General features: G+C 63.1%; 1 protein-coding gene across 4 annotated transcripts; it reads right to left on the bottom strand.

Annotated features, from left to right (window-relative positions):
- Positions 1–661: 661 nt before the first annotated feature.
- On the bottom strand, positions 662–48,652 carry SBNO2 (strawberry notch homolog 2). 4 transcript variants are annotated; one of them, XM_036100799.2, is made up of 32 exons: positions 48,516–48,651; positions 36,625–36,816; positions 30,525–30,598; positions 29,873–29,984; positions 17,062–17,223; positions 14,943–15,026; positions 14,593–14,689; positions 14,044–14,198; positions 13,806–13,939; positions 13,635–13,725; positions 13,412–13,555; positions 11,411–11,528; positions 11,193–11,298; positions 10,669–10,822; positions 9,579–9,755; positions 8,917–9,014; positions 8,143–8,225; positions 6,926–7,117; positions 6,526–6,695; positions 5,819–5,950; positions 5,136–5,271; positions 4,943–5,055; positions 4,773–4,844; positions 4,567–4,675; positions 4,300–4,374; positions 4,056–4,199; positions 2,987–3,081; positions 2,806–2,898; positions 2,547–2,678; positions 2,277–2,353; positions 1,945–2,135; positions 662–1,857 (listed from the first exon to the last, which is right to left on the bottom strand). In XM_036100799.2, exons 2-32 carry the CDS (start codon positions 36,742–36,744, stop codon positions 1,376–1,378), a joined length of 4,122 nt encoding a protein of 1,373 aa, XP_035956692.1. In that variant the 5' UTR covers positions 36,745–36,816; positions 48,516–48,651; the 3' UTR covers positions 662–1,375. The 4 variants fall into 4 exon arrangements, with proteins under 4 accessions (XP_035956692.1, XP_035956693.1, XP_077914600.1 ...); XM_036100800.2 differs by lacking the exon at positions 48,516–48,651 and adding an exon at positions 37,651–37,674; XM_078058474.1 differs by lacking the exon at positions 4,056–4,199 and having other exon boundaries at positions 48,516–48,652.
- Positions 48,653–52,532: the final 3,880 nt, after the last annotated feature.

Here is a 52,532-nt window from a genome sequence, read left to right as displayed (position 1 = left end):
TGGAGGATTGATTGGAATAACCAGGTTGAGAGCAACCCCAGCCACCCTAAGCTGCTTCCCCTGGGGTCTCCTGGCTCCTCACTTGCCCACATTCTGGCGGGTGACAGACCCTTCTAACTTCAGGGCCAGACCCAAGTATGCTCCCTGGTGGCTTCCAGGAAGGGGCCAGCTCCTTCCAGGAAGGGCCCTCCTGCTCCTGGGCTACCCCACCTGCCTGAGGCAACCTTGGGGAAAAAACCAAAGTGGGGACCACAGCTGGGCACACCAGCGATGGGAGGAACTGGTCTCAGGGCACCACCAGGAGCGTCCCAGGTGGGGTTTGTGTCTCAAGCAAGCAGGAGGCGACCAGCGTCCCGTCCAAGCCACCGTAGCCTGGCACGGCTAGCCCGGAAGCAGCCGGCCTGCCACACTGGTGACAGGATGACAGCAGACAGTGGCCCCTGGGAGACCTGCCTCCTCCAGCCTGGCCTCACATGGGCCTGGGAGAGGAGTGGGCTGGTCTCACCCACCCTGGATGCCCTCCACAGGCGACAGCCACCTCGACCACCCCTGAGTGGGGTCACTGCGGGCATCGGCTAAATGCTCCTGGAGGAGGCATGCCGCGGCCCCCCCTCCCCTCCCCGCTGTCTCTGCAGGCTGGAGAAGCAGACAATCTGGGAAGTAGTGAAAAGGCACATATATTTAAAAAAGATCTCTTTACATATGTACACTTGAGTTCATTATAAATACACATAGAAACCAGGGGGCCCGTCCACACCGCCAGCTCCACGGCAGATTCTGGGGCCTGGGAGAGGTGGCCGGGCAATAATTTAGGGAGCAAACAGAGTGAGGAAGAATTGCATATATTAATGGGGGGAGGAGTCTGTCCCACGGAGCCCCCCAGAGAAGGCAGGGCCCTGAGCACCTGGGGTTTCCTGAGTTTCCAGCTCTTGGGGCCACCCAGTTTTGTGGATTTCAGGGGTTCCGGTCAGACCAGGCCCTGTCAGGTGGGTGGGGTGAGGTGGGTTGGGGAGCCCCTGCCTAGGCCTGGGGGGCAGGAGAGGACAGAAGCACAGGGAGGGTGGGCCCCCCGCCCCCAGGCCCTGCCCAAGCCTAGACCTCGAGTCATCCTGAGTGGGACCTGCACTGCCTCGGAGAGCCCGGAAGGGCGGGCAGCATCTTGAGGGGTCTGCCCAGCCGCCGGCAGGGAAGGAAGGCACTGCAGTGGAGGCCTCCGGAACTGGAGGAGGGGCACCGCAGCCCCCCTCCCTGGCAGTCAGCGGGGGAGCCTGGCCCCGCCACCACCCACGTGGGTAGGACAGTCCCTGTGGACGTGGTGCGTATTGCAGGTAACTAAGCTTCCTCTCGGACACCGGCTGCCGGTCGCTTGCCGGGCCTAGGAGTTTGGAAAGGGGGGGCCGAACTGGATGACGCTCTGCCGCTCGGCGCCCCCGCCCCCACCGGGCACCCCTGCTGCCCCTGCGCCCGGCCCAGGGGGAACGGTGGGCGGCCCGGCGTTGAGGGAGCGCAGCATGTCCTCCAACACCTCCTTGAAGTTGATGTCGCGGCCCTGATGCGCCAGGGCCGCGGGGTCCGCGGCAGTGTCCGGGGCGCCCAGCGGCAGGCCACTCGGGGCGGGCGCGGGGTCCGGGGGCGGGGGCGGGAAGGCAAAGGGCGAGGGCGGCGGGAAGGCCTGGGCCGGCGGGCTGTAGGTGAGGTCCAGGACCTCGCCGGGGCCGCAGGGCAGCGCGAGCGGGCGCAGGGCGGGCAGCGGCGCGGGGAAGCCCCGGCAGCGCGCGTTCTTGCGCTTGACGTCCGCATCCATGAGCTGCAGCTCCTGCAGCACGCGGCGCACGCAGCCCTCGGGGATCTTGATGCCTGGGGGCCGGGACGCACGGTCAGGGCCCCCGGGTCCCCGCGGCGGTGCCCGCCGCCCCCACCCCCGCCGGCGTGCCGCGCGCTCACCGACTTGCTTCTTCTTGTCCTTGGTCTTGAGGCGCACGATCTGCAGGTAGCTGCTGCTGGTGACGTCGGCCATGACGGCGGCGATGCGGCCCCACACGCGCAGCAGGGCCCCGCACAGCATGTAGTGGTGGCGCAGCCGCAGGCCCTGCGCGCAGTCCTTGCCCTCCTGCACCAGCCGGCAGTGCCGGTTCCTGCGCCGCGGGCGGGAGGCCAGGCTCAGAGCCCAAGCGCCGCCGCGCCCCGCCGCGCTCCTCGCGGGGGTCCCCCCCCCCCCCCCCGCGTACAGCCGCTCCGTAGGGAGGGCACCCCGCCGGTCCCACCCTGGCCCTCACCACGCGGTGTGGCTGCAGTGCGTCAGCGACAAGGCGTAGCTGTTTTCCCAGTGCTCCCTGGCCTCCTCCGCCGTCACCTGGGGACACGCAGCCACGTGACCACCTGCCCCCGCCGGCCGCCACGCCCCCCAGTGCACTGCGCCCCGGACTGCCAGGGGACCCGCACATGGAGGGCCCGCCAGGGGCACCCGGAGCAACAGGCGCCCCTCGGCCCGCACCCTCCCAGCCCCTCGGCCCCACGCGGACCCGGCCCGTCGGCCCCACGCGTACCCGGCGGAACTTCCGGCACAGGCTGTCGAACGTCTCCAGCTGGCTCTGCCGACCCACGTTAGGCTTGTACACCGTGAAGTGCTTGCCGCGGTTCTGCTCGGCCAGGAGGCAGCTCAGCTTGTTGCCCCGAACCTGGGGAGGCATGCGCATGAGGCGGGGAGGTGGGAGTTGCTTCCCTCCCTCCCATGCCCCTCCCCTGCCCACTCCCCTCCGCTGGGGTCTTGCCCCTGGGGACCCGGGAGGCCACCCAGCCGCCCACCTTTAAGGAGAGGTAGAAGCCATCGTTGGTGCCCGTCAGCTCCAGCGACCTGGCATAAGCCTCGTCCCACTTCAGGCCACGGTCCACACTGATCTGCAAGAGCACGAGGGCTTAGAGCAGCCGAGGGGCCCTGGCGGTGGGGCCGGGCCTGCGTGCGCTGGGAGGGTCTGTGTCTCCTCACCTTGTAGAAGACCACCTGCCCGTCCTGTGGGTGCCCGGGGGCCAGGAAAACCTGCTGGCTCTCCTCATAGATCTCGTCGATGCCTGGAGCCAGGTCTGTGCAGAGGACGTGGAAAGGACACGTGGGGGTGAGACCCTCCCGCCTGCCCCCCCCCCAAAGTCCTGGCTCCGTGGGTCTCAGCATGCCCTGAGGCCCCGTGTGGCTCAGCAGGCTCCAGGCTCCGGGCTTCACGGGGCTGTCAATCCCAAGTTCTCGGGTACACCCAGAGATGCCCACCAGGGAGCACAGTGGAGGGTTCCCCCAGCAGAGATGGCCTGGACCCGACCCTACCCGGCACCCTGGATGGCAAGTGGCCCCTCCAGTGGTAGCCTGGGGTCCAACGCCCCCCTCCCCCAGCACCTGCTGGACACTCACACTCGGTGTGACTACAGACAACATAGAGCCTGCTCCGCATGGCTGTTGTGGGGTGGTTATGTAAGAGTCAGCAAACTCTACCTGCCACTGATTTTATGAACAAAGTTTTATTGGCACATGGCCCCGGCCATTCATTTTCCAAGTGTGTGCTTTCACTCCCAGGGCCAAGTTGAACACTCAGAGACTGGGCCCCAAAGCTGAAAATACTGACTCTGGCCTCTTCCAGGAGGGTTTGAAGCCTCTGGGTCCCTGCTGTTCTTGGTGAGGACGTGGCTTGTGGGGCAATGAGAGCAAACGTGTCAGGCTTACCACCATCACACAAAGCATGCCAATATACGCCTCCCATCTAAATAAAACTCTCTAGTCCTTGGGGGACACCCAAGAAGGGGGCCCTGTGGTCCCCCAGCACAGGACAGCACTCGACTGCAGTAGCGCCCCCTTTCCCTGGAATCTTCATGATGCCCCAAGTCCTGTACCTACAAGGCCCTCCGGGTGGCGTATGGGGGTGCGGACTGCCCTGCACGGCCTCAGTCTCTCCATCTGATAGGAGGGTGGCGCTGGGGCAGGCACAATACAGCCAGGGCCACTCCCTGCTCTGCCTGGGGCGAGGGTGGGGGGTGGGGGGGTAGATGCTGCCCCCCACTGTGGCCCTCACCCAGGATGCCCATGTCGTATTTGCCCTCCTTCTTGTCCATCTCGATGAGGTGGTCAAAGGTGTCCGAGAAGTACTGGAACAGCGCGTTCTGCTTGTGCACCTCTAGCCCCAGAATGCGGTTCAGGAACTTGGTGATGGAGCAATCTGGTGGGCAGGTGGGGAGGGGGCTCAGGCTGTGTCAGGAGGGGGCCTTGCCTGGGAGGTGTGGGGGCCTTCCCGCTGGGGGGCTGCATACGGGACTCACCCTTCTCCACATCCAGACAGCCAGACCTGGACTCGCGCCCACCAATGCCAACGGACAGCAGGCCCTGCTTCATGTCTGTGGAAGAGAGGGCCTCGAATGTGTGCTGCTTGCCCCTCTCCCTCCCCAGCCAGCCCGGGGTCCTCGCCACCGGTGCCCCCTTGGTAAGTGTGTGTGGGAGGAGTCTTTGGACACAAATCCAGTCTGCCCCAAACAGCTCAGGGCCAAGCTGCCCCACACCCTGGAGACCCTCACTTGCCCCCAGCTCACCCCGGAAAAAGGCGGCATCTCCTCCGGGGTAGCCCTGGGGCAGCGGCACCTTGTTCTCAGTCTGGCTCAGGATGGTGGTAAGGACGCAGCTGAGGGCCCGGGCGCCGTACTGAGTGGAGGGGTGAGGGGGGTCAGGAGGGCCTGAGTCAGAGGCTGGCCTGGCCATGGGACATGTCCCCTGCTGCCCCCCAGCCCTCCCCAAGTACCTTGTTCTCAAAGTTGTATTTGCTCAGGTCGCGGGACTCAGTAGCGCGGCGGTCCCCATGGGTCAGAGCCCCCTGCTCGGGGTGGGGGTGGGGAAGGCCGTCACGAGCTGCCCCTGCCCTTCCGGCTGTCCCGCTGCAGCCCTCCCTTGGGGAGCCGCCCGCCCACTCACCAGGCTCTCCAGCCGTTTCGCAACAATGGAGGCAAACCTGCGCTCCCCAGCCAGCTCAGAGATGAGGAAGACGTACTCGGGGGCAGAGACCTGGTTGGACCTGTGGGTCCGGCCTGAAGGCAGAGAGGGCTCTCAGGGACCAGCGGCGGAAGGCAGGGAGGCCCGGGGCGGGGCGGCCTGGGCTGGGGCTCACCGAACTGCTGGATGGCACGGTCAGCGCTCCAGGGCAGCTCGAGCGTCATGTGGACCCGGCGCCGCTGGTTCTGGACGCGGCGGTCAGCTTGGAGGGAGATGCCGGAGCTGGAGGCCTCGGAGATGATCGCCACGAGCTGGGGGGATGCGGACGGGACAGTCTGTGCCCTGCAGACCTCGCCTGGACCGCCGGGGCTCGTTCAGGGCGACCCGCACAGAAGGCTGACGTGTGTGCCCGTGGGGGAGCCCGTGTAGGCTGAGAATGGAGTCTGGGCCACTCCCGGCCGCCCCTGGACGGAGCGGAGCAGCCCGCCCTGCCCACCGCAGCTTTCCCAGGAGTTTCAAGGGAGGGCCTCAGAGAAGCCACTGGACAGTGACGGCATGGGTGACAGTGCCTGAAGGCTGGGACGGCCAGGGAGACCTGTGGGGGCCCCGGTCAGGCGCACACGCACACGCACACCCACACATACCCACAGTCACAACCACACACGCATGTGCACGATACACACAGACCCAGTAGGGGCTGCAGTACTCTGGTCCTGGGGCCGGCCCCTCAGGAACCCCGCACCTTCCGGGCCCCCCGGGGTCCTCACAGGCTTCCCCCAACACTGGGGGGACGCCTGTTGACAGAGCCCATTCCCCGGGCCCCCCAGGCCCTCCAGGCCCCACCTCCATGGCCCCCACCTTCTCCCCACTCATGAAGCGCTCCTTCTCCCTGAGGTTCACATGGTCGATGGAGAGGCCTTGCTCTGCCCGAGACTCGAAGGCCACTGTCCCGTCGGGCCTGGACACCACGCGGCCCTTCCTGCCGGTCATCTGGGGTTGGGGGAGAGGGAATGAAAGTCAGCTGGTGTGGCCATGCAGGGGCTGGTCCCTGCAGGCCTGTTTCCCTGCCTCCCCACCTGAGTGTGTGTTAGAGGGGCTTCGGACCCTGGGCCAGGACACAGCCTCCACCCTGGGCCCCGGCTGCCCATGAGGCAGACAGCAGGATTTTCACTCCACCCTGTCTTCTATTGTAAAACGGCTGCCTAGGGCAAAAACAAACCTGGGTTGTCACCACAGGACATCCCAGGAAAGGGTCCAGTCGTGCAGCTGGAGAGAACAGGGAGGGGACACAGGGGGACAGGCCTGGGACCCAAGAGCGCCCCCAGAGGCCCAGGGGCACATGAGGGTGTGTGGGGAAGGTGGGTGCAGAGCTGGGCTGGGGAGCAGGGGGCTGGGCGTCCATGGCTGAGGGAGGAGAGTAGTCCGGCTTCGTGGGCTGGCCAATGGATGCTGGACCCTGGGTCCTCCCCGTCCCAAGCCCACTGCACTGTGCAGGGTGGGGACTTGGGGTGGCCACCAGGGAGCCTCAGAGCCTGCATCTGGGTGGGGGCCCCCAAGGAGCTCACCTCGGCCACTCGCTCCGGGCCCCCGAGCTGGTCGATGAGCTCATCCAGAGTGTTAACAGGCAGCTCCCGGCCCAGCACCCGCACCTTGGCCAGCAGGTCCTGCTTTAGCCGCTCAACACGCTCCAGGATGCCGGGGCCGTGTGGGTCCCGCTGCAGGGGGCACAGGGGCCCTGCAGGGCCGGAGGGTCAGGGGGCACCAGCCGGCCCACCTGCCCACAGCCCCGCTCGTAGCAGTGGACAAGGGGGTCCCTGGGGGGTGGGGCACAGCTGGTGCACGGGAGGGGTAGGGGTCCGGAACGTTCTCCCTCACCCCAGACTGCTGGCGTGAACCCCCTCTGCCTCTGACCAGCAGCATGGCCCTGATGGCTCTCTGAGCCCGTCTTCCCCATCTGACCCTTACCGCGGTCATCGGCCGGCAGCCCGACGGCGTCCAAGATGACCACGTCGTCGTCCAGCACAGACTCGGGGGAGGAGTGGAAGTCACTGTCCAGGCCGGCGTCTGACTCCGTGCTGCTGTCGTCACTGATGCGGATCACGCCTGCCGCCTCGCACGCCAGCCTGGGCGCCTTGAGCCCGCGGCCTCGTGGCCGCCCTGCGCACAGACAACCAGGCTCACTGAGGCCCGGCCCGCTCCTCCCTCCCGAGGGGCCCAGCTCACGGCGACTCCCCACGTGGGGAAGGGGGCCACCCGGAGCCAGGCGCCATGTGCTGGGACACTTGTGGCCTGAGCCTCTTGTCTGCCCAGCTTTGGGCTGCTCTCCTGGGCCCTGCTGGGGGCCAGGGCATGGTGGAAAGGGGCAGTTTTAACATCCCCATCCGATTTCCTAACACTTCAGCTTATCCTTGGCTGGTGCCTGGGGGGCCACACGCCTGACCTCACAAGGCTAGCCTGGGCAGGCTAGCCAGTGGATGTGTCCAGGTCCCGAGAGGAGGGTGGTCCAGGCACCTTACGTGCCCTGCCACAGTCCAGGATGCCCCAGAGGCCGGTCCTGGGAGGCGAGAGGGGCACTGTGTCCCCCAGGTCTGGCTGTGTGACCTCAGGTGAGTTGCTTGCCCTCTCTGAGCCTCACTTCCCATGATGAGCTGATGCTCAGCCTCCGCTAGAAGAAGGGTAACCTCCCCATCCTGCGATGCTCTTCACGAGCCCCATCGTGTCCCACGCGGCTGGCATGGTTTAGCCGCAGGGCTGGCTTCCACCGAGGAAGCACGAGGCTGTGTACTAGAGTCTTAAGCTCCCCCCACCCCGTCCCCATCTGGGGGTGATGCTGCCTGAGACGAGCTGAGCACACCAGCCTGCAGCACTGGCTGCTCGCCTCTCGCTCACTTGGCCCTGCAGGGACCCCTGTCTCCGAGACACGCAGTGCAGCCTACGGCTCCTGCCCGCCCGGGGCTCTCTCTCGGGAGGCTGCGCTGAGCTGCCTTGTGCCTGTCCTCCCTGGACAGATGGGGTGGGTGTCACGAGTCAGGCCTGCAGGGAGACAGAAGCCCCCAGCCCGGCAGGCTGCGCAGCAAGCAGCAGAGACAGGAGCCAGGCCAGAGGGAAACCGCGCAGGGCCACAAGCCAGGCTGTGCGTGGGTCAGGGGTCAGAGGCCGGCGGGGGGGCGGGGGGGGCTTACGTTTTCTCTTACTGCCTGCTCCTCTCTCTCGCTTTCTTTTGGTTGAAGGAAAGTGCTTCTGAATTAGTGACAGAAAGACACCCCTGAAAGCAAGAAGCAGAATTTATTCCCACCACAAGGAGGGTCATGCTGTCCAGCAGGAGACCCGGAGTAGCGTCGGCCCGTGTTGGGGCTAGCTCTGCGGGGGGCGCCCAGTGCCCGGGGTCCAGAGAGGGCAGGCGGGGGCAGGGAGGCAGCTGTGCGGACTGCAGAGGAGGGGGAAACGGGGGTGAAGGGTCCGAGGCTGCAGGGGCGCAGTTTTACTGGGAAGGCCTGAGTGTGGGGCGGGGGCCGGGGTGAGGCTCCCCCCTTCCAGCCGTCGGGGGGTCTGCCTGCACAGGCTTACCGCCTCTGAGGGATGCTGGGCCCGGAGGCCTTCCCAGCCCCAGGAAGGGAGGCCTGCTGCTTCGGGGGCCCCAACATCTGTGCAGTCCCTGAAACAGCGCCACGCCCACTGTGGGGGGTGGCCACCTGGAAGCCTCGTGCTGAAATCCCGGGTCCCTCTGCCAGCACCCTCTGAGCCCTGGGGTCACCCGTGGCTAATCTTTCTGGTTTTAAAACTGGAGCATGGCCCATAGTCTCTGGGGGCTGGGGCTGGTGTCCGAGCAGATGCACACCTAGGCTCCCACGGCTGGGGTCACGAGACATGGGCTGTCACGTGGGGGGAGTGTGGGGAGGGGGACTGTCCCAGGAGTGGCTGCACCACCCACCCTGGGGGCCGTGAGCATCACTCACTCAGCAGCAGAGACAAAGCAGTCGAGCTGCCCATCCTTCTCGTCCAGCACCTCCCGGGTCCGAGCCTCGCCCGTGGACTGCAGCCCGATGACCACACACTTGGGGGGGGGGTGGGGATGGGGGAGCAGGGGTGAGCTGGGCTCTGGGACCCCCACCAGCCATCCCTGGAGCGTGGCCCCAGAGGGGCCCATAGGGAAACCCCAGGCTCCCAAGCCCAGCTCCTGGTAGTCAGAAACCCAGAGTTGGCCTCAGTTTCTCTCTCTTTCCGCCCCTTCTGTCCTGCTGGCTGCCAGGCCCCCAGCACACCCAGATCCACCCTAGAACTCCATACAGCAGTGGACAGCCGCCCTCAGCCCCCCTGGACCCTCTCCATTATTCTCTGCCCTGGCTCCTGCCCAGTTCTTTCTGGGGGCTTGCCAGGCCGGCCTGGACATGGAGAACTGGGGGCAAGGCCATGCCTGTCACCTGCTTCAGGGGAGCTGGGTCAGGCAGGACCAGAACCTTCTGGGCCTCGGCATCACCGGTGCCACACCCTGTCCTCATAGGCTCAGGCAGACACACGAGGGTGCAGGGGTCCTGGCGTAACCGCAAAGCTCTCGAGAGGACCGGGACAGAGTGTCCGGGCAGCCCTGCAGGTCCAGCCACTGCGTCTCCCAGCTCACCTTGTCCTGGGCCAGCTCCTCTCGGGCCAGCTCCACCAGCCGGTGCACTTTGGCAGCAACGCAGAGATACTTGAAGAAACGCTGGTGAGCCGACCAGAACTGACCCCACAGGGACTTGCGAGACTCGAGGCCGATCCAGTCGGCTGCCTGCTGGAACACGCCCAGGGCCTCGGCCCACTGCAACGACATGCCCGGCTGAGCCTGCTGCTGCCCACGGCCACCCGGCTCCCACCCCAGACCGCCAGCCCCCACCGGCTGAAATTCGTGGCCGGGGGTGCGGGGATCGGCAGCTGAGCAACACAGAGGCACTGCTGACACCAGACAGTAAAAACGTTGACCAGCCGCAGCGTGCGATGCTGGCGAGGCCGCGGTGAAGGTGGCACGCGCACGCAGCACAGGGGAGTGACGGTACTTTCAGAAAGGGGTGCGGACATCCACAGTGACCGCCACCTGCCAGCAGCCCCTGGGCCCCTGGTACTGCAGACCAGGGCGGCTCACCTGGGGTGCCCCTTACGCCCGCCCCAGGGACCGGGGGCCACGTCTGGGGACAACTGTAGCGTTCACAATGGGGGTGCTCCCGGCATGAAGGGGGTGGGACCAGCGCAGAGAACGACCCATGGGGCGTGTGGAGATGGCCCTCCTTCGGTTTGAACTAAGAACACCACCTACAGCACTGTCAGGGCTGACGCTCAGGGCCTGTCCCGGGTAGGGGACCTGACAGCGAGAACAAGGGAGCCCGTCCACACGCAGGAATAGCAAGGAAGATGAGACCAAGCCACAGGCACAGAGACGTGGACGCTGAAACCTGCCACAAGCTCTGGGAACAACGCGCTCCTAATGTGGTGGGAAGGCTTGCTGGGGGCCTGGTTACATGCCCACGTTATTCCAGCCACAGAGGAGCTCCCCACACGATCACGACGCTGGTCTCCAACCAGAGACCAGACGGGTGGGCCAGCCGCTTCCTCCTTTCTGTAACCCAACAAATGCCCGTGGCGCCGAGGACAGATGCTGAAGGTGACGAGAGCATCATTCCGATGGGAAACACACACGTGTGTCCATGCAGTCAGGGACCACCGGCCGCCCAGCTTACCAGCAGGGCCGCACGGTTGTAGACACGCTCGAAGGCTGGGGCCAATGGGATCTCCTCGATGCGGAAGGTGACGCCGGAGAAGCTGAGCTGGCGAGCGATGTACATGCCGCTGACCTTCATGTCCATAGCCACGATCTCCATGGCACCCACACCCCTGTGGACAAAGACAGGGCCACCCGATCACGTGCTGTGTCCCACTCAGCAACAGAGTGACTCGGGGAGGGGCCGAAAGCAGGAGCTGAGGGTGAGGAAGGGCCAAGTGCAGAGGGAGTGGAGGGAGCACATGCAAAGGCCCTGTGCTCTGATCTGCCTGAGCCGGCGGCGGGGGGGGGGGGGGGGGGCAGGAAAAGCAGGGAGGGGCTCCTTCCCCTAGAGTGATGGGAAGCACTAGGCAGAGAAAGATGAGATCCCTCTGGTTGCTGGACGAGTGCGGGCCAGGATGTGGAGCCAGGCCCCAGTGTGTGAGGAGCAGTGCCCTCTGTGGGTCCCTTGCCAGCCCGTCTTGGGCAGGGAAGGGCACCCACCTCTTCTCGATGGCGTGCAGAAACTCCTCGAAGGTTCGGAAGGGTGTACCGTCGCCCCAGATGCCCAGGCGGCTCATGTAGATCATGTTCCGGGGCTCGGAGGCACCTGGGGTGGGGAGCTGCTGTCAGCACCTCTACCCCAGCAAGCTCAGGGCCTGGGACGCAGCCCCAGAAGAGAGCTGAGGGCCAGATGCGGAGGCCGCCCCCCGCGTTCCCACCTGTGGCGCTGGCGTAGACCACTCTGGCCAGGGGCAGCTTGTTCTGCAGGTCCAGGACGGCCTTGCCCATCTTCGTGGAGCTGGCGTTCTTGGCTTTGTGGCACTCGTCAAACACGATCTCAAGTGGGTAGGGGTTAAGGAATGTTCCAGAAGGCAGGCAGCCCCACAGGCCCTGGCCTGACGCCCCAGGGGGAACTCAGCTTGGTGCCTGGCCCCCATCAGGGCAAGTGGGAAACAGCCTGTGGCCCCCCGCCCCCCACTGCTGACGGACACTGACGGGCGACGGCTTGGTGAAGACATTAGGGAGCGCACACCAGTGAGCACAGAGGAGCGGGGTCTCTGAGTGAGAGGTGCTGGGGTCTCTGCGTCACTCCCCACGCACACTGAAGATCCGGAGCAAACAGGCTACCGCACGGAGAGAGAAGCGCAGGAAGCGGGGTGCAGGCAAGTGTACGGATCAGCCAGGGGCGTGGTTACACACACGTGTGCTCGCGTGCAGGTGGTGGACGGGTCAGGTTCACGGGGGGTCTGTGAGCACAAGACCAAGAAGCAGGAATGTGGAGGCAAGCACAGCCCTCGGGCAGAGCGCTGCCGTGGGGGTGTTCTGCAAGCTGTCGTTTGCTCCAGGCCGTGCCAGTGGCCTCCGGTCCCTTCTCTGGCACGTGGGCGCTGTTCTGGAGGACAGCAAGGGTCTGGCCACAGGACACCTGGGAACTTGCCCACATGAACTGAAAGGACACAGAGGGCCAACGTCCTTCTGATCTGTGACTGGACCAGGAGCGAGCAGGATTTTCAGAAAGTGCCGGGTGGCCTGGGGGCCAGTCACCCCAGTTCTGGGAACGGGCCCAAGGAAAGCGAGAAGGGGTGATGGGGCATGCAGGCCGGGCCGGATCACTCAGGGCTGTTTAGAGCAGGGAGGCTGGAAACCACCGGCATGTCCCTGAGACGGGGCAGGCTGGCATGACAAGCTGATGAGCAAACATGCCCGGCCTCAGGCAGGGTGGAGAAAAGTGACGTGCCCAGGTACACAGGGGCCCACCTCTGGGGACAGTGCACAGGACGATGGCCCCTTCAGTGAGGGCCAGGCCCTGCCCCAGAGCACCAGCGGCAGTGCGGAGACGGCCATGCACACCAAGGGGCAGGGTGCCCTGCTGTCTGAAGGCCAGAGGACCCTCAATGAACACCAGTGCAGGAGACTCCAGGACACACTGTGGACCCCCACCGGGCGCCTCACTGGGGGAGACAGGGGGTCTGCTTGCAGGGCGCTGCTGGGCCTGACATGTGTGACAAACACGCAGCAGCACACGACCCACACTGGGCTGTCCCGCTTGTGCTCGGACCTTCTCTATGCTGCCAGGGAAACTAGAAACCCCTCCAATCCTGGGACTTTCTGTCGGGAAGGGCCTGGAGCCCATACGGATTCCAATACGGACCAAGCAGTCCGTAGAGCCCCCCCCCCCAGCCCCAGCAGCCCCAGCAGCACGGCCTTTGGCCCAGCTGTCCCCTAGCTGCCCCAGCCTGGCCTGCCCACCCCCAGTGAGCCCCGGACAAGTGGAGGGGGAGCGGGGGAGGGAGAGGAGGGGGAGGAGGCGCTCTCTGCCCCAGGCCTACAGCCACAGGCACCTTCCCGCCCTTGGGGGCCCCTCCCCACGCTGTCACAACAAATACCGCCCCCACGCCTGTGGTCAGGGGTCCAGCTTGCTGGAGCCGGGAAGCCGAGCCTGACCGCAAGAGGACAACAGCGGTCAGTGAGGGCGAGCCTCCTGCCGGGAATTCCTCCAGCTTCTGGGGGGAGGTCCCGGGATTCCAGGACTCGGCCCCTCCTTTCGACCCCACTCCCCCTGCCCCCTTCCAGACCCCACCCTCTCGCTTTCCCGCCCTCCTGTCGGCCCCGCCCCTCCCTCCGTTAGAGCCCCCCTCCAGTCCCCACCCCCCTCCTCCTTGCCCCGATCACCCCCGCCCCCTCCAGCCCCCTCCAGCCCCACAGCGGAGCCAGGATACGACTCCGTCGAAGGCCTCCCCGCACCACTCCAAGATCTGGCGGATGCGCGTGCGGTGCTGCCCGCCGGCCTGGCTCTCCCCGATCAGGGCGGAGTAGGTTGCGAAGAGGACGCCCTCTGAGGTAGTGTTGTCGCCGTACTTGATCTGGAGGAGAGGGGAGAGTGTGGGGGCGCGGCCGGCCGTGCTCCGGGACCCCACCCGAGGAGGGGGCGACCCCACCCACCTTGCTCAGCGCGTGCACCGCGATGCCCGGGGCGTCGATGTCCCGCAAGTCGCGCTCTGCGTCATACTTGAGATCGTTGGAGACGCTGAACCTGGGGGTGCGGGCTGGTGGGTGCCACAGCGCCCCCTCCCCTCCTTGCCCGCCTGGGTGGGGTGGGGAGAGCACACTCACCACAGGGACTTCTTCCGGCCCCGCAGGTAATTCTCTAGGATGATGCCGGCCACCGTCCGCCCCTTGCCCACGCCGGCGCCATCACCAATGAGGAAGCCGGCCCGCTGCCCGCTGGGGAGCAGGACCTCGTGTTGCTGTGGGCCAAGGGAGGGTGGTCAGGACCTGGCAGGCTGCCCCTCCCCGGGGCCTTGAGGGCACCCCACGCAGGATGTGGGCTGGATGGGAGTCCCCAGGTCACCTGGCAAGCATAGGTGATGGCCTCGAGCTGCAGGGCGGACAGGGTCCCGCTGTCGGAAGCAGGCAGGGCAAGGGCGTAGGTGATGTCTGGCGGTGGGACGCTGGACAGCGTGCTGGTCTCCACCACGCGGTCCGGATGCTGCTTCCCGATCTTAGCTGGAGAGGCATGGCCAGGGGCACGTCAGGGGTGTGGCCAGGGTCTAGGATGGGCTGGAGAAAGCTTCCAGAAGGCAGAGGGGCAGAGCAGGGTCCAGGGTAGGGGGCCCATCAGTGCTTTGTACAAAGGAATGGGGGGCAGATCCATAAAATCCTGCTCAGGGAAGAGGGTGGGCTTACTTTCCGTGGTACCCTCTGTGGCATCTCGGTTCTGTGCCAAGTGGGGATTACAGAACTGCCCCCAGGGCCAGCCCACAGCTGCCAAGCCAGCTTTGCCGCTCCGGAATCCCGGGACCCAGCCAGCAAGCCCCACCCCCGCCCGGCTATGGCTGGAGCCCGCTGGCGCTGTGCAGGCCTGGCAGCGGCTTGCTAGGGGCTCGCGCAGGGCACTCACATTTGGACGGCACGTAGTCAGCGTAGGTCTCTGTGTGGCCCAGCTCCTCCCCCTCATCCTCCTCTGCCTCATCTTCCTCCTCAGGCTGACTCTGAGACTGAAGGTCAGTGCCGGAGTGTAGTCAGGGCTGGATGGCCCTGTCCTGCCCCGCACGGCCAGCCTTCCCCCAAGGGCCAGCCAGCCCAGTGAACAGGAGTGGGGAGTGGCCCACCTGACCCCCAATGCAGTGCCTCCCCAGGGCCTGCTTCCCCATCTATAAAACGGGCAGACCCTGCTTCTATAAACAGGTGCCTCTGAGTGTCCTAGTCCCTACAAGAGGCAGGCAGGACTGAGGAGGGGGTCCAGCTTACCTGGTAGCTGACAAGAAGTGGGGTGCTGGAAAGGGAGGACACGGGGTCCTCAAGGCCTGTCCATGGCCCACTGGGCAGGAGCAGCTAGAGGGGAGAGTGGACATGAGCCTGCAGGCAAGATGTGGGGAGGAAGCGCCCCCGTGGGCCCCCCTAGCCTGGCCTCCAGTGGGGTTCTCACACTATCCTCATGCCCCCCCAGCCCACGGCCAGCTGCCTGCCTCCTTCCTGCTGCCCGGCCGCTGACTCTTTTGAGCAACAAGCTACAACCCCCATCACGCAGATAAATGTAGTAAGGACATGTCCCACGTCCCAGATCATAGTTGTGCCCTGGGGAGATTGATCACCTGAGTCTGGTCCCAGGGGACCAAGAACCTGGTGGACAAAGCCAGTGCCCTGGGGGGAGTCCATCAGCCATGGGGGCATGAGGCCCACCTGGCATCAGAACTCATGTGGCATCCAGAGCCCACAGATGGTCCAGGACAGGAGACCCAAACCCTCGAGGACCATGTCACACCTGGCCCTCCACCTACCCTCCCTCAGGGAGTGATCACACTGAGACCGGGTGGGGTGACTGCTCTGCCCCAGGACACACAGGAAGGACACACAGGGTCCCGACCAGATCTGTACAACTCCAATTAAAACAAAATAAAAATCTTAAAATAAAATCTTCTTCTTAAAACAAAAGTCACAAAAGTAGTGTGGCCATCCTAGAAACCCCAAATGTGAAAAACAAAACAGAAATGAAGAAATCCCTTCTAGACCCCGTCTCCTCTCGGACCCCACCATCCCAAGGCCTGTGACTGTGAGTGCCAGGTGCTTATTCCTGAGCACACACGGAGCTCGGGTGTCCTCTACTGTCGTGGGGGATAACAAGGGTCCCCAAGGCATTTGGTCGTGTGATAACCCACTTGATTTTCATGACTCCCACTGTTTCCAAAGGTTAAGAACATGCCAAAGTTTTTTTTGAAAAGGAAAATGAGATGAAAGCGAGGCACCAGGAGCCAGAAACCCATACTCAATTCCCTGTCTCCTATTTTTTAATTAACAAAAACAAACGGCCTCGGGCCTGGGTTCCTGGAAGGCTGAGTCAGGGCTCCCGGTGGGCTGGCGAGCAGCAGGCTGTGGGCGCTGGGTTTCAGCCACCCTCCTGCTGTCCACTTCATGCGGCCTCTGCCTCACGTTCTCCACCAAGGAGCTGGGGGCTGGTCAGAGGCTCTTCAGCCCAGACACGGGAAGGGGGCCTGGGCTGCCCACCATGGCTATAAAACACAGGGACCGCACCAGGCTGCCCTGGGCACTTCCTGTCCTTCTGCCGGCCCCACGCTGGGCCCCAGGCCTTCCAGACCCGTCTATTCTACCCCGCCTCAGAGGGGCCGAAAGGTGCCGAGGAACCTCAAGGTGGCTGGGCAGGCATCGTGTGCACTAGCATATGCCACCAGGCAGGGCTCCGTGGGTGCACCCAGCTCTGGATGGAAGAGGCTGCTCTCTCTTAGACGCATGTCTCCAAGGCGCCTTTCAGACCCTCGAACCAGGGTTCTGGCTCCCAAAAGCTAGGGGCTTCTCTTCCGGCGGAGAGCCCTGGACGGGGCCTGGATGGGGCGGGGGCTCCCCAAGCCTGGCATTCGGCCCCGTCTCCCTCACCGATGTGCCTGCTGCCCGGTCCTGGGAATGAGCTACAGTCTGGGCCTGGCACACCTGGGGACCCCTCCCGTCTGGCCTCATGTCACCCACACTCCCCCATCAGGGTCCTGCACGAGGAGCTTCACAGAGGCCAGCGCAGCACTCTGGGCTCCCGGGCTCCCACCTACTCAAAGCCAGGAGCAGCCCACCCCCTCCCCCCGCAATGCCTCCAGACATTGCCCAGGATCACCAGAGCGAGAACCAGTGCTGGAAGCTGCTTTTTGCTCGTCTCCCCAGCAGAGCAAGGCGCGGAGACCGAGCCACCGAGACCGTGAGAGCGCTGCCTGACTGTGACAGGACCTCTGGCAGGAGGAGTGGTGAGGGGCCCAGTACCAGAGCTTCCTCCCCCACCCCCTGTTCAGACAGCTTGGATCTGCCCCTAGCCTGGGGCTGGGGCCCTGGGACAGCTGCCCAAGCAGAAGCCTCAGGGTGAGCTGACCTTGTCGTGGGCGGAGGGGCCAGTGCTCACATCCCAGATGGTGGGCACCTGGCTGAGGCTGTCGGCCGGCAGGAAGTCAGGCGTGTCCGCGATGTCTGAGAGGGAGTCCACGGACGAGGAGAAGATGGAGGCGTTGGAGAGGTCGTCGAGGTACACAGAATCCTGGAAGACGGGCAGAATGAGAGGCAGCCGGTGTGTCTGGGGGGCCTAGGCACATGATTGACACTCCCGCCACCAGCAGGAGCCAGGCGCCCACGCACGCTGCCCTGGGAACGGACCCCGAGCCCACGACGCTCAGGGAGGGAGCCAGACACAGAAGGCCACGCGGGCTGTGAGTCCACGTGGGTGACATGTCCAGAACAGGCTCATCCACGGACGGGAAGGGGGCTCGTGGGGGCCTGGGGGCTGGGGAGTGACGGCTGATGGGGATGGGGCTGCCTTTGGGGAGACAGAATGTTTGGGAATTAGGTGACACTGGGAGCATGTGACCCCAGTGCATGGATGTCAGGACATGGAGAGCCCCACACCTTGAAGGGGGGAGTGTGCCGTTACACACTGTTTAGAAACGTAAATTTAAAGAATTTAAATGCCAGGGATGGTCCCATGCTGCCCTCCCCCCACCCCTGGGTCACAGACACTGAGCACCTGTGTGTACCCGGCTTGCACCGGACACCGGGGACACTCGTAGACCAGCCCTGAGGGCTCCTGGACCAGCAGGGAGTGCGCCCCCAGCCCAAGACCCCCACATACTGCCAGGCTGAGTTGTGGTGTCCATGCCACCGACCACCAGGAGAGGGCAGTAGGTGTCCACCTCACAGACAGGGACCCTGAGTGCCTGAAGCTGGGGAGGGGGCAGCCCCTTCCAATTCCCTGAGCCCCTGCGGGCCCAGATCAGGGGGTGAGGGGCACAGCAGCCCTCAGCCAACTCCTCATGGGGAGGGAGCCCCCACAGACCCAGATGAGGCCCCTCCAGGCCAACCTCCACGGCAGAGGGCCCGGTCACGCTGACTCAGGACATTCAGTGGGGGCATTTCATGAGCAGAGCTGGGGGCTGGTGGGGCTGGATGAGGCCACTTGTAGGAGCAACGGAGAGCTGCCCTCCAGGAGTCCCCAGGCCCTGGCACCCTTTATACATCTCAGCCTGCCAGGGCCATCGGAGGGCTGGAGCCAGCTGGGCTGAGATGCCAGCGCACTAACCACTGGGGGAGGGTGAAGTAGGCAGGGCTGGCCGGGGGGGGGGGGGGGGGGCGTCTCGGACTCTGGGTAAGAGGGAGACACATGGGCCTGGAGCCCGCCCTGAGGCACCTGGCTCAGGCCCCAAGACCACAGGTAAGCTGGCTTCTGGGGGTGGAGGGCAGCATCCCTGCGGCCCCCAGGTCACTGAGAACAGGCCGCCGGTCTTGGCCAGCGCTGGGGCTGCCCCACTCCACCCATGAGGGCTCCCCTCCCGTTAATCGTGCTAGAATCAGATCCCTGCTCTTGGTGGTGGTGACAGTGGTGGGGGTCCCCAGGTGATACCACCCAGCTTCCTGAGGGTCTGCTAGGACACCAGAGCGCACACAGCCCCAGGATGAGGCAGGTTCGGGCCTGCTGTGCAGTGCCCCTCGGAAGGTGTGGGCAGGGATGGGGCCAGGCCTCCCTGAGGGTGGCTGGATGCAGGAGTCTCTCTACTGCATGGGGTTGGTCCCACAGCCAGGCTGGGACTCAGGGTCTGTGCAGGAAAGACCACCCTTGGCCAAGTCAGCTGGTGTGAGGCTGGGTGCCTTGACTGGATGCTTCCTGCCACCCGCAAGTACCCTGGTGGCTGACAGCATAAGGGAAGCCAGAGGGGCACCACTCGCTCCTGGCCCCAGGCCGCACCCAGCCTGGACCCACGGGAGCAGACCCCGGCAGGACCCGACAGCCTGGGCAAGTCCGGGCGAGGAGGCAGATTCTGGCTGGCAGGACCGGCTCAGGCAGGCAGTGGCCTGGGAAGGTTTGTAAGTCCACAGCACGGGGACAGAGGCAGGAGGGAAACACCAACCCCAGGGCGGGGAAAGGCGCACCTCGACACTCCTTGGGATGCCCAGCACCCTCATGTGAGAGCCCAGCAGCTCCAAAGGTCAGAGCAGCGATCTACGGGACGGGGGAGGCGCTCAGGGGGCAGTGGGGGCTCTGGCCCTGCGGACCATGAGGCCCGCTCACCATTCTGGGGCAGCTGGTGTCAGAGCTGGGAAGGCTGGGCCACGGAAGCTGGCCACTCGGTCCCTGCGAGGCAACAGGAGCATGGACCCCTGCGGGCTGCCTGGGGTGGGGTCTGGGTACGGGTGGCCAGCTGACTTTGCTAAAATCCCTCTGGAATCACATCTGGGCGTGGCCTTCCCAGAGGGCACCACGCAAGCCTGGTCAGAATGACAAGAGCCCCTGAGCCCGTCAAGCTGGCAGCCCCAAGAGGCCCTGAGGGGTGGGTCTGCTTCCTGAAGATGAAGCACTCACAAGCAGCAGGGTAGGAAGGTGGGGAGGAGCCCTGACCAGGGCCGAAGAAGAGGAATGGCACCTGGCAAAAGGTGGGTGCTCGGGCCCCCCCCGTGGGGGCTGCACACAGTGACCCCTTCCCCCGAGGACGGACGGTGTGGCCCCAGCCAGGACAAGGGCCAGCGTCCGCAGGGAGGAGCCGCGTGGGCAGTGGGGACCCCTGATGGGACGAACGCAGTCTGGGGACGTCCTGCGGGACCCCCGGCCAGCTCTCCTCCGACCGCCCAGGGCATCCACACAAGAACAGGGGACCCAGGGGACCAGCCTGGAGGGGCTGAAGCAGAGTGACAGCCGAAATCCCGTGGTGTCGGGATGGGGTCCCGGGACAGAGCGAGGGTCTCTGGTGAGCAACGAGGTGGCAGCGTCTGCTCGTCAGCACTGACAAAAGCACCACGCTGATGTGACGGGGGGACGGAGGGCCTGGGCATGGGGCCCGGGGGGGACTCTGCGCCGCGTGGTAACTCGGCACACAGAACTGCTCCAAAATCAAAGGTATTTAAAAAGTGGGAGGGTCCTACCCACGCTGGGGATGCCGCCTCCACCAGATTCTTGGGTCAAAGGGAGGCAGGGCCTCACGCGGTCACCAGGGGTCCCTCCCAGCCCCACTCCCGATACGGCGTGGGTGTCAGGATGGGGTGAGAGCTGACCCCTCCCAGGTGGGCTACTCACCATCCACCGGGTCAGGACCTGATGCCCAGCAGCCACCAGCAGATCTCCAAGATGACCCAAACTCAAAATCACCCTCCATGGACACCCCTCCTCAGACCCCAGGCCCCCACCCTACTCCATCAGCCGCAGCCCCTCAGTGGGGAGAGAGTGGGGTGGTCACCCTGACAGTTGCGGGGGACCACGGAGGTCACAGGGTCGCCTGCTGTGGATACTGCCTCTCAGCATTTTGGGGTTCCCTGGGCCAGGTGAAGACCTGGCGGGATCTGGTAGAGCTGCCAAACAGTGCCCTCGACTCCAGCCACAGACCAGGGGGACGGGACAGCATGGCCCTCACTCCAGACCACATTCTGGGTCTCCCTTGGGGGAGCTGCAGCTGCTCAGCACCGCTCGGACCCCAGAAACGCCCTCTGGAGACAGGTTCTGTCCTGCTAGCCCTGGCTAGGGGCTGGATGCCTTCCTGGATCCCTGGGGAGTCCGAGGAGGGACGGAAGGACGGGGGCCATTCCTACCTGGCCACCCGCACTCCTCCAGCTCTGCCCCCGCCACCCCGGAGACTGTCAGGGCCCGGCCGCTGAGCCGCGGGGGGCCGGCCGCCCTCAGGGCAGCCAGCAGGGGCAGCGGGGCGCAGAGGGGAAGGCGCTGCCGCCGTGAGGGGCGCTCCCGGGGCCGTGCTGCGCGCCCCGGTCCCCGCGGCCCTGGCTGGCTGGGAGCTCCCGCGGCAGGGGCCGGCTGCCGGGCGGGCGGGAGCGAGCGGCGCGGAGGGTTACCTTGTTGAGGGCTGCGAAGTGCAGCCAGAACTGCAGCTGGGACATGGCGCGGCCGCGGCGGGTCCCCTGGACGGCGGCGGCAGGCGGCTCCCTCATGACCGCGGCCGCGAGGGCCGCTCTCAGCCCGGCTGCATTTGCATGTTGGTTTAGTCACCGCCAGCGCCTACTTCCCCTAAGGCGGCTGACTTTCAGGAAATGATGGCTGCCTGGGAAGTCAGGGCGATTACTGGCAGAGCGAGAATTCCTGTACTGGGCGTCATCTAGCCACAGACCTCTCCACGGCGCTGGGCCCCCACCCGCCGGCGCGCACCGGCCCTCGCCTCGGTTTCCCCAGACCGGGGTTCTGACCAGCTGGGCCTGGCGGGGACCTGCCAGTGCTGCTCCTGGGGAGCCCAGAGAGTGAGAGCCACAAGCCCCCGTGCCGCGGGGGCAAAGGAAGGCCCGGCCCGCCCCTCAGGCCCCTCCACGCAGCCCCCTGGCGTGCACCGGGGGCCTTCACCAGCTGCCCCCAACCGCCCTAGAGCCTGTCTCAGGGCCTTTCTGAGCTCCCCCAGGGCCTCTGTCATGCTGTGGCCCCAGCTGGGGTGCCGCCCTGCAGGAACCTGAGCCCCCTCCCTGCTCCTTCTGCTGGAACCTTGCCAAGACGTGTGGCTGTCCCTGAAACCCCCCTTCTTTCCTCTCCCTGCCTGCCCCTGCACCTCAGCCCCGCACAGAGGGCAGCAGGGCTGGTCGGCAGGGGAATGCAAAGCCCTCCAGCACCCTGTGAGGTCAGAGACCTTGCACGAGTACCCCGTGGTGTCCTGTCCCATGGGAAACAACAGCTGCGTGGCTAGGCCAGGCTCCCTGCATGTGCTCGGGGTCAGGGACACCTGCGGGGCTCTGGCTGGGTAGGACCCCCGGGGCCGTGTGCCTTGTCAGGGACAGTGAGGGATCACAGGGTCCGATGCAATAAGGCCGCGGTGGCGTTCCTGTCCCGTGTGCACCTCAGGGCCTGCAGGCAGCGCAGCCCCCCGCCTGTCCCCGGCACTCGTGGAAAAGGGGAAGCACCAGCTGCAGTGAGCCGGAGGACGCCCAGCACCGTCGGGCAGCGGGGAAATGCAAACCAGAGCCTGGAGACACCAGGACGGCCCGATTCCAACACCAATGACAAGTGCCGGCGAGGACGTGGAGACCTCAGAACCATCCGCCACGCCGGCGGGGACAGTCACGCAGTTCCTCGAAAAGTTGCACACGGAGTCACCGGACGACCCTGCAATTCCACGGCTGGGTACGCGGCCGAGACACGAAAACGCACGTCACACCAAACCCACAAGTGCACGTCCACAGCGGCCCCACTCACGGCAGCCAAAAGGTGGCGACAACCCCAGTGTCCGTGCGCAGGTGGATGTGGCCCACCCACACGTGGGAGCGTCCCTTGGCCGCGGACAGGAGCCAGGCGCCCTCATGCGTGGCCCCGGGGACGGACCCCGAGCCCACGACGCTCAGGGAAGGAACCAGACACGGAAGGCCACGCGGGGTGTGAGTCCACGTGGGTGACACGTCCAGAACAGGCTCATCCGCGGACGGGAGGGGGGCTCGTGGGGGCCCAGGGGCTGGGGGTGGGGTGACGGCAGATGGGGACGGGGTTTCCCTTGAAGGTGATGGAATGTTCTGGAACTGGATAGAGGTGGTGGTTGCACAACCCTGTGAATTTACCTTAAAAAGGTGGATTTTATTTTTTATAACAGTTTTTATTCACTCATCTTGTTTTGTAAATAGTCTCTACACCCAACATGGGGCTCGAACTCAAGACCCCGATATCAATAGTCACATGCTCTCCTGACTGAGCCAGCCAGGTGCCCCCAAAGCGTGGATTTCAAGACATGTGGATTTTGATTCAGTTTAAAACAATCACTAGGAAGAAAACTAGAAAGGTGCACAAAGTACACACCCGAGTTCTCACGATTAGATTAAATTGCCATAAAGTCTGTCAGGTTTGCAGCACACAGTTCCTGACCTTTGACAATCTGTCCCCCAAATCTCAGCGTCAAGGGTGGCCTTGAGGAGACAGGGAAGCCAGCACCCGCTGGGCACCTGGCCGCCCTGCCCCCCTGGTGGCCACAGGCGGTGGGTTGGCTGTGTGCCTGGATGGAGGTGGACGGGCTGAGTGGGACCCGGGCAGAGGTCCCGGTGGGAGTCAAACTTAGGGACCCAGGCACAAGCATGAGCAGGGCCGCCACCAAGGACATGACTGGCCCCATCCCCGTCTGGCTGCCTCGGAGCTGTAGGGCTGTGTGGCCCAGGGCTGACCCTCTGTCCTGTGGCCAGGCAGGGTGCAGAGGGGTGGGCATGGCCCGGCTGCCCTGTGTTTCCCAAGAACCCCCAGTCTGTTCTTGGGCTTTCCCCTCCTTGCCTCCCCCCCGCCCCGCAGGCCCTCACAGCAAGCCTGTGCACAGGTGGTCTTTGGGTCACCCACTTATGGTGAGGTGGGGGTAGGCACAGGGCAGAGGGTGGCTGGGTACTGCAGGGTCCCCTCAGGCACACCCCACTGCTGGGATGTTCCCATTGAGGGGTGAATTATGTACCCCAAAGAGACACGCTCAAGTCCTGCCCCCCGGGACCTGTGAATGGGACCTTTCTTGGATTCAGGACCTTTGCAGGTACAGTCAGGTCAGGTGAGGCCATACAGGAGGGGGGAGGCCGTGCTGCAGCGACTGCTGTCCTCGGAAGAGGGAAGTCTGGGCCCAGACGCATGGGGACACAGCCACGTGCCACCGAGGCAGGCACTGGGGCGATGCGGCCGCACGCCGAGGGACGCCCGGAGCCTCGGGAGCCGGGAGAGGCAGGAGGGACCGTGCCCTGGAGCCTGCGGAGGGCGCGCGGCCCCGCCACACTTGGATCTAGGGCGCCTGGCCCCGGCACCGTGAGGGCATGTTCTGTGGTTCTACGTCACCCTGTTTGTGGTGCTTTGTGGGGGCTGCCCCAGCTCACACGGCCCCCTAAGAAACGGCTCTGTTAGCCTACTGCTGTGGGGACGACTGATCCTGAGCACCGTGTGGTGTTGCAGTTGGGGAGGGCTGGATCCCGACCCAGGGCTTTCTGCAGGGGCCACTCTCCAAGCACCTGGCTTCCCAGCTCCCCCCGACTTCCTCGCCCCCTGGCTCCTGGGTGTCCCAGCTTCTGTGCAGTGACCCTCTGGAGACACTCATGCTCCCGCTCCCACTGGCCTGTGGCCCTCAGGACAGACCACAGAGCGGGCATTCCTTGGCCGTGGCGCTCAGCATAGAGCACGGAGCTGGGGGTGGGCTCTCGGCTGCGGCTCAGTGTGAACTGGGGGGCTTCCTCAGAGAAGAAACATCTTGCTCGCTCTGCCTGCCAGTGCCAGTAACTACCGGGGGCCTGGGGGGGGTGTGCCCGGACCTCTGATCCCCGCTGCAATCCATTTGCAGAGCAGTTGGTGCTGCCCGCCCCTCCGTGGAGAGCTGCTGAGAGTTTGCAAAGCACTTTTCTGAGCTGTGACCTCATCCTGGCTTCCCAGAAGCCCCAGGCCGGCAGACGGAAAGTGTCCTCGCTGGGTGGATGCAGGACCCACCCGAGATGCCTGGAGGGACTCTCAGGGCGGATGCCTGCCCACTGACTGCATGAGGGGGCCCTCTCCCAGAGTCTGGCCAGGATGTTCAGGGTCCAGGTGGATTTGGGGGGGAGGGGTCAGGGCAGCACCCACTCCCAGGGAACATATGTGCCGGGCAGCAGCGAGGGAGGGCAGAGTGGCCACGCCCACAACCAGGACCCCAGAGATACCAGGGTGGGGAGAATGCAGGGGAGGGCCTGGAGGCACGAGGCCTTGGGAGGGGTAGTCTGCAATGCTGAGTCCTTCACCCCCAGCCTTGACCTCAACATGTCCCCAAATATCCCCCCCAATCAGATTCAGCGAACCTGGAACACAGGTCCACACAAAAGCCTATTGATGGATGTTCACAGCAGCACGATTCGCAATCACCAAAATCCCATTGTGGGAACCACCCAGATGCCCATCAGCTGAAGAGAAGATACACACAGCGTGTCCCCCACACACGGGAGCGTCCTGCGGCCGCGAACAGGAGCCAGGCGCCCACACGCATGGCCCTGGGGATGGACCCCGAGCCCACGACGCTCAGGGAGGGAACCAGACACAGAAGGCCACACGGGGTGTGAGTCCATGTGGGTGACACGTCCAGAACAGGCTCATCCGCGGACGGAAAGGGGGCTCTCGGGGGCAGGGGGCTGGGGGGTGACAGCTGATGGGGACGGGGTTTCCTTTTGGGGTTGATGGAATGTTCTGGGATTACACAGAGGTGATAGTTGCACAGCCCTCCGAATTTGCTAAAAGTCACTGAATTGTGTGATATGCAAATCACATCTTAAATCAAAAGCAAGGAATGAAAGAAAAGCCATGCCCTCACACCTGGGGGTGGGAGACCCCACAGGGGCCCCTCGAGTGCTGGGGCACCAAGGAGAGCCGTAGGGCCTGAGGGGCTCCAAGCCAAGCAGTCAGAGAGGCCCTTCCCTGGGGAAGCAGGGGGGGTGATGGCTGAGGCGGGGTCTCCACGGACTGAGCCTGGGCCATCCCTGATGGCCATGAGGGGGGTACAGAGAGATGGGCACTCCCAGCGGCCTACGCAGAAGTAGTGATCAGCGCAGCACCTGACTGGCCCATCGTGTCACAGACAAATGACCGAGTAAGGGGAGGGCCGGCTCTCCCTGAGGAAGACCTCCAGCTGATCAACAGAGGGGCAGGGACAGCAATGTCTGCTAAACAGACACGTGGTGATGGTCACTGCAGGCCACATCCCCCAGTGCATGAGGAAATCTATCCCCGTCCCCACCACAAGGGACCAGGGTCCTGGACAGCCTCGACGCACCCCTCCCCGGGGGAGAGGGGAACGTAGCAGCAACCTGACCGTGGACGGGGGAGGGACCCGGCGCTGCCACCCCAACCAGGGCTCAAGGTCAGCACGGTGGGGGGGGGTGCAGGCATGCAGGGGACGCCCGATGAGGATGCAGCGTCCCACCTGTGGGACTCCTGCCAGGAACACAGAAGCCCTTGGAAGCGCGAGGGCCCCAGGCCAGTCTGCTCTGGGGGCAGCTCCCTACAGGGACCTCCGTGCCCACGGGCACTCTGCTCTGCCCGTGAGTGTTGTGCTCCGGGGCAGCTCCCTACAGGGGCCTCCGTGCCCCAGCCCGGGCACTCTGGTCTGCCCACGAGTGTTGTGCCAGGGTTACTGACTGCATCATGGTGATGGACCACGGCTCTATCAGACGACAACGTGCCAGGAAACCGGGTCAGTGACTGACAGTGTTTGAGGAGAGCTGGTACTGTTTTTGCAACCTCCCTATAGACCTGAAGGACCGCAAAACTCATTTCGTCACAAATTCACACATACAGAAAAGAGTATCAGGCCTGAAGTTTTTAGATAGCCCCTTGGTGCCTGTGCCCTTGCACCCTGGAACTGGGTCCCTGGGTTCTGGGCCGCTGCAGTGGGGTCCAGGTGTGACCACCAGGACCACCCGGGGGGCAGAGCGGCCTCAGAGTGAGGATTAGCTGTGACCTGCATTCCTGAGAGCAGCGTCCCACAGGATGTAGGCCCCACCCGGGTAGCTATAAAACAGGAACCCCAGGGCGCCCCGCTGGCTCGTTAGTAGAGCATGTGACTTGATCTCAGGGTCGTGAGTTCAAGCCCCACTTTGGGCGTAGAGTTTAGTTAAAAATAAAATTAAAATTAAAACATAAACAAAAAACAAAAAACAAAAAAACCTGGGGACCCCATACAGAGGCATGGTCTACCTGCCACCAGTGGTCCCGGGTCTGGGTTGGCTCCTGTGGGGGAACCGAGGGAGGGACCCAGTCCCCCTAGTGTTTAGTGACTCAGCCCTAGTCACAACATGAGGAAAAAAGTCCCTCAGACAGCAAAGCTGGAGCCAAGACCAGGCACAGGCCTGGGAACCGAGTCCAGATGCCCTCCCGGGAGAGATGGGGGAGGGATGCTGACCCCAAGGAACTGCTCTGTGCCCCAAAGGAAACTGGAGAGAAGCCTTCTTTTGCAGGCAAAAAGAGTCACACCACTCATCTCCTTTGTCTTTTTGCTTTGGCTGCCAGGAAACTCAGGGCACAGGTTTAGTCAGCAAGAGGTATATTAAGGCCTGTAGGTTTATGGCCACTCCTGGCTACAGCCCAGCCCCAGTGCCTTCTGATTTATAGCACAGTGGGGAACATTTCTAGAATGTGCCACGGGCCACATGGGGGCTTCACATGGTGCATCGGTCTCCTCTTGCCACCATAATAAGCTATCACAAACCTCACAGCTTAAAACAGCACATGTTTATTACCTTATGGTCCTGGAAAGCAGAAGTCCAAAACGGAGAGCTACGTTCCTCCAGGACCCCGGGAGACCCAGCTCTGGCCTCTTCCTGGCCCGCGGCCCCCCCCATCCTCACCGCCAGCAGCCTGGGGTCTGCCCATCTCTGGGACCCCACCCTTTGCCTCCCCCTCGTGAGGGCCTCGTGAGGACGCCGGGCCCCCTGGGAACCCAGGGTCACCCCCTCCTCGGGGGCCCTGACAAGGTCCCCTCTGCCACGTGAGGGGACACGTCCCAGGTCCCAGGACCAGGACGGGGATGTATTCGAGGCTATCACTTTGCTGGTCATGGTGGTGATGTCATTTGGTCAATCAGGAGCAGAGGGTGTGTGTGTGGTGGGTCCACCGGCTGAGGCCCAGCTTGGTCTGGCCCCCTTCCTGGCGTGGCCCGCAGGCCCGGGGGTCACGAGGGAGGTGGAGGCGGCTAACGGGGCCTCAAGACCCTTCACCCGGAACTGAACTCTGGTCTCACGTCTGTCTAATCCCACACTTAGCACCGGGGTGAGATTTTGTTTGAAGAAGGTTCCGCTGCTTTAGAAGAAAGATCTGGGTCCAAGTCGCCCCCCAGCAGAGTAGGCCGCTGCCGTGTTCGGCAGGAGCTCAGTAAATGTCTGTGGGCTGGACGCGGCCGAGCTCGACCATGGAGCAAAAACCGGCAGTTGCCCCCACACGCAGTGAGACATGGACGCCGCGGCCCCAAGGGTGGGTTGAAGGAACCGTGCTGGTTCTGGGCAGCACAAGCCGAATGCAGGAAAGAGAGCCAGGGGAGTGGGGACGGGTGGGCGGCCCCCGGGGGCTGGGGCTTCCGCGCCCACGAGCCTCAGCTTCCTTGCCTGGAGAGCAGGTGACGCCCCAGGGGGAGACGGCATCAGAAGATGCCGAGTCTGGACATGGAGCTGTGTCTGGGACCCGTGCAGAGGAACTCGATCGGAGCTCAGAGCCGGCACGGCAGGCTCAGGGAGGCTCTCGGGCCGTGGACCATCGGCCACACACCCTGTCATGGAGACCAGGTGCTCCCCAGGCCGGGCGACAGCAGGTGCCAAACCAGAGTGAGCAGCGTGTCCTTGTGCGTCGGCAGCTGGCGGGGGAACCCCAGCACGCCCAGAAAGGCTGGAGGGACCTCCCATCCCTCTCCCACTGACAACTCCCCCTGGGAGAACTGGGGGCCAGCTGAGCCCGCTGAGCTCCCATGTCCTCCAGGCCCAGCCAAGCCGCTTCCTGGGGGGCCACCACAGGGTCCAAGATGGAGAGGGAGGGCTTGAACCACAGATACGCATGCTCCCGTGGTCCTGCGGGCAGACATGCCAGGTGAAGGCATCTCGGGCTGCGCTCCCCAGCAGGCTGCAGGGGAAGGCCCTTCCTGCCCCTCACGGCTCCCGGCATCCCTCTCTGCCGCTGCTGTCCTGGGCTTTCCCCTCTGTGTCCTCCGTCTCTTACAAGGACCCGCTGGGTTTAGGGCCATCCTGCTCCACGATCACTTCATCCCCAGCTTTAATTAAGTGACCTGCAAAGACCCTGTTTCCAAAGAAGGTCCTGTTCTTGGTAGACTTGTTTCCAGGCCCCTGCCCGGCGCTGCATGGACACTGGCCGGGCTCCCTGAGGAGGGAGCCGGTCTGAACTGACCTTGCCTGGGTCCAGCGGATTCTGGCTGGTGGGTCTGAGCCGCATCCTCCCGGACCGCCACCCGGCAGGCCCCACAAGCCCCCGAGCCCCTGGGGCCGTCCAAGCTGGATAGTTCCCAGACTGTGTGCTGGGGTAGCCCAGCCGCGGCGGAACCACTGGCGCCAAGGACTGCACGTTTCTGAGGGAAACAGCGCTGCTAGGCTGCTGCCGGCCCCAGCCTCAGGTCCCACCCGGGCTCCTTCCCACAAACCATCTCTTTGGGGCGCCTGGTTTTCCGGGCCTGCCGTGAGATGCGTGCCATCAGACACTTGCCGGAGAGGGTCCACCCGATTCCTCCCCAAAATGAAACCGCACGTATCTCTTTCTTTGGTTTGGGTGGGTTACACTCTTCAAACGGCCGCTGTTTGGGGACATAAACGCCAACGACGGGGTTTGTACCCGACGGAACATGGCTCTGGCCAGGGGCACGGGGAACACGGCGGACCCTCGCTGACATGCTAAAGCGCCCAGACAGAGCAAGCACGGGGGCCTGTGCCCAGGAGAGGAAGGCGCTACAGTGTGGGTAGAGTGAACCCGGCACTCCAAGATGCTGCCCCGCAACCCGGGCCTGGGGCGGGAGCGGCAAGCTGACGGGGATGCGGCCTCCTGCCCAGCTCGCAAGCTGAGGGGGAAGCTGCCGTGACAGACCCGCGCGGGCAAGGCTGCGATCTGGGAGCTCTCGGGCCGGGTGGGGGCCAAGGGGGCATCAGCTCTTCCCAGGTACAAGCCACGGCTCCCTGGGAGCCTGGCCAAGGCTGCCAGTGAGAGGCAGGGGCCCCCTGGCCCACGTGGGGATGGAAGGGTGACCGTGGCTCAAGGTCCCTACCTGAGGAAAGTCGCCCGTCTTTGGCAGGAAGCTAGGGGTGGTGGTGGAGGGTCCGTAGCTGGTGTCCGTGCAGGGCTGGCTGGCAATGAAGGAGGTGGAGCTCATGAACTGGCTGCAGGGAGACCGGGGAGAGGGCGGCCGTCAGGACAGGAGTGCGAGCCAGCCACCTGAGGATGAGCTCCGGCATCCAGGAAACCCAGCTCAGTGGAGAGGCCCGCGTGCCCGCCTCCCACAACTGCCCTGCAGACACCATGCGCTGCCGTGCCCCCTCCGCAGGCCATTCCTTGGCCTGGCTCTTGGCCTGCTCCACCCCCACCCCCCCAGCAGGCTCCTACTTACTCTTCAAAACCCTGCTTGCTGTTGCCCTCTGCAGGAAAGTGCCCTCAGAGTTCTCACCCCCCACCCGGAGGGCACCCACAGAGCCCTTTGCCCTTTCCCTGGCGGGCTCTCTCTCAGATGGACCACAGCTGGTCAGTCTCAGCTGCCTCCCTGTGGCCAGGGCCCGGCCCACAACCCCCTGAGCAGCATGCTGAAGCCCTCTGCGGGCTGCAAGCTCTACTTTTGTTCCTGCAATGACTGCAGAACCTTGAGAGCCCTGGAGGGCACCGTGGCCACCGGGCGGGCTCAGACCCCGGAGGCCAGACGGACTTACTGGCTTTCACTGGAGAAGGCTGGGTACGGCGTGGGCGAGAAGGTACTCCACCATGGGTAGTGCAGCACGGCGTTCTGAAACAGAGCGAGAGGGTCAGGGGCGCACAGCGGGGCGGGGCGCGGGCAGCGAGGAGGAGTGAGGCCTCTGCGGCCGCTGCCGGGGTACAAACTGCACTCTGTGGTCTCCCAGCCGGGTGGCCTGGGAGCGACTGCACAGCTCCGTGCCTCAGTCTGCCCATCGGCACAGGAGAGCCCACCGAGGGGACCACAGTGAAGGTGGAAGAACCCATCCGTACATGTGAAGGGCTCGGGCCAGGGCCGGGCTTGCCGAGAGGCTCAGGTGCCACCATACACCCATCTGCGGGCAGGCGGGACGGGGGGGCGGCCATGACCCACCTCCAGACCAGGAGCGCCCCCAGCATCTCTGGAGGGCCTGGGGAACCCAGACTGCTGGCCCACCCAAGGGTCTGACCTGGGAACCCGCATTCCACACAGGACCCAGGTGTGCTGGAGGGCCGGGGACCCTGCCTGGAGCTCCCCCCGACCCACCCCCCCACTTCCAGAAAGTAGACGGTGGGACTGGGGCACCTCCTGGTCCAGGCCCAAGGGAGGTCCGTGTGGCCAAGAGGACTTCTCAGAGGGGCTCCCAGCACCACGGACCAGCCCCTCCCAGGGGGATGACAGCCTGGCCTGCTCAGAACTCCCTCAGGCCAAGCCGGCTTGGCCCAAGAGTGCAGCACAGGCAGGGGTTCTGGGGAGCCCGCTTTGAGAAACATCAACGGGGGCTGGAGGGGTGAGCCTGAGGTCAGCGGGGGCTTGGGGGGCCCTGCACTGGGCTTTGACAGCACCAGCTTGGGGGTGTGGGACGGTGGACACTCGCGCCCCCCGCACGACAGGCTTGTCCCACCCTGATGCACAGGCCTGCCGAGTGGGGTCTCTTCCCCTAACCCACACCATGGCCATGTGGGAACACGTCAGGGAGGCCACCGCTGGGGAGGGGCCTGGTGGCCGCAGTCACCGCCCCCACCCGTCCTAGCTGGCTCTGGCAGGGGGAAGAGCAGCCCTCCCGCTGGTCCACCAAAGTCCCGCTCCTCCGTAAGGCCGCCAGAAGCACGTCCCCAGCCACAGCCCCCTCCCTCCCCGCAGGACTCGCCAACGGAGGGCTGGAACCAGCCCAGGTGGCTGGAGAGACCAGGTGCCCTTCTCTGGCCCTGTGTCTGGGGTCTCCGGCCCTGACTTCCCATCACTGCGCGCCCCCCACCCCGACCCTGCAGGGCTGTCGGGCCCCAGAGCACCGGAGCGGAGAGAGGAGAGGGAGAGACGCGCAGTGAAGGGGTCCCACCTGCTGTCCCAGTGTTGGCACAGGCTGCCAAATAACGATATGAGAACAGCGGGGAGAGCAACACAGGGCCCTCCTGGCATGAAGGCTTGGTGGCATGTCACTTATGGGCAGTAACTGTGGAAGCCTCCAGAAGGCCCCCACTCCAGGGGAGCAGGGTGAGGTCAGCCCAGGGCCCTGGTCTGGTGTCAATTCTCCTCTCCAGCCCCATGCAAGAAGAGGAACCCAGGGGCGCCCGGCCGGCTCAGTCCGTGGAGCCTGAGACTCTTGGTCTCAGGGTTGTAGCTTCAAGCCCCATGTCGGGTATGCAGATGACTTAAAAATAAAATCTTTAAAAAGGAAAGGAGAGAACTCCAACGCGAGAGAGGAGCGTAAGCTTCCCAGGGCCACAGGCCCTCCCAGGATAGCTCATGCACTAGTATAAGCCTGGCACCGTGGGCACTCTGGGCACCCAGCAGGCAGAGCCAGCCTCGAGGGGGCTTCCAGGCTGGCGAGGCCACTGTGGGGGCGGTCGCACTCACCCCACCTTTCCTGCTCTGCCCAGAGCCCCGGGTCTGCCAGGACCGCAGACCTCACCCGGGAAGCCAGATGGTGGGAGGTCACTGTGCTTCTGTCTACCCAGCGCCCGCACCCCCATCTCCTCCCCCAGTGCGGGGCTCTGCCAGGCTGCCAATCAAGGCCGCCCCAGTCCTACTCCAAGGGGTGCCACCACCCGGCCAATCAGAGCCTTCCTCGGGATTTTCCACATACACAGAGGTGTGTCTCTGCCTTTTGAGGGCAGGCCCCTGGGACGGGATTGATCTAGAGATGGGCGCCTGACCCCGACCAGCCAATGCAAGCCTGCCTGGGGATTTTCCAGGCGGAGACAGAGAAGCAGGCTTCTCCTGGGGAGACACATGCCCTGGGACCTATAAGCCGATGTAGGAAGATAACACTTTTGCTAGGGCAGCAGATAGAACAGGGCAGCCAGATAAAATACAGGGTTTCTAATGAAACTGGAATTTCTGATAAACAGCAAACAATTTTTAGGGGCGCCTGGCTGGCTCAGTGAGTTAAGCGGCCGACTTGATTTCGGCTTAGGTCATGATTTCGGGGTCCTGGGATCGAGCCCTGTGTCAGGATCCATGCTCAGCAGGGCGTCTGCTGGAGATTCTCTCTCTCCCTCCCCCTCTGCCCTTCGCACTCTCTCTCTCAATAAATAAATAAGATCTTAAAAAAAAAATACAGCAAACAATTTTTAGTGCATGAATTGCATGGGACACACACACTAAAATATCATTTGTGGGTTTTTTTATTTTTTTATTTTTTTTAAGATTTATTTATTTGAGAGAGAGAGAGCATGAGAGGGGGAGAGTCAGAGGGAGAAGCAGACCCCCCGCTGAGCAGGGAGCCGGATGCGGGACTCGATCCCAGGACTCCAGGATCATGACCTGAGCTAAAGGCAGTCGCTTAACCAACTGAGCCACCCAGGCGCCCTATTTTTTTTTATTTTTTTAGAAAGATTTCATTTATTTATTTGACAGAGAGAGAGACAGCGAGAGAGGGAACACAAGCAGGGGGAGTGGGGGAGGGAGAAGCAGACTTCCTGCAGAGCAGGGAGCCTGAAGCGGGGCTCGATCCCAGGACCCTGGGATCACGACCTGAGCCAAAGGCAGACGTTTAACCGACTGAACCACCCAGGTGCCTCTAAAATATCATTTGTGTTTATGTGAAACTTAAGTTTCATTAAATGCCTGCATTTTTATTTGCTAAATCAGGCCATCCTTAGTGACAGTGGGAGTCCTGGGGGCAGGTCTCCTCCTCCCGAGCCTGGTTCAGCCCAGCCAGGATGGAGGGGAGGGGAGCAGTATGGGGCGTCCTGGCCACACAGACAGGCCGTGCACAATCCAGTGTCAGCATGGGCTGGACCCGGTTGGCCTGGCCGGGGGTGCCCTCGCAGCTGGAGGCCTGCGGGGACGGGCTCAGCTCACACCCGGAGGGGTGGCCCAGCCTCAGGGAGCACCATGGAGAGCGCTCTGCCGAGTTCTGACGGCCGAGGAGGCTCCGGGCCAAAGTCCTCCGGGCTCCGAGAGGCGCCTCCCTCACCTCAGGTCCACATCGCGGCCCCAGTGGGCCCCTCCACGCCAGCTTCTGAGCATATCTGGTCCCACGGGCCCTCCAGGGAGCGCTGGCATCCCAGTCATCCACACGGGCCACCCTGAAGGGGGCGTGGCAGGAGCACGTCCCCTGCGGGACAGCCCTGTCCTCTGCAGCCCTACCCGGGACTCCTTCAGACCCAGGAATTCTGATTCAGAAGGACACCCCCGGCCTAATCCGTGAAGGGGGGAAACACAGCGATGCTATTTATAGTGGCAGAAAACTGGAATCACCCCAAAAGCCCAACAGTAGGGAAACAATTAGGCAAATTATGGGATGCTGACAAGAAGGAATCCTGCAGCATTATTGGGAATGGCAAGCGCATGCCCTGAGACTACAGAACAGGGTGAAATCGAGCCCCCGGAACACACACACACCTAGCGCCATGGGCCAGAGGGCACACGGGGAACAGGAAGGCATCGGCCATGATGGCGCGGACAGAAGTTCAGAGGGAGGCGGGGGGACATGGAGGGTCAGAGGACGTGTGGACACAGCTCCAACAGGAAGGGGAGAGAGAGAGAGAGAGAGGAGGCGCACAGCGGCGTCTGGGGCCCTGGCCAGAGGCGCTGGACACCAGCCAAGGCTTGGACATGGACTCTTCAGGCGTAACTCACGTAACTTTGTATTCCGTGCCTATTACGTTGGGTTACCAGCGGGCACACCTGGACAAAGAGTGAATTCTGGGTCCACACACACCCAACTGCTTTCCAACGCTCCGATTACGGACCTGCGACGCCTCCTGATGGTTCTGGGCATTTGACCCTGAGCGGCGCCTGACCCCACTTCCTGGCCCCTCTGAAACCCAAGCTTGATTCTCGCTCTCTCCTGCCGCCTGGCCTCCTCCCAGCCCCAAGCCAGCAGGACCGAGGGGAAGGAAGAAGCTGATGCTTCCCTGAAGGAGGGCCCCATGGCAGCCCCAGCCACGTGTACCCCCACTACTGGGCCCTGACACCCCTCCTTCCCCACTCCTGGCAGCTCAAGTCTCCCTACTGAGAAACAGTTTGCTCTTCTCCAGCAGGAAGAACCCCGGCTCTGCCCCAGGAAAGGCAGGCTCCAGGCCTGACTTGCTGCAGAATTCTGGACCCTCCGTACACTCTGCCATGAGCAGGCTGGGCTGGAACCTATGTGGCTTTATTACTTAGGATACTTTATCACAGTCGTCAAAACTCAGCAGCAACCAAGATGCCCTTCGTAGGCAAGTGGATAAATGCGCCGGGCTCCACCCAGACAAGGGAATATTATCCAGCCCTGAACATGAGCCATCGAGCCAGGCAGAGACACGGAGGAACCTCAGCAGCACATCCCTGGGTGAGAGCAGCCGGGGTGAGAAGGCCGCACACCGTGTGGTTCCGGGTCTAGGACGTTCTGGAAACCGCAGAACCGCGGAGGTGGAACGAGGATCTGCGGTGGCCGGGGTGGGGGAGGGTGATTGGGCAGAGCATGGAGGGTCGGCAGGGCCAGGAACTGCTCTGTGCCACGCTGTGATGGTGGATCGCTGTCTGTGACATTCGTCCAAACCCACAGGGTGTGCGGCACCGACAGTGAGCCCTGGTGTCACCTGCGGCCTGTCGTTCATAATGTCCTAATACTGGCCCGTCAGTTGTAACAACTTAGCATGATCATTAATGCAAAATGTTGGGGCGCCTGGTGGCTCAGTCGTTAAGCATCTGCCTTCGGCTCAGGTCGTGGTCCCAGAGTCCTGGGATCGAGCCCCGCGTCGGGCTCCCTGCTCAGCGGAAAGCCTGCTTCTCCCTCTCCCACTCCCCCTGCTTGTGTTCCCTCTCTCGCTGTCTCTCTCTGTCAAATAAATAAATAAAATCTTTAAAAAAATAAAAATAAAAAAATGCAAAATGTTAACAATGGGGAAAGGGGGGTATGTGAAAACTTTGTGTTCCATTTTCCTATAAATCTAAAACTACTTAAGACATAAACTTTGGGGGGGCGCCTGGGTGGCTCAGTCATTAGGCGTATGCCTTTGGTTCAGGTCGTGATCCCAGGGTCCTGGGATCGAGCCCCGCATTGGGCTCCCTGCTCCGCGGGAAGCCTGCTTCTTCCTCCCCCGCTCCCCCTGCTTGTGTTCCCTCTCTTGCTGTGTCTCTCACTATCAAATAAATAAAATCTTAAAACAAAAAAAAAGACATAAACTTTGGAGGCGCCTGGGTGGCTTGGTCGGTTAAGCGTCCAACTCTTGATTTCGGCTCAGGTCGTGACCTCAGGGTCATGGGATTGAGCCCCATGCTCAGCAGGGAGTCTGCCTGAGATTCTCTCTTCCTCTCCCTCTGCCCCTCCCCCCCAAATAAATAAATAAATCTTAAAAGACGTAAAGTCTGTTAAATTGAAAATAAAAAACCTTGAAATAAAATAAATGTCATGGAGATCCCAGCCCTTGTCCTGCAGGTGAAGACAGCAGCGAGGCATGAGCGTCTCCCTGAGGGCCAGTCATGACCTTGGCAAAACCAACTGGTGGCTCATGTTCGTGAAACTTGGTGGCAGCTGGGCACCCCCTAAGGGCCTGCAAAGCTGGGGGCTGGGACATCCGCTCGAGGCCCTGGAAGGGGAGGCCGCAGCCGCATCCGCAAGGGCAGCATCCCATCCCAAGGCCGACCCTGGAGTGGCCAGCACTCACCTGGACACTGGACCCGCACAGCGGGGTCTGCAGGGGGGGTGGGCTGTATAGGATGCTGCCCGCTGGTGGGGGCTCATGCTGAGGAAACTCCCCGTCCATGGCGGGCCCCACTGCCAGCATCGGGTGGCTCCACGACCCAGGCCACGGGGGCGTCTATCTGGGCTTCTTGCTCCTCGGTGGCGGCATCATGATCTGGGGAGAGACGCGGCACATCCCGAGGTCACCCTGTGAGCCCCGACAGGAGAGGGCACACCCCCAGGGACAAGGGACAAGGGCGAGTGGGCTGAGGCCAGGCCTGCACAGAGCGGGGTAGGGTCAGGGCAGCAGGCTGCACATTCAGGAGGGAGGGTGGGAGCTGAGGCCCCCCTAACATTGCAGTGTTACGGGGCACCCCTCTCGGCTCCAGCCTCTTCCCAGGGGCTGTGCTAGGGTGGAAGGGGGCCTCTGTCTCAAGTGCAGCCTGAGCAAGCTTGCGCAGCCTCTCGGCCTGGGCTCAGCCCTCACGCGCCAAGCACCTAGGAGGCCCCAACCCTTGCCTGACAGCCCCTCCTGGGGACACTGGGACTGGACATCTGACCACAGGTCCCACCCAGGCAGCAAGTGCCACGCAGTGGGGCTCCTGGCCACAAGGAGCAGTGCCCGGGGCAGAACGAAGACGAGCTTCGGGGACAGACCTCCAGGATGGCGGCAGCCCTTCCAGGGTGGCTGGGCCGCTCCACATTCCCCCCTGCTGTCCACATGACCATCTCAGGCTGCCTGGCCCACCAAATAACAAATAACTCAGGTCCTGGGGGGCTGCTCCTGCCACCCACGAAGAGAGCCACAGGCCCTGGTGTGAGCAGCGGAGCCTCAGCCGATCCCAAGGCCTGGCTTTGTGAGGCTGGGAGGCCAAATCCAACCCGGCAAGCACCTCCAAGCTGAGGGCCGACCCTGTCCCTCTGCAGCCAGACTAGGCTCACAGGAAGGTCTCTGGGGGCAGTCGGGGCCAAGCTGAGCCAGGAAGGGGTAAAGACACAGCATCCCCACCGAGAATGTCCCTGTTCTCGAAGGCAGGCAGAGCAGGCCCGGAAAATGCCACAGGGGCTGAGAACAGATGCACAGGATTTCCCACACGATTTCCATCTGCCCCGTGGCCTGTGCCCTAGGCTCCCCTGGGCCCCGCCCACGGCCGCTGGGAGCCCAGACCCAGGCTGGCCCGCGGGCTCCTCAGGCAGGTCGTGGCCGAGGACGTTAATCACCAAGGGAGGCAGGAAGGGGAGGCAGCTGCCGCTCCCGGCCAAGCCCTGGATGAAGAAATCCTCGGGACTTCCAGTAACCACTGTCCGCACGCGGGCAGCTTATGCAATCCCTCAGGGGGCGGGGAGGGGCTGCCTTTACCCCGAGCTCCTGGCCAGAAAAGGGGCCCACAGGCCTGAGCTCCAGCAGAGGGATGCGTCTGGGCCCTGAAGCCTTGCTGCTGCCCTCCTCGGCTGTGCGGGCTCACGGGCTCACACCTGTTGCCGGGACGGCACCTCCCCTGGCCTCGGTGGCCCTGGCCTGCCCCTGCCCGTGCCCTCCAGGCTCCTGCAGGCCGGGGCCAGTGGGACACAGCCTTAGAAGCCGAGAGTGGAAAATCCTGAGGTCTTCCTCGATAAACACACGGCTAATAGGTGATTGAGGGTCTCGGCCATTCCTTTTAAAGATTCTGGGGTCACGCAGATGGGGTCAAAACCCAGCTCAGCCTAACAACTGATCATTGTCCAACAACTCAGGGGCACCTTAGCTTCTCTGAACCCCAGTTTTGCTCATCAGGAGAAATGGGTTATTTGGAGGTCCATGGGCAAGGCTGGTCAGGCACTCGGCAGAGCCCAAGGCTTCTACAATCCAGTGGCCACTTAAGTGACCACTGCCTTCACGGAGGCCCCAGAAATCTCCTGGATTTGGGGGCTCCCCCCAAGGGGGCTCTGCTCCCAACACCTGGAGAGATGAAAACACTTGTCCACACAAAACCTGTCCACACATGTCCACACCGGCAGGAGTCGTAATAGCCAGAGAACAGCCAGCATCCATCAGTGGGTGAGAGGATAAACACAACGTGGTCTGTCTACACACGGGCATGTGATCGGCCGCGAGCAGGAGCCAGGCGCCCACACGCATGGCCCCGGGGACGGACCCCGAGCCCACGACGCTCAGGGAGGGAACCAGACACGGAAGGCCACACGGGGTGTGAGTCCACGTGGGTGACACATCCAGAACAGGCTCATCCACGGACGGGAAGGGGGCTTGTGGGGGCCAACAGCCAGGTGACGGCCGATGGGAACAGGACTGCTTTTGGGCTAATGGAATGTTCTGGAATTAGGTCATGGTGATGTTTGTATAATACTAAGAATACAGTGAAACACACTGAACTGTACACTTCAAAAGAGCAAGTTTTATGTTGCATTAATCTTACTCCGTGCCCACCACCACCCCATGCCCCCAGAGGCCACCCTACAGAGCCCCCCTCCTCCAACACCCAGGTCCAATGTCACCTCTTCCCCCCGCAGAGCCTCCACAGGCTCAGGCTTCCTGTTCCCCATCCCCCCAAGGCACTGGGCCAGCCCCCCTTCTGTGTACCCTCAGGACTCCACCTGCCTGGCCCCTCGCTTTCCAGCCTCTGCTGACCTCCCCCACTCCACAGTGCTGCCCGTTGAGCCCTGCCCGAGCCCCCAAGCCCCTGAGCCTGAATGTGTCGTCCCTGGGAGGTTCCAGCTGCCTCAGGACCAACCCCAGTGGGTACCAGGCGGGGTCTCAGGGCACGGAGGGACGTAACTCAGACCGTGCCTGGCTGGGACAGAGCTCAGCGCCCGTGCAGAGGGACCAGGGTGTATTTTTAGAACATCCCACGACAGGTGAAGCGTGGGTGCTCACACAGGCCTGCGCTTCACAATCGTGGTTTACGTTCACACAATTTCCTTTTGAGATCAGGTTTTCGAATGAGTCATTGTAAAAGAAAAAGAGCAAGGAGTTAGTAGCCCAGATAAGACAACTGCGCAGTGCAGTGTGGGAAGAGGCCAAGGCCTGGGAGAGCCTGAGCCTGGACACACCCCTAGCCGGCAGGCACCTGCAGGCACCTGGCCTCTCTGCTGACCCCCGCAGCCATCACCCCAGCTCTGCTGGCCCAGACCCCCAAACACTGAGCAGGCTGTCCTGACCCCGCTGGCCACCCGGCCCGCCGGCCCGCCACTGCTCGGTCCCTCATCTGTACCCCGCCAGGCCAGGATGAGGCCACCCCCGGAACTGTGTCTCTGGGCAGCGGGGACTTGCTGGCCTCCCACTGGGCACAAGATGGCAGCCTCTCTGGCCACCCTTCCACCTGGCTCTGAGGGAAGGTCCCAGGATCCAGGATGGAGCAGGGGGTGGGAGGCAGACACAGAGGAGATGGCCGTGTGACCACAGAGGCAGGCACGGGAGCGATGCGGCCGCACGCCGAGGGACGCCTGGAGCCCCCAGGAGCTGGGAGAGCCAGGAAGGACCATCCCCTGGAGCCCCCGGAGGGAGCGTGGCCCTGCTCCACCTCGACCTCCGAATTCTGGGCTCCGGGACCGGGGAGCATAAAGTCCTGTGGTTTAAGCGGCCCAGCATGTGGACAGTTGTTAAGGCCACCCCAGGACACTAGGACTGGAGGAGAAGCAAAGCCCAGCTGGAGCCACCCCAACCCTCAGCCCAAATCCCTGTGACCCCTGGGGGTCGGGAGCACTGCTGACCAGGAGCTGCGGGCGAGGCTGGCACCAAGCACATGACCCCGGATTTCCACAGAGTTCCCAGGAGGCATGTGGAACGCAGCAGCTCTGGGATGCCAAAGACAGGCAGGGGCCCCAGCCCCCTGTGCACAGGGCAGGCAGGGCAGGAAGGGGGAGCCCCTCCATCTGGGACAAGAAGGACAAGGTGGGCGCACCCAGAATCCCCATTTGAGAGCACAGCCGTCCAAGGGTTGGATTTCCAGTTCTGTTCTCAATGTAGTGAAAGGTGGCCTGCAGGACCCCAGAGACCCCCCACAGACCTGCCCCCCAGGAGCAGTGTCTCAACTGATGGGGCTCTTGCAAAACCCCCCATCCAGCTGGGACATAAAGGAAGTGCCATCCTGGGGACAGGCACAGGGGCGGGGGGACACTGTAGGCCACGGCACAGGCGGTCGCCACGCTGGGCTGGGCAGGGAGACCCCATGTTTCTTCCACACCAGAGACCTCAGCTGTGGCCTGGCACGGTCAACACATGGCTGAATGCAAGACCAGTAAGCTGACAGTGAGCAGAGGTGGCCCTGGTAGGAGGACCACCACACAGCCCATTACCCCAGGCCGACCCCCGAGAGCAGAAGCGGCAGAGCTGGACCATGTGGGGGACACCCAGAGGGCCCTGCACGCCACCCCAGAGCGGAGTGCAGGGACAGGCACGTGCCTAAGACAGACCCAGACCCCGCAAACACAGCAGGTGCTAGTGCTCTCCTCATACACGGCGCAACGGGGAAGCAGAACCGATCCCAGATGGATTCGACCGACGGAGTGGCAGCAACCCCCGGGAAAACACGGGGAGCCTGCAGCTGGGTTCTGGAGACAGATCTGGGGTCGCTTGTGGCTCGCTGTCTGCCTCTGGCAGCCGTGGGCCCACGAACGCATCCGCTCGTCCAGCAGAGACCAGCCGCCGTGACGGCCCCGTGACGGGCAAGGCAGAATGACACTCCGATAGCCCTGTGGTGAGGCGGGTGCCTGAGAAGCCGCACCGGAGTTGATGAGGACATGCCAGAGGCGTGCAGCCCTAGGGGGCCAGTCACTGCATCTGCCGCCAGCCCCAAGGGCACAGCTTTGGGGGCACATGGCCCAGAGGAGATGGGGACCAGAACCTGGGGCTTCCTCAGTCACGGCTGGGGGCATTTGAGCCTGGGTCTCAGGGGTCCCATGGGTCCCCCCACTTCCAGATTTAGTTCAGCCTTAGCAGGGAGAGCCAAATGGTTTCCCAAGGGGGCGGTGCCGACCCACCTGCCCACTGGCAGGGACAGCGTCCCAGCTGCTGCACCTGCTAACCCACCCTCCGTGGTGGCAGACCTTAAACCTCTGTCCACACCAACACTTCCTACAGGCGCTGAGCACCTTCCATGTGGCTTCTTCTGGGAAGTGTCTACTCAGGTCTTGCGTTTACTCGCGGTTTTTAAAAGGCATTATATACACTGAGCTTGTGGTCTCCACTGACACCCACACCTTCTTCCCCTGAGCAGGTTTAGGCCAAATCCCACTGGCCCCAGACGTCCTGGCCCTTTGACACCAATGTGCCCTACTCTGTCCGTCTATGCAGAGGGTGGTCTGTCCCCGCTGGGGCTTGCTGCCATTCCCTGCTTGCTGTTGGGCTTGCTTCAGGCTGGCCGGTATGCCACGTCTCTGCCTAGCCCCTCAGAGAGCCCTGGGCAGGAGAGGGGCTACTGCCGCCCACGGCTGGGCACACTAGTCCTAGGTGAGCAGCCTGACCAATCAGCACCCCCCTCAGCCTCCTTTAGTCCAGCCTGGTAGCAAGAACATCACATGGGACCTTTGCCCAAACCCAAAGAGCGGCTGGTGTCCTGCAGGAGGAGGAAGACTCCTCCCGGCTCCGGGCTGGCCTTGGGCACAGCAACTGTGCTAGACGGTCTCACATGCTCCATCCCTAGAGAACACCAGCACTGGACTGGACCCTGTGCCCACCACTGGGAAGAAGCCAGAGGCCCCCACATCGCAGTAGTGGGCACCCCAAGACCTGCTAGCAGAGCCTGGATCTGTTTCTGTTTCTCCCGTGGCAGACGACCACGACTCAGCAGCTCACAGCGGCACCCCTGAACTGTCTCGCATCCCACAGAACAGGGGTCCAGGCTGGCTTGCCGCCCCTGCTCTGGGCCTCACAAGGCCTGGGCTTCATGCCGGGTGCTCTGCGGAGAGTCTACCTCCAGCTCACGCAGCTGTCAGCAGGACAGAAGGTCCGTGTCCTTGTCACCGGCCACAGACACAGAGGCCCACTCAAGCTTTAAGTCTCTCACTCCCCTTCGGCCTCCAGTGGAGAAAGTTCTCTGCTTTTGAGGACCTTGTGAGGATGCTGGGCCCCTGGGGAGTCCAGGGTCACCCCCATCTCAGGGGCCTTGAGGGACCTGGTCTTGGGGACCATCACGGAGCCGCCCGCAGAACTCAGGTAGTGTGTAGTGCATAAGCGGACCGGCGGGCAGCAAGCCTGGCCCTGCCTCCCCCACACTAACAGGTTCTGGGAAACAGAAGCCCCCAGCAAGCCCTTCTCAGGGGAGCTTCCCAAGGCCTCAGAGGGGTCAGGTGGGGGTGGGCCCGGCCGGGGCAGCACAGCCTCCACTAGGCAGGAATGTGGCCCAGGGCGTCCGGATGGGCTGGTTCTTCAAGAGAAGTGGCAGATCTAGATTGGGGGGTGGCAGCCCCTGATTTCTCCAAGTTGGCAATCCAGCCATCACGTCCACACCCTCCTGCATGCGGCACCTTCCTCCAGGTTCCCACGATGCCGGCAGTGGGGCCACCTCGCCCCCCAGCCCCACCCCATGACAACCTAGAACCTTTCCAAGGCTGTTCCTGACAGCCTCTCGACAGCGACCTGGGGGCGATTCCCTCTGAGCCCCAACCTCAGAACAGTGGGCCGAGCTCCTGGAGGGCCGGAATCTGATGAAAACCCCCTGAAAGTGCCCCGGCCAGCTCGTGTTTGCCTGAACGACACCAGGAGAGGCGCCAATGCCCTGCGCTGCGGCAAGCGCCAAGCTCAGAACCACACTGGGGCCAGGCGGGGGAAGGACGGGGTCCTATACGCCCACTTTACAGCTTCCAGGGCAAGTGGCCAAAGAGGACATTCCAGACACCCTGAAACCGTCCCAATAAGCACCTGGTGCCCGTGCAGACCCTGTGCAAACCTGGCCCCAGACAGATCTGGATGCGTGTGGCGCCCAGCAGGGGAGACAGGGATTTGAACAGACGAACGACCCCACCTTCCCAGCTCCACACCCGACTCTGGCAGGTGCAGCTGGGGGGGGGGGGGCAGCCTTTCCTCAGCCTACCTCACGTGCGGAGGAAGACACCTTCTCGCTCTGGCTAGACTCCAGGCTGCAGGTTGGGGGCGGGACACCGGCCACTCCTGGCACCCCTGGGCCACCCCGGGGGCAGGGATGTTTGCCCCACCTGGTGAGTCAGTGCCATAAAAGTTTACTGCCCGTTGCAGCCCTGCGGCCAGACCCGCCCCTTCCTCCTGCCATCCCAGTACCCTGCGTCAGTGGCCTCTGACCCTCCGGGTGGTGACTACAAGGAAACAGGGGTGACCCGCCTCCCAGAACGTGGCATACATGGATCTTGAAACACAGCAGGCCTTGGAACGAGGGCAAGGAAGGCCTCTTTCAGTTTCACTCAGGGATTTGCTCCTAAGGTGACAGAGGCCGATCCTGATGGGGAATCTGGGCGCCGACTCTCAGCACCACCCAACAAGGAAGGACACAGCATCCACAGCAGTTAGCAACCCAGGGAGCATGTTCTGGAAGGCACGGGAACCTTGGGAACTGTGTGCCCAGAGTGCTGGCGGGTGAGGAGACCCTTCCTGTAAATGGTGGTGGCGCCCCTGCTGCGGGGCTCCAGGGGCGGGAAACTCGGGAGGGTTCTGCAGGCACCCAGCTCCGAGGGAGTACCCGAGATGCACAGACAGACCACAAGCCCCCAGGGAGGTAATGAGGCCAAACACTTCCCCCATCACACAGCAGGGGCCAAATAAATGCCCTTCCCCAACAAGCGCCTTGTTGGCTTCCCTAGGCCATGGCCCCGTCCAGCACGCTGTGGATAGCACGGTGGGGGGCACCGCTGCAGCTGACCAAGGAGGTGGGACCTTCTGGCATGAAGTCACTGGGGTCACCTGGCCTCGGGGGGGGTCCCCAGGCAATCAGGGCCCACCCAAGGCACCCCAACCCCAGAAGTCCAAACGCCCCCAGGACTACTTCTTACACAACACCCTCCACGTCCACCCGTGGCAGTGGTTCAGGGCAGAGCTGGAGTTTGGTGAGGGGCTCCCAGCCCCCACACAATGGGGGGATGGCACTTCCTCTGTCCTCCTCCCGGGGCCAGAAGATGCCTGACAACCGAGCAGTGCCTGGATGAGCCGGCAGCAGAGGGCCACGCTCGGGACCCACTCCGAGACACCGGCTCACGCCACAGCACACGGGCATCAGGGCGGCAAGGACAGGTCTTGCCTTTTTTAAAATGCTTTCTTGTTTTGTGAAGGCACAAACCACAAACCATACACTCCACATATTTAGAGTACACAACTCAGTGGTTTTCAGTACGTTCACAGAGTTGTGCAACCATCATCTCTACCTAGAGCCAGAACATTCCATCAGCTCAAAAGAAATCCCGTCCCCATCAGCTGTCACTCCCCAGCCCCGCCCCAGGAGCCCCCTTCCCGTCCGTGGATGAGCCTGTTCCGGATGTGTCACCCACGTGGACTCACACCCCGCGTGGCCTTCTGTGTCTGGTTCCCTCCCTGAGCGTCGAGTTTTGAGGTCCATCCACGTGGTAGTACACAAGCAAATGACAAGTCTTATCTCTGCCTCCCCTGGGGGCCTGGCAAGCCAGAACAGCAGGCGATGGGGCCTGAGCTTCAGAAATCACAGTCTTCGCCCTCACCCAAGTCACCCGCCTGGCAGCAAGGGAAGCAGGGGATCTGCGGGCTAGCTGTGCCCAAGGGCAAGAAGATGGAGGAAGTTTGCACAGCAGGAGCGCGGGAGGGCCGGTCCAAGGGACGGGGAGTGGGATCCACTCAGGGAGAGGCACGCCAAAGACCCCGGGACCCGAGGCGGCACTCAGGTCCGGGCAGAACAGGGCAGAGGGCAGGCGAGCAGGAGGCCGGCCGGGCCTGGAATGGTGTGGGGGACCACGCTCTCGGCTCCCTGGGGCTCTGCTGTACCCAGCCCCCCTGCCGATCGACCACACGGCCCCCGGCTGCGGGAATATGGCTGAGACACTCCATACCTGCGCGTGACAAATCCCACACACGTGATGCACGCTCTCTAATGCACACACATGATACACATGTACACACAAAGGCACACGCAGCACAGGAGAGCTCACTCACACGCGTGTGCATATGAACACAGTGCGTGGAGGCAAGAGCAGACGCAGACACGCACACGCATGTTCACATGACACACGCATCCACGTGGACACCCTCCCATGTGGGTGCACACGCTGCATACGTGTCCACTCTGCATGTCAGCCCCTCAGTGTGTTTACACTTGTAGGTGGCGTTACCCCCCCCACCGCATTCAGCCCAGGAGAACGAGCAGATCCCCACCCCCGCCCTGCAGCCCTAAAGGCCTCTTATCCAGAGGAGGCCATCCTGGGAGGGAGGCGGCCTCTGGGGACTAGACACAGTTGCCTCTTTATTCCCGGCCGAGCTCGCTTGGTCAGCGTTTCCGGCCTGGCCCTTGCTGCAGGGGCCTCCGACACTTTGCTAGAACTAAGCTGGGCCAGCCTGAGCTGGTCTTGCCCCAGCGGGGGCCAAGCCTGCAGAGTATGGGGAGCCAGCCTCGGTGTCCCTCCAGGTCTGGGCAGTGACTGAACCAAGGTCACGCAGCTGGAGGACACTGGCTCTGGGCTGCCTTGCACGCTTGTGGCTTGCTCCACCCCACCCTGGACTTCAAAGGAACCACCTCTTCTGCACTCTGACAGGCTCTCCTGGAAATCTGGTCCCCCTTCCCCTCTGCCAAAACACAGATGTCCCCACACAACACACACACACACACACACACACACACACAACACACACACACACACACACAACAACACACACACACACACACACACACACACACACACACACACACACACACACACACACACCAGGCAGGTGCTGGCTCAGGCAGGTATGAACAGATGTCTGCTCAGATCCTCAGAGTTAAACAAAAGCGCCCTCCCGCCCTCTGAAATCCCAGCATGCCTCCCCCTACTCCCCACAGCGGCCTGTCCCAGGTCGGTGTCCTGCACTTGCAGGGCTCCTCGGGGGTCTGTCGGGTGCCTGGCTGCATCTTCCCCACCACGTGGGGCCCTGGGGCCACTCACCGACCCTGCCTTCCCTGGCCCGCCCACCCAGTGCCGAGAGTTCATACTCCGAGTTCTCTCTGAGGACTCCGGAGATGGATGTCCTAGGGGGACCGTGGCCCAGAGCAGACAGCTCTGAGCAGCCATCACCCACCTCTGGGGCCTCCCCTGGGAAAGTCCAGGGGCTTGGGAAGAAAGAACACAGACAATGGGCCCCAGGTCTCAGCCTCAAAGACAGGGGCGCTCAGCCACCCTGCTCACAAGCGCCCCCCACAGCCAGGCAAGCAGGGAAAAGTGAAGTGCAGGTCAGGTCCAGCCCTCCACTGCCCCGCCTGGAGGAAGGGCCAGGCCTCCCATCCCAACCAAGGATGGCCTCAGAACGTCTCTGGGGTATCATGCCTTTGACAGGTGGCCATCTTTCTTCCCTCCAGAGTCTGCAGCCCCCGGGGCCCCAGCCCCATCTTCCTTGAGTCTTTCCAAAGCATCTGCAGGGAAGATCCAGCATGCCCGGCAGCAGCGAGAGTCAGTTCAATACCAGCCCCGAGCCGGGCTGTGAAACACTCACACCCCCCAAACTGCCAGCAATCTTCACCTTGGCCAGCTTCGGGGTCAACACCCTCCCTACCGGGTGCAAATACACGGCACCAAGCCAGCCCGGCCGGGCAGTGGACAGGCAGGAAGGACACTCAGAGCAGCTGGGACTCACGTCCATTCTGGGAAGCAGAAGCTGGGGGTGCCCCTGACACACTTCTTACAGACTCTGATTTTCTTCCTTTTCAGACCACTCATCACGTTATGCAGACAGACACCCCACCGCCTCCCAGGAGCTCCCGCCTGGCTGTCCACACCCCTGCTCCCTGACTCCAGACCCACCAGCCACCCGCTTCAGGGATCTGGGGGCTGGCATCACCGCCCCCAGCCACCCCCACAGGCTGCCCTCTGCATCTCTGGGGCCGAGGCCATGTCTGCCCTCTTCCTCCCCTCCCCCTGTCCTCGGAGACCAGGTTCCCACGCAGGCACAAGGCAACACTCCCACCCAACATGCTCTGCGGACTCAGCCCACTCCAGGACGGCCCCCATCCCAAAGCTGCGGGGATCAGGAGTGTCTGCCCGTCCCGGGCGCTGCCGGCCGCAGCCCGGGCACAGAAGCCAGGAAAGGAGGAAAGGGCAGGCATCGCCAAGGAGCCCGGGGTCCGGAGCCGCCGGAAAGGAAGGGGCTGGGGCCACGGAGGAGGAGGGTCACCAGAAGGGAGGGGTCGGGGAACCACGGCGGAGCGGTTATGGGGGGGCACACACGGCGCCGGACGGGCACCGAGAAGCGCAGGGGCAAGGGTCACCAAAGAAGTAAAGTTCGGGGGTCACCAGAAGGGAGGGGTCAGGGAGTCACTCCTGAAGATTCCCTTCATTAGCGGGGGGGGCGGGTTACGGAAGGCGGAGGGAAGGAAAGGGTGGGCAGGCGCCGCGGAGGGTGGGGTCAGGGTTCACGGGGAGGAGGGTCGGGCGGGGGTCGCCGAGGAGGGCGAGCTCGGGGCTCCCAGCCCAGCTCGCGCACGGGGCTTACGGCGGAGGGCGGGGTCGGGGAGGGGGGGGGGGGTCGCACAGGAGGGCGGGGTCAAGGCTCGCGGCGGAGGGCGGGGTCGGGGGTCGCCGGGGAAGGCGGGGATACGCCGCCGCGCTCCCTCCGCCCGCGTCCCCGGAACCCCGGCACCCCCCGGCCCGGGGCGCGGGCGGCCGCGGAGGGCCAGGGCCCGAACGGGCCGGGGCGCGCGGCTCGGGCCGGGCGGGGGCGGCGGAGTCGCAGCGAGCGTCGGGCCGGACGCGCCTCACCTCCGACCTGGGTCCGGCCGGGCGCGGAGCCCGCGGCGCCTCCGTCTCTCCGAGCTTCGCCTCAGCCGCGCTCACTTCCGGGTTTCGGGCGCCATCTTGGGGGCCCCGCTCACTTCCGGTCATGCCGCGGGGCGGGGCCTCTGGTGGGCGGGGCGGAGGCCTGACACCCTCCCGAGGGGCTGGGGCTCAGTGGGCCGCGGGTTCGCATCCCACCCACGCCTGTTTCTTTTGGGACCCTGGCACGTAGCTTACTTGCGAGCCTCAGTTTCCTTCTCTGCCAACGTGAAGATCGAGTTGAATCTGTCCCACCTCCAGGCCCACCCCGCCCGTGCACTCTCACGTCTGACCTTTAAGCCGCTGGGGTTCTCGCATAACCCAGATCTTAGCTCTGAAGCCCACCTACTCAGATACTCCCTCGAAACCCTCTGAAACGGCCCCGCCCCGTCGTGCTCTCTCCCTTAATTGCCTCTCCACCAATAGTTGTCTGTTAATCTGTCTCCACCCCAGTAGGAGTTCTGGGATCTAGGGGACCCCCTAACATGGAACCCAGCGCATGGGAGGGGGCGTCTGGTGAGGCCCAAGAGCCACCCCAAGAGAGAGGGGTTTCCTCTCAGGCCGGGCCAGGGGGATTGGGTTGCTCCCCAGCTGGCTCCCTCCCCATTAGGGCTTCCCAGGGCCTGATGCAAATGAGACGGGGATTTGCCTCACTGCCAGGAAGAGGGTGGGACTGGTGTTTGGCACAGACAGTAGATTTCCTGTGACTTGAACCCGTTGGATCCACCGTGGGGTAGGCCAGGCCCGTTCAGGCAGATTCAGTCTGGGAGGCACCACCCCTTCCCTCTCTGGGTTTTCAGTAGTGAAAGCACTGTGACCATTTCCCCACCTCACCACCAGCCCCCTGAAACGAGAGGTTACCTCTCCATGTGCTTGTTTGCTTATTCAGTGAACTCTGAGCCTGGCCTTGGGCTGGACAAAGCTGGGGCCCCAGAGGACTCGGTTCTCAGGCCTGCCCTCAGGAAGCTCCCAGTCTAGGGGAGACAGAGCCAGGACCAGGCATTCCCATCTGCAAGATCAGGCCTAGGGCTCAGGGAGGGGTGAAATCTCTACCTAACGAATTATAGAGGAGGTGGGTATTGAAGCTGGGGCTTTGAAGTTCAAGTAGGAGTTTGCCAGATAGACAAGTGTAGGAGGGACAGTCCAGGCAAATAAAAGCGGTTCACAGACCTGTAAGGGTATGTAAAGGAGATGAGTATGTTTAAAACCTGTTTGCCCCACAAAAGCCAAGCCAGGGACTCCCTGTAGCCAAACCTGCAAGCACAAGGGAGCAGATGGGGAAACTGAGGCCCAGAGAGGAGAAATGATTTATTCAGAATGAGCTTTGCTTCGGTATCTGTAGTTTTTGGCAATTTGGGCTCTAGCCTTGACTTTGAAACTATTTTTCATAGCTAATGAAAATAAACCATATTGAGCAATACAGTTAAGATTCAAAAGCACGAATAAGCTGACATGGGGGATAGATGGCTTCCGGCAGCATTTTCCCATTTCCTCTCACAGAAGACAAGCCACGTAACTTGTGGTGCCCAGGGAGAAATGAAGACGGAGAGCCCCTCATTAAAAAAGTATTCAGAATGTCAATATGGCGACAGCAGAGCCCCTGGGTGCGGGGCCTGGGCGAGGCCCTGAGTCACACACCCACGAAGCCAGCCCTGTTCCCACCGTGACCTTCCCAGGTGGGGACTGCTATTACCTGTGTTTGGCTGGTGGGCGAACGGCAGTGCAGAGTTGTTGAGTAGCTGGCATAGGGTCACGGAGCCAGCCGCAGGGAGGCATGGACTCGACCTCTGCCACGTCCACCTAGAGAAACCACAAGGTCTCTATGGGTAATTTTGCCTGAAATGGGGGCAGTTTGCCCAAGCCGGGGTGGGTCCAGCCATCTCAACAGGGAGCAATCTGCCAAGTCTGGGGATGTCTAGGGAATTAGTCAGATTCGGGGATTTCCAGGGAATTACAAGAGGCGGCCTAGGAGAGCAGAAGGGACACAGCTCCAGAGCTGGAGGCCCAGGCTAGGGAGCAGCTTGGCTGATGTGCTGTGTGACCCCCGGAAAGTTACTTAACCTCTCTGTGCCTCCCTTTCCCCACCTGTAAAATGGGAGTGGGTATAGAAATAGTAGCTACCTTCTAGGTTATTGAGATAGCAAAATGAACAGCACCTAGTATCTGGCTCTTATGAGTATTTCCAGATGAACTTCTGGATCTTTCCTCAGAAAAGTCCACAGAGTCACCTAAGTGAGTGTTGAATGAGATGATAATCATGAAGAAGGCTGAGGCTGGAGGTCCGGAGAGGAGGGACTTTTTATAAGGTGATGAAAGGCAGGGATGGGGGCCCTGGACAGCCCCAGCTCTCTGGCTCAGGCTGCAGAAGGACTCCCTTTGAGGGTGGGGACATGCCCTGCTGGTCAGATGTGCCCCACGTCCCCTCCTCTGCTGGGGACCAGGCTCACGGAAGGCCGGAGGTCTGTCTGGCGGAGGGTCAGAGAGCCTCCCCCAAGCCCTCCCTCTGTCCTGGTCCCACGCAGGGACCCCCTAAACCTCCCCCAGGCATTTTGACCAGGCTTGAGGAAGTAGGACCACCAGGTAAAGTGCAGGGCACCCAGTTATTTTCGAATTCCAGGTACACGAAGAACAATATTTTAGTGTTTAAGTATGTCCCAGGCGAGATTTGGGATTTACTTACACTAAAGGAGAAGCGTCTGTGTATTTAAAATCCACATCTAACTGGAAGTCCCGTGTTTTTCTTGGTGAGATCGGGCAACCCAATGTGGGGAGACCACAGGCAGAAGTGGGGTCCCAGAGCCAGGCCAGGGCCCCTCTCTGCACCTCAGTGCTCTCACTTGCCAAAAGGGCATGGCCATGGGACCGAGCACGGGGAGACGCACAGGTGCGCTCACCGTGCGCGTTGACTCTTGTAATCGTTTAGAACAGCAGAAAACTTCAGGCAGACCCAAATGTCAGGCCCCCTGGGGGCTTCCCTGTGGGTCGAGGGGGAGAATCTTGGGCTACCCCTCAGTTTCGCTATCTGGGGAAAGACTGAGGAGACCCCCTAACCTCACTTTCCCTCCTGGGAAGGACTCCAGGGCTATGCCCATCCTACAGTCTGGGAGACTGAGGCAGGCGGAGGGCTCACCCAGGGAGGAGGAGTGGGGGCCGCCTGCCAGTTCCAGCAGAGACCCTCCGACCTGGGCAGGTGAGGTGGGGCAGGTGGGCCCGGCCTGGCACTGCCCTGTGAGTGGGGGCAGGGATGGAGCTGCTTCCTGTTTCTCCACATTCTGGAAAGCCCCGGCTTTCCCCAGCAGTGGGAGCACCTCCCTGCCCGCCTCCCAGCTCTGGGTCCCTCACCACTTCTCCTTTCTGTGCCCGCTTCCCCTGGCTGCCCCCCCAGCCCCTGCGACTCTGCTCCCGCCTCACCTCTTCCCATACCTTCTCCTGTGCCCCTCTTTTCTCTCCAGCCCTTCCCATGGTGTAGAAAGGGAAACTGAGGCAGGGGCAGGAACCATGTTTGTACCTCCTGCTCCATCACTTTCTGTCTCTGTCCCCAGGTCTCTCCATCTGTCCTACCTTCTATCTCTGCCTCCTGCTTGCCTAGCTGCCTTCCCCAGCTGACCCCACCCTGTCCATCCCCCTCCCTGCAGCCAGGCCCACCAACCACCTGCCCCACGTGTCCCCAGGCAGCTCTGGCCGGCTGGCTCCAGGGCCCCATGGCTCCCTTGTCCCTGTCCTGGCCCTGCCTGAGCCCAGAAGAGGATCTTGCCCGGCCCAACCAGGGCGGCCTCTGAGCCACGACACTGCAGGGAACAGCAAACCTGTCCAGTGGGTTTGAGGTCTGCCCCAGACAGGATTTCCCACCTCTGCACTGGGACTGGGACACCCCGGCTGCAGGGATTAAATGTGATCCCTGAGCAAGCACTCCTCCCGCCCCCCCAGGTTGCCAGGTTGTGGAACAGGCAGGAAAGAGAAGGA

Source organism: Halichoerus grypus, chromosome 1 (assembly GCF_964656455.1).
Source record: "Halichoerus grypus chromosome 1, mHalGry1.hap1.1, whole genome shotgun sequence".
Lineage (NCBI taxonomy): Eukaryota > Metazoa > Chordata > Mammalia > Carnivora > Phocidae > Halichoerus > Halichoerus grypus.
The sequence above is the reverse complement of the archived record's forward strand: the minus strand, read 5'-3'. Positions and strand labels throughout refer to the sequence as shown.

Bases quoted from the DNA above. Each gene is read 5' to 3' on its own strand.
- SBNO2 (XM_036100799.2), bottom strand. From the start codon at position 36,744: ATGCTGGCAGTGGGGCCCGCCATGGACGGGGAGTTTCCTCAGCATGAG. The intron at 4,200-4,299 runs GTGAGTCCCGTA...CCTGCCCACCAG, and splicing joins CTGTCTGGATGTGGAGAAGG to ATTGCTCCATCACCAAGTTC. The intron at 2,679-2,805 runs GTGGGCGGCTGG...ATGCCTCCCCAG, and splicing joins GCTTCTACCTCTCCTTAAAG to GTTCGGGGCAACAAGCTGAG.